A 63,113-nucleotide genomic window follows, 5' to 3' on the forward strand; every position below is an offset into this window, starting at 1 on the left:
GGGAAATAATGTTTTCAGATGGTATTTTGAAATGTGGCAGACATGGAAGGAGTAAACCAAAGAAAATCTTCAGACCTATCAAAAAACAAAGCCACACACAAAACTTAATATTTACATAACAAAACAAATAAAAATGACATACTGGAAGGTTTAAATATTTTCTTTTTTTCTTTTTGGGTTTCCACTCATGCCAAAAGTCTTCATCTCCTCTCAATGCACAGAAAGAAAAAAAAACAAAACAAATTTTTAATTTAAAATTATTGAAATGATTCATTTTGCAAGTATTCAAAATAAACTTTTTTTTTTGCCACATCACAGTTCAGTTCACATCAACGCCAGTATTCAATGGAATAACACGAGCAAAATGAAGAGCATCAGTAGAAATACCTCCAGAAAAATCAACATTGCCCTTGCTTGGCATTTGTGGTGGTGGGTGAAAAGTCTGGGGTATACACGAGAATATGTGTTTGTGTGTGAGTGTGTGTGTGGAGAAAAATAATTAAAAATTCAACTACGAAAAAGTAATGAACTTTACGCACGTTCTAAACGGATTTTTGTATCCGCTAAAACAAACCGATTAACCAAATTAAACCTCTGAAAAAATAAAAATAACAACAACATCATTATCAAACACCAGTAAAAATAACACAAGGCATGCACTGTGAAACAAAGATAAAAAGGTTTTGTATTTCTAGGGCCTTCAATTAGAGTGAAAATTTGTTTATAAGTAAAAAAACTAGGAGGTAATCGAGGAATGCTGTCACTTCTCCAAAGTGCCTATGTCCAAATCCCTCATGGACGTCATCCTTTTTAGTGTTCTTTAATCATGGATAGGGCTATCGCATTTTTTGTTATTTAAGAATAGTGCACTTTACGAATTATAAGGCGGGTTCTATTTTAGTACTGAATACCGAAGCCGTGACGGACTAAAAGAAAATATGCAACACTGGCATCAGCTGTTTTAAAACAATCACAGAAATCAAGTAAAATCTTGCATTTTTAAAGTATGAAGTGAACAAATAGTAAAAAAATATTTACTACTGTTTATGACCCTTTACCACTTTTAATTTCATGTTATTCGACAAATCAATCACAATAAATTGTTATTGTGAATAAAGGAAACGTCACTAGAATCAAAATGATGTTCTGCACCAGTGCAATGATGCTCTGAATAGCTCATAAAATGTTTGCATTAAGCACTAAAGGAAAAAGGTCTATACAGTGTAGCGTATATGTATTGCAACTAACTTCAAGTTGTTATCATCTCTAAATCGCTCATTTGACGCTCGAAAATTGAAGGCCCCACTTGAAAATAAGTCATCGACGTTCCAAAAAGTGCAAGAGCTCACCAATACAAAAAGGCTGTAAAAAGCCAAAGAATTCCTTCGCTGGCATGAAAGTGGGTAGTTACCGCAGTAGATTTTCTTCGATGTGAATCCATTCCAAAGTGAGCAGTTTGCAAAGTGAGTCCATTCAATGTGAATCCAGTCCAAAGTGAGCAATTTCCAAAGCGAGCAAAATGATAGGGTTTGCTTGCCAAAGAAGTCAGATGAAAATGTACACCTAAGATTGACCACTACAACTCAAGTGCCGCCGATTGTAATGATGCGGACTACCGTAATAACCGGTGGGCGCTCACCACTTTTATTAATGCCAGCATTCATCGGAAAAGTCACTAAGACATCATTGAAGACCGCAGATCATGGACTTTCCAGCAGGACTCAGCCTCACTATGGGACTCAGCCACGATTGTCACTCGAGCTAAAAGTAATTTTGTCAAAATTTTATTTCTATAGAAAATTTTTGCAAAATTTTATTTCTATAGAAAATTTTGTCAAAAATTTATTTCGTTATTGTTGTTTTTGATCTCAGCTTAAAGCCATACATTGACTAAACTACAAGTGTAGCTTAACCAACAGAGGAAAAGTATGCTTGTCAAATTTATTTGGGCAAAGCCCTACAGACTGCAAGATGGTTGGATGTACAGCTGTTTCGGAATTACCACATTCCTCATCAGCATCCTCTACTTGCAACAAAACTATCAACCAATTATCAGAATAAATTCGGGTAATTCACTCAACCCTTGAACCTTCCGAAAATAGGTTTGATAGTCGGCTGCTGCCTAAACAAATTTGCAAGCATATCTCTTTTCCTTTGCCAAACTCAAATAATCGATTTGAATGTAGTTGGCTGGGTTTGTTTTTGAGCGTGCTTCCTCAATCTTCATTCGTTTTGTTTGTTATTGTTGGCTTCTCTTCAATCGTTATTGTTGTTTTTGATCTCAGCTTAATGCATTGACTAAACTACAAGTGTAGCTTAACCAACTATCAAACCTATTTTCGGAAGGTTCAAGTGCAGTTCATTTTGGGTTGAGTGAATTACCCGAATTTATTCTGATAACTGGTTGATAGTTTTGTTGGAAGTAGAGGATGCTGATGAGGAATGTGGTAATTCCGAAACAGCTGTACATCTAACCATCTTGCAGTCTGTAGGGCTTTGCCCAAATAAATTTGACAAGCATACTTTACCTCTGTTGGTTAAGCTACACTTGTAGTTTAGTCAATGCATGGCTTTAAACTGAGATCAAAAACAACAATAACGATTGAAGAGAAGCCAAAAATTTATTTCTATTGGAAATCTTATCAAAATTTCATTTCTTTAGAAAATTTTGTCAAAATTTCATTTCATTAGAAAATTTTGACAAAATTTCCTTTCTGTAGAAAATTTTGTCAAAAATTTTATTTCTATAGAAAAATTTGCCAAAAATTTTATTTCTATAGAAAATTTTTTCAAAATTTTATTTATATAGAAAATTTTGTCAAAACTTTATTTCTATGGAAAATTTTGGCAAAATCTTTTTCTATAGAAAATTTTGTCAACATTTTATTTCTATATAAAATTTTGTAAAAATATTATTTCTATAGAAAATTTTGTAAAAATGTTATTTCTATAGAAAAATTTGTAAAAGTTTTATTTCTATAGAAAATTTTGTAAAAGTTTTATTTCTATAGAAAATTTTGTAAAAATTTTATTTCTATAGAAAATTTTGTAAAAATTTTATTTCTATAAAAAATTTTGTAAAAATTTTATTTCTATAGAAAATTTTGTAAAAATGTATATTTCTATAGACAGTTTTGTCAAAGTTTTATTTCTATAAAAAATTTTGTAAACATTTTATTTCTATAGAAAATTTTGTCAAAATTTTATTTCTATAGAAAATTTTGTCAAAATTTTATTTCTATAGAAAATTTTGTCAAAATTTTATTTCTATAGAAAATGTTGTCAAAATTTTATTTTTATAGAAAATTTGTGAAGTACCTCTTATTTGAAGAGGAATAGTTTGCAAAATTTACCAAGACATCAATAATTCTACCCATAGACCTTATAATACATAGATGATGCACTATTCTCTTTAAAAAAAATGTGTCAGTTCCAAAAATTAATTTTTTGACATTTCGTTTTGATTTTCTTCTTAAAGAGTCAGTCCCAAACATTAATTTTCGCGCATTTGCTTTTATGTTGTTCGTAAAGAGCAATGCTGCTCAAAATTAAATTTCGTATTTTCGCGGTTTTGATCACAATTTTTTGTTCAAATATGAACTTTTAATATATTAATTTATTTATAAATCCTCTGGTGCATCATAAACGTTCTAATTTGTGTAAAATTGGCAAACTACAAAAAGGAAAACGAAAGAGATTGTAAGCGTGCTCTTATTTTTCTTGTTTATTCTTAATCTTCGGAACTGTCAAACATAGTTTGACACCCACGGCTCATCTATGTATTATAAGGTCTATGATTCTACCAATATACCAAGCAGTAAAAAATCTACCCTGTTTGGTAGAATTCTACCAACTGTGGCAACCGTGGACCCAGCACGCGTCAACCAATAATGGCTTCAAAAAAAGGTTCCTCGCTTTATTTCTACTGCACAATGCCCACCAAAAATAACGGATCTCAATCAGTGGTGGAACAGAATTACAATGGATGGTCATACTCCTGAATACCCGGAAATAAGACCTCTCGCCCATTCATGATCCATTTTTGTAATAATTGGTACCCACAATTTAAGGGCTTTTTTAATCATTTCTTCTACGCTCAGAGAATGAATCTCGCTGATTATTGCCAATAACAAGATTCGGGCAGCACTCAGTAATAGGTTAGGTTAGGTTAGATGGCAGCCCGATGTATCAGGCTCACTTAGACTATTCAGTCCATTGTGATACCACATTGGTGAACTTCTCTCTTATCACTGAGTGCTGCCCGATTCCATGTTAAGCTCAATGACAAGGGACCTCCTTTTTATAGCCGAGTCCGAACGGCGTTCCACATTGTAGTGAAACCACTTAGAGAAGCTTTGAAAACCTCAGAAATATCACCAGCATTACTGAGGTGGGATAATCCACCGCTGAAAAACTTTTTGGTGTTCGGTCAAAGCAGGCATCGAAACCAGGACCTTGTGTATGCAAGGCGGGCATGGTAACCATTGATTGCACCATGGTGGCTCCCACTCAATGATAAGAGAAAAGTTCATCACTGTTGTATTACAATGGACTGAATAGTCTAAGTGAACCTAAAACATCGGGCTTCCACTATATTTAATCTAACCTATACCTGATTTGCATACAGAAAGTCATAGCTTCCTTTCTAATTAGTGTCGGGCATTAAAATATTTGTATGGTTCCGTTAACATTTTTGTGTGTTTAAATGATTTTCAAAGCAGGCATACTAAAAATTGAATCACGCTGGCCCTCTGCACCCAGGTTCGATATATCCACCAATCATGTTTTTTTCTTATAAAGGGTCATAATAATCCCTACTCATTGTCTAATTCTTCCCACTGTTATTCTTATTCTCCTAGAACTCAAGGCCCTTTTATTTCATGCGATCTCTCCGACATCCTTCGCCTTATATTGTTATCATAGTAGTTCAAACATTTTGTACAATTTTTATTTTTTGACGCCAAAATTTGTATTCGCACTACCCTCATTACCGCACTTCACCATTTTCCTTTAGCATATCATCGCTTACGATGACGACTACGGCGACGATCGACAACGATTGGCAATCAACGAAATCTCTGTTCATTCACAAAAATTGTATTCGCACTAATTGGTGTTGCTGTTGTTATTGTTTTTTTTTTCTGTGGAATTTACAAAATTAGCAAATTTTGAAAAAAAAACAAATACATCCATTAATGACTTTGTTTATGGTATGCGAAAACGCGATAGAAAAACAAAATCGCCAAATGAAAAATATTTGGAAATACATTTTAGCATTTTTAGTGAGATCTAAAATTAGGTAATCGCATGATTAGAAATAAAACTAAAACAAATAATAAAATTAAAAAAAAACTAGCATATTAATATTAATGAGAGATTCTATTTACTAATTTATGTAGAAATAACATTTAATATTTCGCATTGTATTTGATTTTTTTGCGCATAGATTTGTTATGTTAGTATGCAAAACACGCCCTTGCAGACAAACGATAGGGGTCATATTTTAAAGTCGCTTGTACATTAAATACAGTCCCCATATTAAGAAATGTTTAAACATTTTAATACCATACAAGTTCCTTCCATAAACTGTCAGTAAATTATTATGAATATTGACAAAAATCTTTAGGTTTCTTCTCCGAGTTCTTTCATTAGCAGGAAAGAGGGATTTTCCGGGATCTCGCTCAAAGAAAGCCTTCGTTAGATATAGTATTAATTTTAGACACTTGAACAAATTATATATGGCCTAAGCCACTACAATATATTTTGAACCACATATTCCAGCCAAAAAGGTTTACATAATAAAATAATAATAATACTAAAATATCAAGACCATATATTTTATAATAGCTTTTCTAAATATATGGGATAGTCCCATCTAACATAGGGTTATGATTAGAGGTCTGCACAATTCCATTTTTAAATGCAGAGTTCACGTGTACTTGCTACATGAGTACATCTATTTGAGAGAGTCGCAAAATAATTGGTACACATTTTGATGAACACCAAAAGCCACGAGTAACTTCTTGTTGCTACTCGGATGTCCTCACTACCAACAAACACATATTCCTCTTTCTCTCTTATTGAAGTGTACTCAGAGCAGTGTTGCCAGGTTGGGTGTTTTCCCCCCAAATTTAGGGGTTTTTTACACGTTTAGGGGGATTTTTAGGGGTAACATTTATTTGGGGGGATTTTTGGGGGTAAAAAAATATCTTAGCTCTTATAAAGTGGAGCAATTCTCAACAAAATTTGGAACAATTCTGGCATGAATTTTGAGAAAAAATAAGGGAAGTCAACCCATTTTCCTAAATACAAGCAAGTATGCAATGACATTCATTTTTAAACGCATCTGTTGAAGGGGGAATTTTTAATATTTGATACAATTAAAAACAAGGTTAGGTTAGGTTAGGTGGCAGCCCGATGTATCAGGCTCACTTAGACTATTCAGTCCGTTGTGATACAACATTGGTGAACTTCTCTCTTATCACTGCCCGATTCCATGTTAAGCTCAATGTAAAGGGACCTCCTTTTTATAGCCGAGTCCGAAAGGCGTTCCACATTCCAGTGCAACCACTTAGAGAAGCTTTGAAACCCTGAAAGAAATGTCACCAGCATTACTGAGGTGGGATAATCCGCCGCTGAAAAACTTTTTGGTGTTCGGTCGAAGCAGAAATCGAACGAATTTGTGACAAGTGGTGTAATGATTTTATCTAATGATTTTTATTTATTTCAAAAGAAAATTTTAACGAAATTTTGGGCCTCTTTTTGTACTATGTACGTTCTTAAAATTTTTGGGGGTTTTTGAAAAAAGTCTAGACCAATTTAGGGGGTTTTTTTCTTAAGATTTTGGGGGAAGAATCAAAAATGACCTGGCAACACTGACTCAGAGTGATCACGTCGAGTATGTTGCGAGAACAAAACTTCATAGAGTACTCCATGTACCACGTGCAGTTTCAGAAATACAAAAAAACAGTTACTCTCCATACTATATGTTTTCGGTCTGTTATAAAGAACGCCAAACGTTAGGGTAAGTGTGTGACATACATAAATATATGAAATATGTGACCTACATACATATCTATGATTAATAATAATCGAAAGTTTTGCTTCGCACATAACTGAGAAATACTTGTGGTACCATGTGAAGTGAAGAGAATCAATGTTGTACTTTTTCTCAAGTACTTACATTTTTATTGTTCCTTTTTTTCGGAACACATATTGTTTCGGATAAGTACTTGGTGGTATTTGACAAGCAAGCGTTCTCTTCACTTCACTGCTTGCGCTCTGAGAGATAGACAGTGTATGTACTATATTCGACAGCGAATTGTATACATGTAGTGAAAAGTTATTCGATGCAGACCTCTAGTTATGATGTATTTCGAATGAGCACTGTGTTTGAAAAGGTTACACACTTGGAGTCAGATATATTGCGAACGTGGCGAAAATTATACGATTTGTATCAATATCTCCCAAACTTTTACCCAGTCATCTAAGACTAAAATTAAATTAAATAATATATGCGATTTCACCGCAAAAATGCAAATATAAACTTAAGTTGTATTAGTTAAAATGATCCCGGTCCCGGGGAAATACTCTAAATACCTTTGGCATAAAAAGAAATCCTTATTGTTTTCTGGCCGTAAATATGGTGGCAATAAGCCTTCAAATGTTCTTCAAGTATTGCAAATGTGTTCTGTCATGTAAATGACAGAATTTGAGACCACAGGGTCGGGAAAATCATGTACCTGTTTTTCGTGATCATTCAATTTGTTTCAGATTTTTGCCTCGAAACTGATTGCTTTTATCGGCGAAGCGCCGTCTTGAGATGATCGACACTTCGGCATTTTTAAAGACAACCTTACTCCCCAAAATACCCTAGGCGCAAAAGTCCAACCGATTTAGATCCGAATATTTTGGTCAAGTTAAACCATTCTTAGTTGACACATGCTGAGTGCGACGGTGCTGATTCCCGTTGCACGCAGAGAAGGAATATGATCACCCCAAACATGTTTTAAGAGCAAAATGTTATTTTTGGACGGTGAGCATGGAACATTTTTGTCGCAAAAATTTTGTTTTTTCGGCAAACATATACATGGTTACCGAAATAAGACATATGAATTTTGAGAAAATAACATGGTTGCCGCAAACATGTTACATGTTCTCCGTCCAAAAATAACATTTTGCTTTCGAAACATGGTTGACGTGATCATATTCCTTCTCTGGGTGTGTAATATCCATGGTCTGGGGACGAAATATTTGTCTGGCCAGGAAATTCTCTTTAGAACATATTCCCAATAATATTCGGCATGTATTTTTTAACCCCACGGTCGATAAATATGAGCGGGTAGCGACCATCGCCCCACACCATTACCATAAGCGAAGATTAAGTTCTGGTGGCCAATGCTAACTTTCACTTGACCTCTTTGGCAAGTAAACCCGATCATTTTGTTTGTTCACAAACTACTCAATTTTGAACGGCTTCTCATAGGAGAAACCTAAATTAGGTAACTGGCCACTTTTGGGCAAGCGGAGCAACTCCTTGGCTCTTTTCAGTCTAGCTTTTTTTGTACATACATGCCCAGTGTGCTAAATAACCATTCTGAGATGAATAAAATTAATATCTTTTGAACCATTAAACCTAGAAATTTGGTATAAAAAAAAAACTCATACATAGACACAAATTTTGGGGAAAATAGTGAGCGTTATTGAAAAAGAACCACGTCCATTATTATTTAAAAAAATCTTTTCAAGGTTAAGTTTAACCAAATATAAAAATTAGCCTATTTTTTATCACTTTTAGATTATACCATATGCTAAATTTTAAGACGATTAATTTTAAATTTGGTCCAGTTTCAATAATCAACACCCATATTATTCTCTCTTCCCAAAATCTCGCCCTTATCAAATTTCCGAACCATATAATAAAAAATATTATCCTTATTTTATGTACAACCATTAAATTTATATGGAGACGGACGGACAGGTTAGATCCGTCAGACATACTTCGATATATGCACGGTGGAGCTCACCAGAGTAGACACTGCTTCATTATCCTTCTACATTTGCACGATAAACTTTACGATTTCGAGTGTAATGTAAACTGAATGTGGTATAAGGCTGATATACAGGGAATGGTATATATAAATCCCTATATCCCGCTAACATTTTACAATAATGTCCTATGGGTTTTTCAACGCAATTAATATTCCATTGTCATCGGTTTACTCTAGTTATGATTTTGTAAGCAAATACCTAAAACAATTGCATGTATGTCTAGTATTATTAATTTATAAATTAGTTCATATTAGTCAATTATAGCATTAACTATTCAGAAACGAGTTATTATGAATTGATTTAGATCCTGGTAGTATATCCCCACCCCCCAAAAACAATGAAATTTAATAAACACTCCTACATATAGGAAGCCCATTACAACAACATCACTATCGCATAGAAAAATCCCTTTCGTAAGGCATAACAATCAATTTACCATGAAAGCTAGATAGTTGGAAGTCTCTTATACAAGGACATATTGCCTAGGGTTCATTACGTGATACATACATGTATCGGTTAGCAAATCATGTTGTAGTCCATTGTAATTCTCTAATTACCATACCATGACACAGGAAGAGAGCGGATGAGTGGGAGAGTGAACGAATGAAAAAGACTAGAGAAAATTAATAACACTTGAATGGCATGATGATTAGAAGTGGTGTTTGAGGAACTCACACTCGCAAATATTTTCTATTCTCATATATTTCCAAGCAGGTGGGCCTGGTGGTTGAGGGTATATAAGTTTAGTGAAGCAATAGTAAAGAGGCACATCGTCTCCGTCTCAACTAGTTGAGGGAGGGAGGAGCAAGGCAGTCGAAGAGACACCAAAGCAAATATATTTCATATGTTCAGACATGTATGGTTATGCAGCTTTAGGCAAATTTGAGGATTTTACAATAATTGCTGGGAAAACAAACAGAAATGTGAGCTTTAAAGTGGGTCATACTTTATGAAATTGAAACAAATAAAAGCAATTTTTTTTAATTTTTGAGGTAAGTGGTTTTTACCAAGTAGTCGAAATACGCAATTGTAAAATGAAGTGGGTGAAGAAATAATTATTAATCTGAATATATTTGTTATATGTTCTTAATAAATTGCCATGTACGAGGGTGGTTCGGAAACTTCTTAGCCTATCAATGAAAGATAATAGTTCTTCAAAAATATTTTTATTTTTCAATATAATCTCCTGAAACTTCAATACACTTAGTCCAACGCTTTTCTAGCAATTCTATTCCTTGATTAAAATAGTTTTCCTCAAGGTCTTCAAAATAGTGGTTTACAACTGTAATTGCATCTTCATTTGAGGTAAAACGCTTGCCAGCAAGGAATTTTTTTTAGATTTGGGAACAAGTAAAAGTCACTAGGGGCTAAATCAGGAGAATAAAGTGGGCGGTCAAGCAACTTGTACTTTAATTCGTTGATTTTAGCCATGTTTAAATTCAGCAAACCAATTTTTTACTGTTGCATATGAAGGAGCACATTCACCTAACACATTCACCATATCATTATGAATTTCTTGTCCCGATAAACCTTTTTATGTAAATATTTAATAACAGGAGTGAAGGAGTTGCCAGATCGAAACAAAATTTAACATGTGTTCATAACAGAGATGGAAGTTTCTAAAACACTTAACTTTTTTCAGTTTATACCGCGCTTTTTGTGCTAGGCTAAGAAATTTCCGAACTGCCCTCGTACATTTGTATCAAATACATAAACATATGATTGTCCTGTACTCTTATACTGTGATGATTTGTTAATTTTAATTCAATTTTATTAACAATTGTTAAAGATTACAGTGGACCTGACACTTATATCTTAGATTTCGAACATACGTCATTGCCACTAGACCGCGAATTCGATACTACACTCGCCGAAAGATATTTAGACCACTACAATTGCAATCCAATGGTGCTACCGTGTTGTAATGGGTACCGTGCCCGCCTTGCACACAATGGGCTGCAGGCTTTAATCCCTGCTTCAATATTTTTTCAGGGGTGGATTATCTCTCAGTAATGATGGTGACAGTTAGGAGTGTTTCTCTAAGTGGTATCACTACAATGTGAAGTGCCGTTCGGACTAGGTTATAAAAAGGAAGTCCCTTGTCATTGAGCTAAACATGGAATCGGACAGCACTCAGTGATAAGAGAGAAGAAGAAGAAAACTACAAGTGGCTATCGTTAGAACTCTCGAGAATTTAAATGTGAATAAATCTTTAGTTTCTGGTAACATTGCTCGCTACCATGATACTGACAGTGTTGCATCACGTCGACAAATTGCACCCAAAAAAAAGTGAACCCACCGTGGAAGAAAATGTAGGTTTATTTTGGAAAATTTTAACTAAAATAGTTTTCTAATTGCAACATGTTACAAATAAGTTAATACTTTTTGTCAAATTGAAGAAAATTTATTGAAAATAATTAATTTATTCATATGTTGAAAGAAAAAATTGTATTTAAAAATTGTTAAAATGTCTTTAGCGCTATACGAAGTTCATGACAGGTACACTTTTAGTAAAAATTACTCATTTGAGAGATGTATGAACTCAATTTAAGCAAACTTCTGCCATTTTACGAAAATATGAACTATTTTATTTTTTAGTAAAATTGTGCACTATATTTGCATACAACTTTTTTTCTTATTTTTAGTTCACGTCATTAAAGTTAGCAAAAAATTATTCAAATAAGGAACATTTACTCATATTGTGCACAATTTAACTAAAACCAATTAATCTTCATGAACTAAAATCAAGTTCAGTTGGCATTAGAGCCCCTTTTTCTGGGTGTGGGGAAGAACAAACAGTAACAACAGTAGAAATGATACGAAAAGTGAAGAGAATATTGTATCGAAATACACACAGCAGTGCCATAGCTCACCGATACACAAAAAGTGTTAGAATGGAAGGATCCAAGGATATGCACGAAAGTGGTCAATTACCGAATTGGGGTTTCGCAAAAATTGAGTAATTTGTGAACAGACAAAATAATCGAGTTTACTTGTCCAAGAGGTCAGATTAATCAGCAGAACTCTAGCGCCGCCGATGACAATTGTGTGGCCCGCCGTATCCGCCGAGGGTTGCTCAGCCGTTTTGATGACCATAATTCGCGCCAAAGGTAGTCAATTCAAACAAATCTGAACTTATTATAAAATGTTTGTTTTGAACAATAAAATTTAAAATGCCAAAAATGAAAAAAGCGCTGCACTTTACTTATTTGCATTACCTACACACAGAGAAGGAATATGATCACCTCAAACATGTTTTAAGAGAAAAATGTTATGTTTGTATGGTGACCATGTAACATGTTTGTCACTAAAATGTTATTTTCTCGTCAAATATAACCTGCTTGCTGAAATCAGATACATGATTTCCGATAAAATAACATGTTTGCGAAAACCATGTTACATGGTCACCACCCAAAAATAACATTTTGCTCTTAAAACATGTTTGAGGTGATTATATTCCTTCTCTGGGTGTATCAGCCACCCTATATAGGTATATATATTTATAAATTATAATTAGTATTAATACTAATTCAACCCCAATATACCCCATTTAACCCACTTTACTGTGCATCTAAGCTAAAATATTCAAAAACACATGTATTTAGGAAACTACATGTACTTCTAGTATACTCACACCATACAACTCACCTTAGATCTGATAAAATTTGATGTGTTGCGTCGTCGTTGACTATGCTGTTATTGTTCGTATGGTTATTGGAATTGGTGGCGTTGGTAATGTAGGGAAGAAAGATGATGGCAGAGGTAGAATACAAAAAATATAAAAAACTATCCACACACATTCGGTCGAATATACAAATCTTGTTGGTAAAGAATTTGCTACCAATACTCCTTCGATACGAGTCGATCCGTTGCGTTACGAAATAATCAAACGAGTAATTAGTCGGTACACGCATTCATATGGTGGATACCACACAATTGCCGAGATCACACGACCAACAAACCGAACGATCTACACCTCTGGGATCCCCAGGAGGATTACAAGTGGCAAGTGGGGTTGGGGTGTGTATGGGTTGCTGCTATTGATACTGCTTGCAGCAGCTACTGTTGCTAATGAGAATGATGACAATGAGATGCTCTTGAAAGTTTTTCTTTACTCTAATGTTGTTGTTGTTGTTGTTTGAAAAATATTTTAATTTCTTGCGGAAATTTTAGTGGCAGCTAAAAAATTTATCGGCAACCACAAAATATGTAGTCAACGTAGAAACCGACTAATAAGAATCCACTCTAATAGCCACCACAAAAATATTTTCCTTTTACACTCATGTAATTCAATATATTTAAACTTTTTTCCTTTGTGTTTTTTTTTCAATTTTTTGTACTTCTTCTTATTACAAATCGGCAGATTCTTTACAATTATGATGTTATTGTTGCTGCTGTTGTTGTTCCATTTGTTGCTATTTTAAACAGTTTTGTTTTCTTCTGGACATACACACGCACTCATACTCTCGCTCTGCCCTCTATTTTTTTTTTTGCTCTTTGCAATTGGTGTTGTTGCTATTGTTTGGGGCTTTTTAACCTGAAAGTAGGAGAGCCATACACATAATTTGTTGAGGATATTTGTTGGTATTATTGTTGTTGTTGTTGTTAAATGCAAATGAACCAACAACAAGGGGAAAAAAGTATATGACTTTATGGATTTTTTATTTTTACATATTCACTTATTTGTTTTTTTTTTTTTGTTTTTTGTTATGACTGGATTTATTTTTTATTATTTTTGTATTTTTTTCTGTGGCTTTTGCTCAACACCAAAATAAACGTATAATCTTCTCACTCACTATCTGCGTACCTATGTATGTTTGCATTTGGGATTTTTTTTTTTTCTGCGTTCTCTTAAATCATTGATAATAATTTAATAGATTTGTAAACAATTTGGTTGTATTACATGCCATTTTTTGTGACCATTTTACTGATCTATTTTTTGTTGTTGGTTCTACGATTCATATCCCGACCGTGCTCAATAAAAAAACAAGCATTGATGATAGCAGACGGACAACGACAGACAACATTGTTGACGACGCTAAAAGCTGCTACTGGTGTTGTTTGCCTCTGAGTTGTATTGAGTAGTGAGTGTTGTTTGTGTATCTACGTACTAAGGTTTTCTTGAGTGGGTGGCTTTGAAGGGGTGTGAGTTGTAAAGGAATGCCAGATTGGTGGGTTATTTCAAACCACAAGAGAGTACTAATATTTAAATAAAATTATACTGTGGTTGGTTATTGTATTATTAGAGTCTAACCGATTGCATCTCTACGTCACTTCTTCAATTCTTCTGATATGGAAATTTTGCTGCCATTCACTCCATATACCTTTATGGGTTGAAATGCGTCCAATTCATCATCAATTCTTAGAAAATATTGTCATCTTAGTAGCTTTCATGTCGCTATTTAATTGTAAAAGCCATAGAAATAGTCAGGCGATTAATCAAGTACACCAAATCTGTAACATTTGGTACAATTCGATTTTCTACTTAAGAGAATGCAATGCAAATCCTTCTATGCCGACAACTCACAGCCAATAGACAACATTTCAATAATGGCAAAAATTGAAATTCTAAATGTTTAGAAAATCGAAATGTGGATCTCTACAAAATTGAAAAATCTAAAATCGATTTTTCAGATATACACCCATGTTCGGATATCCACTACAATTCCTTTTCCACTATTCACGAAAAATCCACGGACATGAAAATTTGGCATTCCAAGGTTTTTTCTAACTTATCATCAATCAGCTGAATTGCACAAATCACCAAAAAAAATCACAAGAGTGTAAATCCAAATAAGTGGAATTGAAAATTGTTTAAGTATAATATTTTAATTATAACTGAGAATACCCAGCAAAAACTAGGTGACCACATCTCATTACAATTGACATTACCAGGAGTAAAGCTGTCATTACACGTTGCATTACATTACGGCGAGTTATAATGACTAACTTGTAATGACAAAAATAAATACTTCTCGTTAATTTTCGAATTGTTATTCTCAAATTTTTAGGCAGTTGTAGTTAATATAATTATTCACATAATCGAGCACTTACATAAAAAATCAAAAAGAATATGTAATGTAAAGGCAATTCTGAAAATTTTTCCGTTAAGAATTTTTTATCACAAATATTTCATAATAATTGTGTTTAATGACATTATCACATTATGTTTTAAATAAATGCTTTCTTATACCTCATTGACATTACACTTCCAAAATGCGCTTAAACTAAATTTCAAATGCCATTTGTCTTATAAAAAAGAGACTTAAAATCCACTTTTAGTAGATTTCGAACCTTATGTGAATTGGTTATTGGATATATTATAACGTAATTCACGAATCCAACTCTCTTAAACAACCTACATTTATTTCTATTTTAAGTGTGAAATTATTTTGAGTGTAATCTTATTTAGATTTTTTTATTTATACAATATTCTATTTCTATTCAAGTAGTTCTCCTATTACAGCCCCACTCGCCATATTTTGATCCATTGTAATCGGCGATAGAAATCAATATTTTCGAGATTTGGTTGCCTGCGACAATAAGTGGCTATTTTGCAAGCTTTGGCGTATCTACGAATAAGTCATTACATATTAGGTGATTATATGCTTTAAATGCACTACTTATTTTATGGCCGAAAGTATGCCTGGGGAGAAGTACTTTCCTCCTAGGACATGCGTATGTAAATGTAATCCGAAGCGATGCCAATTAATAAGTGGTTATTAATTTTTAAATAGGCTTACCTACAAGATTACCGGGTAATGAGAGTTTTTGCTGGGTAGTAATAAAACATTAAAAAATTTTTAAGCGTGTACTTTTTATTTAGAAATGCATCAAACATTTCTTGTGCTACTGAATAAAATTCACGAAAATTTCGGTGAATGTGGAGAGTAGAAGATCAAAATTATGGAATTGATTCACATTGATTGACCTAAAGTCGAAAAATACAAATTTTTCTCTGGCGGTACTCCATATGTCTATCTATTTGTTGCTGTAATGAATGTGGTCACAAATTGATTTAAAAATTCTAAGCAAATCATATTTATAATTACAAAAAGACTACACTCATGCAAGATTTTTACATTCAATATACAGTTTATCAAACAATTATTTTGAATAAACAATTTATTTTTTTTTTGAATCACTTTAATTGTTAATAATAGTTAATGTTCGGTTTTTAATCCAGTTTTTAGCATAAGATATTTTTTTATTTGGTTTAAAGTACGAATTGGGGAGTGAAAATAGCTGATTAGTATTTTTATTGAGGAGATTTGTTATAACCAATCCAGAATGTATTAAATCCGGAGATGAGAAAATTTGATTTGCCTGCAGATTAAGAAAGAATATATTCCAAATTGCAAGAAAATAATTCGAGCTCTTTCCTTATATAGCGAGAGGCTAGTCGCAATGAAACCTCTTCATTTCGTTGCATATAAAATTCATGAACTTGTTTAAATTCACTTTTAACATAAAAAACATAATTTTTGCAATAAGAAATTTGTTAGTTCCGCCAAACCATATCACAACCTTTTGTAAATTCTCAAAACAGTTAAATGCTTTTAAATCGAACGATCTGGCATCAACGATGTAAACAAAATAAATGTAAAAAGCACTTCCATTCCACATACAGAGATGTAAAAAAAAAGAGTACTGACTATGATGAATGATAAGGGGGTTGTAGTAATAACGAGAGAGTGAGAGTGAGAGTGAGAGAGAGTAAGTCGAAATATTTGCTAGTAAATAAGAGAAGAGTGATTTCATGAGTAAATCAGGTGTTGTATTTTGATTTCTTCTAACCATGGCAGTCGTCACTGTCGCCATCGTCAACCATCATCAATGTCGCCAACGTTGTCGTTGTTAGCTTTTGTTTCCTTCAAAAAGCATTTGCAAACAAAAGAAGCAGCAGCCAGCTAGTATTCATGGAAGACAAGCAAACAGGAATAAATTATACCTAGGGCAAGGAACTGGGAGTGAGGGTGGCTAAGAGAAGGGATACATCCTTACTTTGCAAACATACTCGAACGTACAGCAATGTCAGTGTCATTTGATTTTTCAAAAGATTTTTGAAATTACTCCACATGTTTTTCCCCTTCAGTTAGAATTACTAGGTGAGCTGTAAATTGCTTATGGAATATGAACTTTGAGGTCAATTCGTTTAGTGCGATACACTGCTGCTCACTTCAGGGTCTCATAATTCTGTGGAAAATTGTGACAATGATTATGGTGGTTGGTGATGGTGATAGCTCTATCTACATCACATCCTATATTAGTGTTTCCATTACTTGCGTTAGCCTAATACGAATGGAGATAGCGATGCTTTCTCTCAGAGGTCACAACACATAAACACATATTTTGTTTTATTCCATTTCTAGTGCAGATTAAATTTTCTATAATTTGCCATTAACCACAAAATGAATAGTTTTTCTATCGTTGTTCAATGTTCGTTGGGTTATATGCGTACGTGGTATATATTTAAAATTTCTAGGAGAATGGCTATAATTTTTGCACCATTTTTTTTTCTTAAACACTTTTTTTCTCAATTGATTTTCAATTTATGCACATATTTTTTCCATTTTGGTGTGACTTTTGCCAACAGCATTCATCACTACAGTAGTGATTTATGCCAAATATAGATTTTACACTTTTTAGTTGCTTCATCTTTTACTTGTATTCTTTTCTTTTTTATTTTATATTTTAATTCATTGTATGTAAATTTTTTTTTGTCCCAAATAGGGGTACACTTTTTTTGTTGTATTTTATTTTCTCTACCTCAAGCGCGTCGTACGTAGTTAGTTGTTATTCTTTAAACTCCATTGAAAATCACAAAAATCCGAGAAATCCTTCTTTTTGTTCTGGCAGAGTTTCTATCATTTTTGTTGCGAGTATGCGAGTGTGACGAGTTCGTCGTGTGTCCCGTGCGCCTACGTTTATTCTAACATATAGATGTATTCATCGTATGTATGCCTGTATGTGTGTCTCTATGTTTGTTTGTTGGTTGTTTTAGTTTGTTTTGTGTTGTAGCAGAGTAGGGAAAATATTTGTGTGTGCGTGTGTTTGTTTGGTTAGTGTGGCGTTAAAACATCGTGGGCCAAGCTGTTTGGCAGCGGAAGAGAAATTCTAGACTAAACTCATCAATGTGTAATTGAATGATTATTTAGCCAACATTTTCGGATACGAGGAGAAAATGATGATGACAAAGATGACTACGACGACCAAAAGCAACTACTCTCAAACTTCCAATGAGAATTTATGAATACTCATGTATGCTCCACTCTCCCAATTCCTCAGCATTATTCACTACTGGCTGACAAGAGCAAAATAAAACTTCCAGATTGCGAGAGAAAGCTTTTATTTTATATTCAATGAGATTTCTTGTACTCAACTATTGTTTATTTCCATGGGTTTCCAAATGCTCTTTGTTGCTGTTCTCAATACGCATACAAAAGCCCCTTTTGCATATTCGTGTTTGATTTATGTTTCGTTGAATTTCCTCGGCCCACACAAGGAAATGCAGCGGAACCAAATTAAACTAACAGGTGGTAGTGGAAAATGTTTGAGAGTCTCTAAGACCTTATGTAAATAAATAAACCACAAATGTAGCAATATTTTCAACAACAAAAATGTAAAAAAATAAATAATGTTGTACCAATTTATTGGGAAACAAAAATTGATTCCACATTTTATTAACAATATAATTGTCAGAATTATAATAAGACAATGTTGTTGCATGTATGCAATTTAAAAAAAAAAATCTTTAATTATTTTACAATCCATGGTAATTGGAAATTTAGGGAAAACTACTTTGAATAGTTACCACCATTTTAAAATTTTTGATTGACACATGATTTCTACCTAAGACTTTGGGTAAACCCTATGTTAACTTCCAAAGACTATGGATCGTATACTTTATTAACAATACTTTTAATATTGCGTATACGCATTAAAAATGTGGAGGGAAAGCGCCAGCATGATGGTGCAACAATGAGATTGTGCAACCGTACAAAGTTAAAAGAGAAATCTCCATTACAGCAATTCATATAATTCTAGGAATACACTGTTGACTGTTTGTCAATAGATTTCTAATTTTTTTGTTTTTGATTTTCGACTTTTCATCTTTACACAGGATCGTATACTTTATTAACAATACTTTTAATATTGCGTATACGCATTAAAAATGTGGGGGAAAGCGCCAGCATGATGGTGCAACAATGAGATTGTGCAACCGTACAAAGTTAAAAGAGAAATCTCCATTACAGCAATTCATATAATTCTAGGAATACACTGTTGACTGTTTGTCAATAGATTTCTAATTTTTTTGTTTTTGATTGTCGACTTTTCATCTTTACACAGGAAAAATATTTTCAATCAAGTTGATTGAAGATAATTGCGTTAATGAAGTAAAAAATTAACTGGAATTGAATTTTTAATAAAAAAAATAATTCATTTAAGAATAGGTTGAAAGTTTTTACGTTTTAAATTAAAATATAAATTTTTTCAATTATAATAATTTTCGGAAATTTGATCTCAGTTTATTTTTAATCAAAAAGGTTTTTTTACTTTACATTTTCTAATTTCTAATTTTTTTTACTTTTGATTTTCGACTTTTCATCTTTACACAGGAAAAAAATTTTCAATCAAGTTGATTGAAGATAATTGCGTTAATGAGGTAAAAAATTAACTGGAATTGAATTTTTAATAAAATTGAAAAATTAATTCATTTAAGAATAGGTTGAAAGTTTTTACGTTTTAAATTAAAGTATTAATTTTTCAATTATAATAATTTTCGGAAATTTGATCTCAGTTTATTTTTAATCAAAAAGGTTTTTTTACTTTACATTTTTTTTACTTTCTAATAAAAAAATTGAAGCTAAGATTATAACATTCTTCTACTAAAAATGTAATTAGTTTACATAAATTTACATCCAATTTCTCATAGCCGAAACAAATGCTTTCGTTCGACTAGGATGTCCAAAACAGCTGAAATTATAAAGCTGTTTTTTGCATTTCAGTCAAACGAAAGCGTTCATTTCGGATATGAGAAATTGACTGTTATCCTTAACACTGTGTAAAATACTTGTTCTAAAATTTATAGCGATTTCGATTGGGAAAAAAGGTGCAACATTCTCGAAATTGATAGCAAAATATGAAGGACACTGTTATAGATTTTGAATCCTATATCTCTCACAATATTAGGAATTAACAATAACTTTGGAATGACGCTCTCATTTAGTGGAAAATGCAATTAGGAAAAAAGTAGGGTAACACCAAGGCAACATATTTTTGGCGAATCGAAAACGCCCTTAGATTGCATAATCTTTCATACTAAGTCAATATTATTAAAAATTAATCTCGTGATTGAATATGAGAAAAATTATTTCTGTAAGAACTCATTGAATTCATGCCGATCATAATCGACTTGTTTGTTGATCACAATCGACCCTTTTTATATCCCATGTTTGAAAAGACGACGTCGAAAAAAATACAAGTATTACTACAAGGAAAATACCGAAAATGGTAGCATTTAATTACGTGCTTACATTTTCTTAGCCGAACACAGGACCAATGAACAGTAAAAAAAAAATTGAGAAAGTAGAAAATTCGATTCGATTAAAGGCCCTAAGTCGATATCTGTTATAAAAAGTCGAAAAGCGTTTTGATGATCTTTATTATTCCTACTAAATACCACGTAGATGATAAAATATGTATACTCTCAAATGAGGTTCACATCCTAGCGGTTATTAAAAAGGTAGATCACTACTAGATCAATGCAAATTTTCCAGAATTTCTCTATATTTTTTAAATGGTTTCAAAACTACGTTGATATTAAAGTTTCGAAATAAAATGGAGTCGCCAAAATAAAATTCCATCAATTTCATCGTGATATGGGCAAGTGTGATCCCATTGTCGATTTTTAAATAATTAAATAGTTTTTTGTTTTGTCTAGCCTCAAATGTCGTAGAGCAGATTATGGCTAACATAAAAAACGAGTAGCCAATTTTTGCCAATATGAAAAATCGATAAGGGAACTTTTTCCGGGACCATTTTCGAAAGAGTTAAACACCGCTTTTGAAAAATACGTTACACATCCAGTATGAGCTAAAATATTTGTTGGTTTGTCTGTGGTGACGAATACTTTTTTGATTTCTGTCAAATATTTGCCCAGTATGACTATACCGTAAGCTAATTTGCGTTGATTGTGAAAAACAAAAACAATAGTATCTTGGGCGATACTGACTTCGACTTTATTGGTCAAAAAGTGATTTATGAAATAACCAATTTTTTAAGTTTAAATTAACCTGCAATGAAAATATCTCCAATTTACTTTTTATTCACTGATAGTAAAGCAAAACGGAGCCATGTGAAAATGATCGTAAACGCCTTATGGTCCTTTGTAGGGGTATTGTATACAAACTAATAAAGTTATAATGTCCTGTATCGCCCAAGAGTGAAAGAATTATACAACTCCAATAGACACATTTGCATTTCTAAGAATAGAATGACAATATTTACCTCTTCAAAAATGTTCTCGAAAATAGCAATCACTTCATAAAGTCGCCAATTCTCACAGTTGTAGTCAAACAGATTTTTTGATTGTACAAAGTTTTCTCTTCATTTCCTATATTGAAATAATCGTAACGCACACAAGCTATTTTAAAATAAAAATGTTTAACATTAAAAACTAAGTACACATGTATCTATGTGTAAAGTCTAATTGTGGCATCGGCACCTGTAGAGAATACCCAAGGTTGAACTGGATGCCACACAACATCGAGCACACCAAATTCTTCACGTTTTTCATGAGTTTGGAGTTTCTTTAGGGGAACTATTAAAGGATTTTGTAATAGATCACTGGAATTAAAATAACGAAGGAATTAATAACAATTCAGATTAAATAATAGCGTCCAAGCTTACTTGTAGACCATTCCATGTGATACTATAACCGATTGATCATCACTTGCCGAAGCAAACAAAGGATAACGCAAATGGAAAGCCACACTACGTACAGCATTCTTATGTAAACGCATTGTTTGATATGGCTTGGTTGAGAGATCCAAATCAAACCATAAGATTTTTTTGTCATATGTTGAAACCAATAAATTATCACCTTTTGGATGTATGGACATTCCAGAAATCCATTTAGAGTTGGTCAATAGCTTTTTAATTAGTTCCTGTTTGACTAAATCATAGATACGGATATTGTGTTGGGTCTAAAAAGAAAAAAACAATTTAATAAAAAAGATCTATCGCCCCATTAGCATTGTACTTACAGCCACAAAAAGACATGGCTTAACCGGATGGAACAAGACACATTGTATAAGACCTTTACTTTTGGCAAATGGTATTTGCGAACGTCTCTTAGACAATTGATGAATCAATGCTGAACGATTTGCACCCTCTGGCATAACAGTAGCTATGTAATCACCCCGACCATGCCAAGTCACTTGGCGTATAGGTTTGAAGTGATTAATTATCACACGTACTCCCTTCTCCTGTTCTTTCGAATCGGCTGTTGACCACTGGACTGCTGTCTTAATTCTTTCACTTTCTAAACTATCAATTTGAGGTTCTTCGGCCAAAAGATCATCAGTCTTCTTTACCAACATTTTGTCTCCTACTTTGGGATTTATAAGGAGTAGACGATTGCCAGAGGCCACAGCAATAATCGATAATTTGGCATTAGGACACCAAGCTACACAACGGACAACATCGTCAGTTTCAATTGTGCGAATACAGCGACCAGTAGCAATTTCCCAAACTGCAAAGACAAATCAATATGTTAACAAAACAAATTGACAAAAAGAAAACCAGATAATATCTTACTTTTGACAGTTTTGTCATCGGAACCGGATACAATATATTCGCCTTTGGGTTCCACACTGACAGAGCGTACCAAATCAGTGTGACCCTTGTAAATCAAACTTTCAACAGTGGGGAATGGCTGCAGATCCTTTGGCGAAGGCAATTTTGGTATCAAATATTCAGCATCAATATTCAATTTGACACGCCTTGCTCTAGGGCACAAATAAAGATCCAAACAGCGCAAAAATCTTTCTCGCAAATAACGTGGATAAGCTGGAACTTCACGTAGGGAACGATATTTTTGAGGCATAAAATGTAACTTACGCTTGTGAGGTTCATCTTTCAATTTGAGCCATTCTTTTTGTTCTTTCTCATCGAACAAATATTCTGGAGGTGGATTGTAGGATTCAGCATGACCTGGTAAATCACGTTTGGGAGCTGATACAGGATCATGTATACGACGCATGTCCTCCCGGCTAGTGTCTGTCTCCCAGAGCATATAGAATTTGGGACCCCTTTTAGCTTTTTTCTCTTTTTCCAATTCGTCCATTGTTTTCATCCAACCCATTTTCAATGCATGCACCATACGACCCACCTTCTTTTTCTCTGACACTGAGGGAAGGAAAGACCTTTTGTGATCGGGCACATTTTTGATTGGCATCTTTTCAACTTCTGAAGTAAACCATTCAATCCATGGTTCATATTCATTATGTTCTGGATTGGGGATACGAGCAGAGTTGATACGCTTGATCAATTCTATGTCGGCATCTGTGAGTACCACCTCTTGGCCTGTCTGTGGATCCTTTACTGTTCTCCAGAAGTTGGGATCTTCAATTTTGCGTAGAAAGTCATCGATTTGATCACCCTTAGGGGGTTTGATAATTTTCTTTGCATCCCAATCGTAACCTATGTGTTTGTAATCGTCATACCAATGCATTGGTATGTTACCCACTGTATTGCGAATATCTTCTTCATCAGATGTATCCGAATTTTCGTATTCAAGATTGGCTCCCTTTTTATCCGCAGCCGAACCTTTTGCCCGTTTGCCTTTTTCTGTTTTGTTGAGCTCGTTGTGGAAATCTTCAAGGGCTTTAGATGGGTTTGGCGCCTTGGATGTAGATGGCCTTTGTTTGGCCTTTTCCTTCTTTACTAGAAGGTTCTCTTCACCAAGTTTTTCGCTTTTTTCTTTAATCTCCGCATTTTCATCTTCGCTCACCTCTTCTTCTTCTTCCTCATCATCTTCTTCGTCTTCATCTTCACCCGAAATATCTTCTATATCAGCCTCATCAATACTGTCATCTTCATCAGAGCCATCTTCATCATCACTGGCATCCTCCTCCTCCTCCTGTTGATTTTTATTCTTTGATGTGTAGTTACCCTCCTCGTCACTTTCAAATTCCAAAATACTATCGTCCGATAGATAATTCTGGTCAATACCTTCATCATCGGTGCTATCACCTTCAGCCTCGTTGACTTTTTGCAGCAAATCCTAAAAATCATCTGCGTTTTAGAAAATGTCTCTAAATATTTTCTAAATCAACAATATTACCTGGTCCTCTTCCTCATCACTGTTGCTTTCGACTTCCGCCAATTCATGGGTAGATTTCAATGTCACATCCTGTTTCTTTTCCGTTACATTTTCAGAAATTTTTCTTTTACCCGATTTCTTTGCCATTTCTAATTCTTATTAAATATTTTATTGATTAAAAAACTTAAAAGTATATTACGCTCGAACAAGAAGTTTTACAATAAACACAATGATGCACGTGTTTAACAATAGAAATGCCATCTATAGAATACATATGTCTTAGGTAGAGATGTCATGTGAGGAATTGCATCCAAAAAAATCAGTTATTACTCTTCAATAATCAAACAACTGTAATATAAGTAATATAATGCAATATATCTTAATGAGGATATCACACAAATAAACAAGTGATTTCAAAAAGAACTTTCTTTGCGAATATGTTATTAAGCCCAAATTTAGAAATGGAAACAGGTGTTGGCACCCCTATTACGAGGCTATAAACAATCAGCTGTCAAAGCACACAAGGTTGCCGTATTGTTGCTACGGACACAAATCATATTGTGTCTGTTGCGGTACTCATATGTTATGATAAATCGTACAAACACAATTTTATAAATTATTAGTAGAGGATGAGTCAGACTGCATTTTTACTTTTGTCAATTCGACCATTTATTTAAATGCTTGCAGGGCACAAACTTAAACCTGCCTGAGCTCACGTTGTTGGAAAACGTTATAATTACTTGAAGATAAGTAATGCGGTGTTCTCACCATGTATGTTTTGGGGTTTGAAATATTTTCCCTTTATAGTGTGTAAATATAACCATAGCGATAGGCGGTAGGCGAAACATTTTTGCCGCAACGGCAAATACAATAAGCTCTACGGCGAATAATTCCCTTTTTCACGTTTCCTAGCGTTTTTGTTGTCAATACAGCTCGCTTTGACAATATTAAACAATGAAGTTGAATAAAAACATACAATGGCTTGTTATTTGTTGAGTTATTTCAAGAAAAAATAATCTACACGTCTCCAGGCAACAGCAATTCCTAGTGGTGAGTTAAAAAAATTGATAAGCGATGGCAACACTATACCAGTTTTCGCCAAGGAGTTAGAATAAGTTTTAATTTAGCGATACGCCGCTAGCCGTCACGGTATTCCGTCGCGGATTTTGGGCTTCCCATAAGAAATACACGTAAATAAGTGTTCGCCTACCGCCTATCGCTATGGTTATATTTACACACATAGGCATTTCAAAACGAGTCGTTTTCCCAATACAAAAAATCAAATTCAAAACACAAGTTTTCCTCAAAAATACGTCAATTTTAGAACATGAGCCCCCCTAATTGGGAATAGGCTCTGACTAAACATACTCTTAAACATACTCTTATTGAAATAAATTTCATAGAAAATACGAATAAACAAAGGCTTTGAAGAAAATTGGGATGTGAAAATATCTTAAAAATATTTGCCCTTTGCGGTCGCGGTATTTATTTGAACAAAAATTGCATATATTTGAAATTTGATTAAATGGGAATTTCGGCAAACTAAAAATTCTGAAATCGGTGTGAACGGTGAAGTGTTTTGGAAAAATGAATGAGGAAAACGAGTCAGTAGGAACATAGCCTGAAAGCTAAGCCGTTATGGACTTATATATAGAAAACTCAAAATGAATTTATCTAGAACAAAGACATATGTTATGTTCCCACTGACTCGTTTTCCTCATTCTTTTTAGATTGACTGATTGATTGATTACCATGGAAACTAGAAATTCACATATATGCAATGTATCTTCAAATAATTACCGCGAGCGCAAAGGGAAAACAATTTTCAAGTTATTTTCATATGTCCATGTTCTTCAAAGCCTTTGTTTATTCCTTTTTTCTATTAAAACTATTTCAATATTTTGACATATTTGGGCCTGTTCGAAACCGAAACTTTTTACTAGCATTGGTAAAAATTTGACGTAAATCGAGGTGAGTATAATTTCACTAGCCCAAGGGGCTAGTAAGAAATTTGACATTTGTTGAAAATTCTTGACATTTACGACATCACTAGACTTGGCATGTTTTGATTATATCAAAACAAACAACAATTAGTTTTATATTTTAATGAAATGTGTACACCAAATTAGCAATTGTTTTTCACCATAGTAAATTGATATCTCACCATAGTAAAAAGTTTCGGTTTCGAACAGGCCCTTTATTTGAAAAGGGTATGTTATTAGGGGAATATTCCAAGTTAGGTGGGTTCACATTCTAAAATTGACGTGTTTTTGAGGAAAACTTGTGTTTTGGACTTGATTTTTTATATGGGGAAAACGACTCGTTTTGAAATGCTTATAAAGGGAAAATATTTCAAACCCCAAAACATGCTTGGTAAGAACGCCGTATTAAAGGCTGGTATTAAGTTCGCATTATCACGCTAAAATTACCATTTTTCACTTTTCTATTTTAATACTTCATTTTAAAGAAAATAAAATATTTCAATTTTTGCTTTATATATTTCATGGACCTCTGTTAGTGCTACGTCAGCTAGGGAACTTCTAAACGATATTATGTTCATAGCTGTCATCCTACCTATATATCCCGTATGTCAGTTAGGAACTTAACTACTGAACATTTTTAGTTAAAGCTGACAGGAGTTACACGACGAGTTACATGAAAATGGCTGTTTATAAAATTTGCGAAAAATTTTATATTAATTTGCTTTTACTTTTTTTATTTTTACGTATAAACTTGAACTTAATGCCAACCAGAGAATCAAGCCGCCCAGTCGCGCTAAGACTATTTTTGGTCAGTCAACGCAGCCGCCGAATATGTGGACTCATATCGACTCACATTTAGCCGTCAGTTAACTAAAGGGCTGTTTTCTTTTTGCACTGGATACCCTAAGCAGTCACGTACTAAAAGAAAACAGAGTACTCGTTTATGCAGGACATCTCCAAAAAATATGCAACACTGTCATCAGCTGTTTAAAAACAATCACAGAAAACAAGTGAAATCTTAAATTTTTAATGTACGAAATGCTCAAATAGTTATAAATATGTACTGCTGCGATTATTCATGACACTTTATCACTTTGAATTTCATGATATTCGATAAATTAGTCACTATTGTGAATCTAAAAAGCGTCACTTTATCAAAATTCAATCTGGTAACACCGACTCGACTTGCACTGATGAGATGTTCTGGATAGAACACCAGTGCAACGATGTTCTGGATAGCCCATACAAATGCTGCATCCAGTGTTAAAAGAAAACGGCCCTTAAAAATATCGGTTTAAATCGGAAAAATGTATTAATAATTTTTTTTTTTTGCAAAATTTTGTAGCTTTCACCCACAATCAATCAATTTCAAGCTGCAAAAATAATTTTCCAAAAAATTAGCTCAGAAAAATTGAATGATATGTGAATTTGATTGTAAGATTGGTTGTATAACTAACCTCATTACCATTCAAATAACTTCAAATTAATTTTACAATGGATAATTGTCCGCTGCCAAATATAAATATTTATATTGGCATAGCCGACAAGCCGCCGCCGGAGGCAAACATTTAGTGCCAGCCGCCGCCGACAAACATGGGTCGGCTTCATTCTATGATACCAACCTTTTTTTTGTACAAACTATTCACAATAAAGAATTTTTGTGAAATTACATTTATTCGATTCACAAGGAAAGAAATGTAATTTTATGAAAATGTGAACTTATTATACCATTAAGATTTATCGAAAAAGTAGGTTAGGTTAGATTAGGTGGCAGCCCGATGTATCAGGTTTACTTATACTATTCACTCCATTGTGATACCACAGTGGTGAACTTCTCTATTATCACTAAGTGCTTGTTAAGCTCAATGATTCAAGTTCCATGTTAAGCTCAATGACGAGAGACCTCCTTTTTATAGCCGAGTACGACAGAGCTCCACATTGCAGTGAAACCACTTAGAGAAGCTTTGAAACACTCAGAAATGTCACCAACATTACTGAGGTGGGATAATACACCGCTAAAAAACTTTTTGGTGTTTGGTCGTAGCAGGAATCGAACCTACGACCTTGTGTATGCAAGGCGCACATGCTAACCGTTGCTCCACGGTGGCTCCCGGAGAAAGTACTTCACAACCTGATTTCTATACCAACCTTCCCTCACCCTTCGTTCATGAAACTCAACAACAACGAATTATGATAAATAAATTTATTAACTTAATTTTTGTTTTTGGTAACAAAGAGCTTTAACAAAAAAATTATTTTCATATTTACATTAAATTATTATATGAACTTTAAAATCTATTCCACAATTTTTGTAATAGTTGTTCAATACTTATATATTATTTATTTTCATTTTTTTATTTTTTTCGAAACCGTATATATTTATACTGATATCGTATCTGTTCCAACTGAATTAAATTAAAAATGGGAAAAAATATTAGCATTAATATGATAAACTTTGTATGAAGCTAATCATTTATCACTTATAAATACGTTTATATGCAAACTTTAAGATATGTATGTATATATATGAAAATTAAACATACATAAATGTATACATGGGGTATTTGAAAATAATTAAAAACAAACTAAAACTTTAAAACCATAAAATGCGTACAGCCATAAAAAACTGTATCAAGTTTAGTGCGCGAGTATTTATTACTTTGAATGTAGTCCATTTAAGGCGGCTTTCTCTATCTCCCTTTGGTATTTATCGATAAAACAGTTCATTTTATTATAATGATATACATGTATGTGATGGTATATCGCCCTGTTAAATGCTAATAGGAGGAAAACCGTCATTATTCTAATGGAAATAGTTCTGATAATTATCTGCCCATAATGGTCATCTCATCAGCCATGGCAATTTCATCTGTTGGGGCTTTGGCGCCCTTCTTCTTACCAGAATACCATATGAATAGAATGCCAGACATAACGTTTACACCAAATGTAAACCAAGCAAAGAAGACTCCATAGCCATAGCTACAAAAAAAAAAGAAACATTTTATCGAATACGAATTTCATATTCAGGTCGGTACTAAGATCGTATTTCTCTAGTGGGGATTTTGATTTTCTCTTGTGAAACACGAACTCGTCCAGGCTATAAGTTTTTCGAACGGAATGTCTGTGTTTGTAAAGAATCTTACAGTGTGGCCAATCGATACGAATTGTCGGCGATGACTAAATAATCGGTAAATGTGTTATCGATCCCATAAAAATGCAGCAATATTGATTATGCCTTCTGACTTAACTCCGGATAAACTTATAGTCTGGACGGCGCATTAGTTTCTACCTTTAGACGTATAGACTTACGTTAATTCGGCTCCATCGGGATATGTGTAGAATAGATGTTCCTTTGTATAATCAACTGAAGCAAAAAGTACTTGAAGAACAACTAGAGCTGTGGAAGCAGCAACTAAATCAATACCACCAGCCAAGCGCTTGAACATATATCTGGGATTAGTGAATGTGTAGAAGGAAAATACAGATCCCAATATCATTACAAAAACAGTAATGCATGCAAATGAAGCTTGGGAACGAATATAATCTGAAAAAAAAAAATCAAATAAAACATAACTCAATTATTAAATTTGTTTTGTGTACTGGATATCCAAGCAATTACAGACTATAACATAATTCTATTTCTATAAAAAATTTTGTCAAAATTTTATTTCTATACAAAATTTTGTCCAAATTTTATTTCCAAAGAATATTTGTCAAAATTTTATTTCTGTAGGAAATTTTGTCAAAATTTTATTTCTATAGAAAATTTTGTCAAAATTTTATTTCTATAGAAAATTGTGTCAAAATTTTATTTCTATAGAAAATTTTGTCAAAATTTAATTTCTATAGAAAATTTTGTCAAATTTTTATTTCTATAGGAAATAAAAATTTTATTTCTATAGAAAATTTTGTAAAAATTTTATTTCTGTAGACGATTTTGTCAAAATTTTATTTACATAGACAATTTGCCAAAAATTTTATTTCTATAGAATTTTTTTCAAAATTCTATTTCTATATAGGTTAGGTTAGGTGGAAGCCCGATGTTTCAGGCTCAATTAGACTATTCAGTCCATTGTGATACCACATTGGTGAACTTCTATATTGTATTTCTATATACATTTTTGTCAAAATTTTATTTCTTAAGGAAATTTTGTCAAAATTTTATGTCTCTAGTAAATTTTGTCAAAATTTTATGTCTCTAGTAAATTTTGTCAAAATTTTATATCTATAGAAAATTTTGCAACAATTTTATTTCTATAGACAATTTTGTCAAAAATTGTATTTCTATAGGAAATTTTGTTAAAATTTTATTTCTATAGGAAATTTTGTCAAATTTTTATTTCTATAGGAAAGTTTGTCAAAATTTGATTTCTATAGAAAATTTTGTCAATAAATATTCAATATTAATTAAATAGCACTTACCCATCACAGTCCAATCAAATCCAGGATCCATACGTTCTCCAGCAGTAGGGAACATATCAATGTATTTGCATCGGCCTTGAAAAGAAAAATAGCCAAAGTGAGCAAAAAAAAAATGCAATGCATAAAATAATTCAAACTTACTATTGTAGGTGTATTCATAATGTTTATTAGGGCGCATATTTTTAGGTGGTTTTGGCGGAACCAATTGCAATATAACTCGATTATCGTCTAACACATATGCCGGTAGACCCAGCTCTTTTGCATAAGGCCAAAATAATCGTGGCACATATGGCTTCTCATTCCATCCTTTAAACATGGCCGCCTGCGCAGTTTCCGGTATAACGAAGTAATAGTTGGTACCATTTACCACAACGGTCTGTAAGGCCTTACCGAATATATTACTACTGAGTATACCTTTTACATCGACCGGATCAATTATACGAGGTTTTGCATCTATGGCTATTAATTCATCTTTAGCTTCTTGTGTCGACAATACCAATCGATAGAATTCATCTTTGAATTTATTAAATCCAATATTTTCATTACGCACCCAATGGGCAAACATACGTTGACTGGCCTCTTCTGTAAAACTATCCAATGGAAAGTGAACTTCCACCGAACTGAAATCTTTGATAAAATCTAAGCGTGAACAATTTCGTTGGGCTTCACGCAATGTGGTTGGATTCTGTATGGCAAATGCGGTGAAATTTCTAACTACATCTGCATCTTTTAACGGTGTCGGTATGGCAGTATTTCGACAGAATCTCCACAATCCAGAATGTGAAGACATAAAGAAACGTCTGGTTTCCGGGATGAAAATGCCTGAAAAAGATATATATGGAAATGAATTGAAATATGTACATAAATAAGTCGAACAGTATGCAATTTACGATCAATTTGTGATATGCGCTGAATTTTTGACAGCGCCGGCTTGATGTCTACGCCGACTCAAATATGTCTACTCGGCTTAGGTCAATTATCCATCAAAATATCAAATTAAATTACCTTAACCGCACACAAAAAAATTTTTTTCTGATTCAATCACTAAATTCATTGATCCAATTAATTTTTTAATTAAAATGTCTTCAATCACAGAAATGATAGTATCAATTAAAAAATTTATTGAAGGTCAATTAAAAATTAATTGATCCAATTAAAAAATTAATTGATACTATTAATTTTTGTGATTGATTTTTGTTTCAATTAAAAAATTTGTTGATTCAATTAAATTTTTAATTGAATATTTTTTAAAACTCAATTAAAATTTTAATTGGAAAATTTTTCGTGAAATTTTTTTCTGTGCGTTATTGATCTAATCATAAACAGAAAAAAAATATTACCAACATTATTCAAATTAATTAAATTTTTCATTTAACCAATTAAAAATTAATTGAAAATGTTTAAAAGATGAATTGATTTTTTAATCAAGATTAATTCTACCCGATTGATACTATAATTTTCGTGATTGAAGCAATTGCAATTAAAAAATTAATTGGATCAATTAATAAAATTTTTTACATTTCTCCACTTATGAGAATTTAACTTTTGTGTGATAACAAATATATCAAACAAGTAAGGAAAGTCTAAAGTCGAGCGGGCCGACTATATTATACCCTGCCACACTTTGTAGATCACCATTTTTGATAGCATGTCAAATCTGTCCAATCTGTACTATATGTAACGAATTATGTTCCCATATACATATATTTATATTATATTTATGGTAAATCTGACCCGATCTGGATAAAATTTTTTAGAGTTCTGCAAAATTTATAGACTTTAAATTTAAGTCGGCTAATGCCCTGGGGTGGAACACAATGTTAGTAAAAAATTTAGGAAATATTTAAATCAGAACCAACTTTGAGCCAACTTGGCAAACGTGTATTTATGATTTATCGATCGATAAATATGTATTGGAAGTATGGTAAATTGGAGTCATTTTTACAAGTTTTCGACTTAGCAGTGGCGATTTTATAAGGAAAATGTGGATATTTTTGCCCAAATCGGAAAAACATATATATGGAAGCTATATCTAAATCTGAACCGATTTCAATAAAATTTAGCACATTTGCATACACTACCAATTGTACTTTTAAGGTGAGTATTAAGTTCGAGTTTAGCCGCTAAATTTCACTAAAGTGAAAACTAAATCAGTAATAAAAGCCATAAAATTATACATATTTGTTGCAGATTTAATTATAACTTGATGGGGAATATCCCAAAGCAAATTTTCACAAAGTTTGCATTTCTTAAAATGGATTATTAAAGAAAAGTAATCGTGAAAAATGACGATTTTAGCGGCTAAACTCGAACTTAATACCCACCTTTAGTGCAAAATTTTAATCTAATTGGGGTGAAACTCTGGCTTCTGTGGCCATATAGGTGCATATCGGGCGAAAGATATATATGGAAGCTATATCTAAATCTGAACCGATTTCAATAAAATTTGGCATACTTGACTAGAGTACTAATTATTCTCCGTGTGCAAAATTTCAACCAAATTGAGGTAAAACTCTGGCTTCTGGGGCCATATAAGTGCATATCCGGCGAAAGATATATATGAGAGCTATATGTAAATCTAGGTTAGGTTAGTTGGGAGCCCGAAGTATCAGGCTCACTTAGACTATTCAGTCCATTGTGATACCACATTGGTGAACTTCTCTCTTATCACTGAGTGCTGCCCGACTCGATGTTAAGCTCAATGACAAGGGACCTCCTTTTTATAGCCGAGTCCGAACGGCGTTCCACATTGCAGTGAAACCACTTAGAGAAGCTTTGAAACCCTCAGAAATGTCACCAGCATTACTGAGGTAGGATAATCCACCGCTGAAAAACTTTTTGGTGTTCGGTCGAAGTAGGAATCGAACCCACGACCTTGTGTATGCAAGGCGGGCATGCTAACCATTGCACCACGGTGGCCCCCTACATGTAAATCTAAACCGATTTCTTCCAAAATCAATAAAGTTCTATTCTGATCCAAAAGAGAAACTTGTGCCAAATTTGAAGTCGATTGTACTAAAACTACGACATGGACTTTGATCACAAAAATGTGTTCACACACAGATGGACAGACGTACATGGCTAGATCGACTCAGGAACCCACCCTAAGCAATATAAACAAACACACCATGTGTCTACCTATTCTCTTTCAGGGTGTTGCAAACATATGCACTATCTTATAATAGCCTGTTCCACTGTGTGGAGCAGGGTATAAAAATTGTCCACTTTTGAAAGGTGTCCGATTTTCAGAGTGTCTGGGAGGACTCATCTTATGTGAATTCGGTAAACGTAAAATTAAATAACGAAATTCTAACAATTGTTTTTATAATATCTTATACAAAGTCCCATTGATAATTTTTCTCAGAATATGTGGGAATTTATAATAAAATTCCGAAAATTCAAATTCTTTGTTGTCTTGTCACAATTATAATTGGAATCACTGGTTAATAATCATGTCTTCGATATACAACAAACTATGTATATTTTGACTATTCTTAAGAGGAAAAGATACATATAATTTGATAATTGTCATTTAAAAGTAATGAACTATAAATTATTAAAATTATGAGCGCCAATATCACAAGTGGATAGGCGTTCTATTAGTGTAGGTTCTGTAGATGACATCTACAAAAATTTTAAATAATTTCACAATGAAATACTGGAAGTTGAGTACTCTTATTGTAATGGCTTTACCTAAATATCTTGACATTCGCAGAATATTAACGATGCGGAACTAGTGAGGCTTATAGCTGTATGGCATTATTCGTTTTGATTTATCTCTTTCAAAACATTACAGCCCAATTCTTTACCATATGTTTTAACGAATTAATGTATACGCTTTGTTTTTGAGAAATCACTCAAATATATATGATAAAATACACAAGTGTATATGTGCGTCTCAGAATTTATATATAAATGATGGAATTTCCCTTTGTTTATTCAAATGAAAAATATGCAGAGTTTTTTTTTGTATAAAGAAAGATCACAAAAGACGCTATATCAAAATGTCATCAATTCAATACACAGAAGCTAATGATTTACAAACAAAATGAAATGGACACATAAACTCAGCAACATCTTGCCATAAAAATTCTCTTAATTGCCATGCGAAATCATAAAACTGCCTCCGAAGAATAGGAAACATGATTTTAAAATAAATATCTTTTTTGTTGACCTGCTGTCTGTATTAGGTCCTATTCGATATTGCGCAAAGTGAAACAAATTATTTTTTTGTTTTATACATAAACAACTTCTGTTTTTTTTTTTAATTTGATAGAAATGTTTGTTTGATAATTCCTTCCTACTTTGTTCATTAGATTTATTTGATGAAATACAAATGCAATGGATTCAAAATTCTTGACAGCACGGAAAGTGTTAAATTAAATATTGCAAAATATATTCAATGCTAGGCGTTTGATTTATTATGCTCTAAACTTGGGCAAGGCCAATGACGGCTACAGGGCCATTATGATATGTTGTAGGACACATAAACATACGGGGTGAAAGTGTACTGTCCTGTTAGATGTCCTGATGGTCCGTTCAGACACAAAAGATATTGTTGTACAATTAATGGGGGTGTGGTTTTCATGCCTAATGCTTAGTACTAAGTTCGTTTATGCGAAAAATGAATATTTTCATATATCTCTCTAAATAGGGTCTCAAAACCAGAGATGTTAACTTACTTATGCGAAATAATATACCAGGCTATTTTTTCGTGCGAAAAATCCAGGGTTGTATAAATATGTTCTTTAAAATGCTCAAAACAAACATTTCGCATCTATTCTACGCTAACGTTTTTTATATGGAGTATAACAATTTTTCGTGCGAAAACGTGATCTTAGTACTAGGCTTAAAAACGGGATCCTAATGCGCCTTACAGACTATCAGTTATTCCGGACCGAATGTCGGTGTTTGTAAAGAATCTTACAGTTTGTCCTGATTCGCTTGAAATTTTGCACAAGGCGAACAATTAGTACTATAGTCAATTGTGGAAAATTTGATTGAAATCGGTTTAGATTTAGCTCCCATATATACCTTTCATCCAATATGGACTTATATGGCCCCAGAAGCCAAAGGTTTACCCTGATTCGCTTGAAATTTTGCACAAGGAGAACAATTAGTACTATAGTCAAGTTTGGCAAATTTGATTGAAATCGGTTCAGATTTAGATATAGCTCCCATATATATCTTTCGCCCGATTTGCTCTTATATGACAACAGAGGTCTTAGTTGTAGTCCGATTTACGTGAAATTTTGGACAAGGAGAAGAATTAACATAGTAACTATGTATGTCAAATGTGGTAGAAATCGATTCAGATTTCGATATAGCTTCCATATATATTTTTTTTTTGGCAAAAATACTTGGAATACATATCTATCAACCGATAAATCATAAATGCACTATTGCGAAGTTGCCTCAAAATTGGTGCAGATTTCAGGGCATTAGCTATCGAAAATGTGAATCAAAAAGTAGTGTACCAGACTGCCCAAATCGAGATAAACGGAGTTATGACCGAAAGTATACCTATTTCAAAAGGAGTCAGGCAGGGGTGTATACTGTCTCCATTGGTTTTTAATATTTATTTCGAGCAAATATTTCGAGAATCGGTCAATAGCTTTCGAAATGGTATTGCTGTAAGTGGTTCAGTTTTAAACAACATTAGATACCCTGACGACATAACCTTAGTTGCACAAAGAATATCTGAACTTCAGAATCTTGTGGATACACACGCAACTTGTAGTGAAAAATATGGCTTAAAAATTAATATCCAAAAACGAAGTTTCCCAGCAAAAAATACTTCAGCAGTAAGAGTTTAGTTGCGCTTTTTGGTATACATTAAAGTAAGCAGTGCATCCACTCTGCATGAACCGGAGGCAATAACGTAAATGAGTAATCAAACTAGTTTATGATCATTCGTTTACGTTATTGCAACCAATTCATGCAGTATAGATGCATGAAAAGTAATGGTGTTTTCGTCCACGCCAACAATGCTATACTCAAGATAATATATCACTTCTGAGCAATATTTCTAAAAGTCGCCGGGGGCCAGATCTGGAGAATACGGTGGGTGGGGAACCAATTCGAAGCCCAATTCATGAATTTTTGCCATCGTTCTCAATGACTTGTTGCACGGTGCGTTGTCTTGGTGCAACAACACTTTTTTCTTCTTCGTATGGATCCGTTTTGCCGCGATTTCAACCTTCAAATGCTCCAATAACGCCATATAATAGTTACTGTTGATGGTTTTTCCCTTCTCAAGATAATCTATAAAAATTATTCCATGCGCATCCCAAAAAAAAGAGGCCATTACTTTGCCAGCGGTCTTTTGAGTCTTTCCACGCTTCGGAGACGGTTCACCGGTCGCTGTCCACTCAGCCGACTGTCGATTGGAGTCAGGAGTGTAGTGATGGAGCCATGTTTCATCCATTGTCACATATCGACGGAAAAACTCGGGTGTATTGCAAGTTAAAAGCTGCAAACACCGCTCAGAATCATCAACACGTTGTTTTTGGTCAAATGTGAGCTCGTGCGGCACCCATTTTGCACAGAGCTTCCGCATATCCAAATATTGATGAATGATAGGACCAACACGTTCCTTTGATATCTTTAAGGCCTCTGCTATCTCGATCAACTTCATTTTACGGTCATCCAAATCATTTTGTGAAATTTTTTGTTGTTTTTGTCGGTAACCACCTCTTTTGGGCGTCCACTGCGTTCGCCGTCCTCCGTGCTCATTTCACCACGCTTGAATTTTGCAAATCAATCAATTATTGTTGATTTCCCTGGGGCAAAGTCCAGAAACTCATTATCAAGCCAAGTTTTTGCTTCATCGTATTTTTTCCCTTCAGAAAACAGTATTTTATCAAAACACGAAATTCATTTTTTCCATTTTTTTCAAATTTTTTTCAAATTATTATTAGTATGAGCATTTATATCAGCGCTATGTAGAAGCTGCTCTAAATCGGGACATCACCCACAAAAATCAGCGCTGATTCGGTTGTTTCGTAAGCGGTTGGTACTGCCTCTTTCCCTTGCAATCCTGCTGAAATAGTGCTCCATTTTTTGTTGGGTTATGATTAGACAAGACCACAAAGACGCGGCATTAAGATTTTTAAATATCTCGGAGTTACAATTACTGAACAATGAGACTCCTCGCATGAGATAAGATGCAGAATAGAATTGGCGAGAGATTAATTTTTAAAGTACAAGAAAGTTTTTACTAGCCATGACATCAATCTTGAAACGAAGGTTCGATTTGTCAATGCAAATGTCTTGGGCTATAAAATCTACTGATACTAAATAGTTGGAAAATTCCTTGGACTGCCCATGACTCTAATGCTAAAGTATTAAAAAAATTGCATTGCGAAAGGAAACTTTTACAGCCATAAAAAGGAGAAAAACTGCATATTTGGGACATATTGAGGAATCAAGAATATAAACTATTACAAAACATAACTCACATGAAAATTTAAGGAAAATCTATTAGAGGAAGAAAAGAGTTAACATGGCTTGACAACATCACGGAATGGACGGGTAAACGAGATGTCACTAATCTTTTAAGCATGGCGAGACACAGAGAGAAATCTGCGGATCTGCTAAATACTTTATGAAAAAAAATATATAAATACATATGTATATATGTGTTTGATATGTAACTAAATATGTAGTTGTATTGGTCGCAAATATACGGAAAACGAATTTGTAAATAAAGTAAAAGAAGAATCATTCAAATCTTACCTCCAGCACCAGTTATGATAATCCAATGATCTGTAGCAATGGCTATGATCCATGTTATTAAGGACAACACCATCAAACAACTGCAACAGAACAGGACACGACGTTGGAACATGTAAGCCTTTAGTAAAGGCTTGCGGGCGGCATCGTCTCGACCTATAGTCGATGCTGAGGACACATCACGTTTCACAAGCATTTTGCGTTTAGAAAATTTCAATAGGGATCATAAAGCCGTTCGTTCGTGATACGTAAACTGGAAGACACAAACACAGTATAGAATTATGGCGGAAACGGAAATGTGAAAACAAAGCAAAAGGATGATTATAGGAATTGTTTCAAAATCGCGCCAAATTTATGGTCACAGAGATCAAGAGTATTTCTTAATGCTTGAGTGGCCATTTAAAATAATTATGTGAGACATACTGACAGACAGAATGTCATGAGGAAAAACATGATGGCTGAAATTTTTAGTCACTTGGTGCTGCCAAGATTTTAGTTAGTTAGGTAGGTATTTCACCCTATTCACAATGCTTCAAGCAATTTCACTTAGTTTTCGCGTGTTATTTTCATTTCTTTTTGTCTGTTGTTTTTTTTTATATTTTATTTTAATATTTCATAGAACTATAAGTTGAGTGTGCAATTCAATAGAGAAGACAAATACTTATAGCTTGTAGTTTAATTTATTTAATTCATTCATTTATTTGTAATAATGTGTTATAGTGTTTGCGACTTTTCGAATTTATAAAAATACCGAATTCGTTTTGCATTGTTTTTTTGTTATTCCTTCTTATGGGGATTTGTTTTTGTTTAGCACTGGGGAATGGTTTGCGGTCAAGTTTCGTTTTTCTTTTTTTATTTTGTGAAAGTATTTTGACAAATCTTTAGTCATTTTCTTTTAGAACAATTTGGCGGTGCGTTTCACCAATGAATATCTGCCGATACTATGAATAATTTCGAAACCCCACGTTTGTTTTTATTTAGCTCACTTCAGAGATGATAAAAAATAAAAGTGAAAAATAAAAAAATCACATATTTTGAAATGCCTGTCAAACCAGTTGAATATTTGGTGGAACATTAGTCAATGGTTTGGGTGTTGATTGAGGATTTTTTTTCGGCATCGGGTTCACTTGCTTGGAAAATATTTCATTTTTTGTTTCTTCAATTATTTTAGCACGAAAAATATTGAAAATGTATTTACAAAAAAAAAAAAAAAAAAAAAAACATTTGCCTCCAGGGTCAAATATATTTTATTTATTGTTTATAAATGTATGAGAGGTTACAGCTTCCACAAAATAGAACCATGACATTAAGGCTTTGGTTTTATTATTATTATTTTTTTTAATAAAATGATATAAAACAGTTTTTTGTTTTTTAAATTATGCAATACATTTTTCAAAAATTATAAATTAGATTTTAAAATTGTCATTTTAATCTTAAATTTTGAAATTCATAAAAAACCACTTAATTCAATAAAATATCACTTTTGTTGTTGTTTGTGTTTTTTTTTATAACGATTCTCTCAACAATACTATGTTTATAAATCTTTAATTTTTAATTTTATATTCCTCCATATCCATATAGTAGACGACAAGAAAATGTTGAACGATTTTATAGTATTTTCATGCTGCGCGACACGGGCGCTTCTTCAAGTTCTTTTGTCTTTTCTTAATACCATCCATGTTGTCACCCAAAAATTTCACTCACGTACTGCTTGCTAACTATTCGAAGATGTCGCCTCACCAAATACTACTGAATGATAGGCTACTGTCTGACAATTCAGATAGGCTAGAAAGAAAATCCCCAGCATCGGTTAGGTATAATATTTTTGGGAGAGATTCGTCGTTTTAGCTGTTCGCCAAAGTAATATCCGCAAAACATGCTGTTCGACAGACATACGTGTATATAGTATTTGTTGTGTGTACATATATTTTTGTACAAAAGAAAACCCCACACCGAGAAAATGTTCGTCGAATCCTGATCATTCGTAAAGTGATCATTAATGTGCTTGTAAAGCATATGAAAATTGCCTCTTGTGTTTACTTTTAGAAAACCACATTTTTGCGAAATGAATTTATTTTACAAAACACTGCAATAATGTTGCAACAAATAAGAAATACATACATATTTCTCTGTCGACATTTCATCCAGTGGTCCCAACAGAGATGGCCATATAGAGCATGGACTGATACGCAGCATATTCGACACACCTGTTAAGGAGGAGAACTACACCTAGATTTTTACTTTCAAGCTAATCGAATAAAAATTGCCGTGTCTAGGTGCTCAGGACGTCAAATCGGGGGTCCGCCTAGGTTAGGTTAGGTGGCAGCCCTATGTATCAGGCTCACTTAGACCATTCAGTCCATTGTGATACCACAGTGGTGTACTTCTCTCTTATCACTGAGTTTTGCCCGATTCCATGTTAAGCTCAATGACAAGGGATCCCAATAAACACAAGCATTGGAGAAATGCTTATATTCAATACTTTTTTAAACATTTTTCAAAGAATTAGATTAGAATTCAATTTGGGAAATTGTTGAGAAAATCGCGTTCTCAACAAAAAAAAAAAAAAAAAAAAAAAAAACAAGCAATTTGCAAGGCCATTTGAATTACTGTTGAAGATGGGATTCACTATCAAATTGATATGGCGTTACCTATGAAAAATTGTCATCCTTGTGTTTGTTGGGATCTCATTTTTATAGACGAGTCCGAACGATGTTTCAGTGAAACCACTTAGAGAAGCTTTGAAACACTCACCAACATTACTGAGGTGGGATAATCCACCACTGAAAAATTGTTTTGGTATTTGGTCGAATCTGGAATTGAACGCAGAACTTTTTGTATGCCAGGTGGACATGCCAACCATTGTATCACGGTGGTCCCCACAATTATGTACCTAATAATTAGCATAGCCGAGATATATTATACAAAGTATGGAAGAGTGGGAGGAAAGGAGGATACCTTTCGGAACACTTAATATTTATACAGAGGATCGAGAATGGACGAAGGAACTCGTAGTGGCATTTATTGAAGGGAACTAAGAATTCGGGAAACGTTAGATAACGATTATTCATAAGCGATATAACTTCTTCATCGACAGTCAAGCAGCTATAAAAGCTTTGGGCAATGCGGACATAAGGTCTAAGGTAGTCAGCGCTGTCGTACAGAACTTAGGGTTCTCACTGAGCATTATGATACTAACTATGTGCTGGGTACGTGGCCACTGTGGAATAATCGGAAATGAAGAAACAGATGTGCTGGCTAAGAAGGGTGCTCGTGGAACGAATAATGGCATTGCGGACGTTTTTCCTTCTCTGCCTTCATATCTTAACAGAATTCATGTCAAATATGATATATTATGGCGAGGACATTGGGTCCCTTCGGAAGGTTGCGACCAAACCAAGTAGTCATAGGAAGAAAACAACCGAAGGAAATTCTGACCGCGTTGTATAGAATGGAATTAAAGATGATGATGAGATGAGATGTTCCGAAAATTATGTCAAGAAATTACAATGGACCTATAGAGGTCTAAGTGGACATCAATTCCATTCAAGAATTGATGTCATCCTCTACAATCTAACCTAACCTAACGTTCTCCTATCGAAATCGTCTTTTTATACACTCCACCCTAGGCGGGTAGGTTAAGTTAGGTGGCAGTCCGATGTATCAGGCTCTAGTCTAAGTGAGCCTGATACATTCAGTAATAGGTTAGGTTAGGTGGCAGCCCGATGTATCAGGGTCTCTTAGACTATTCAGTCCATTGTGAGACCACATTGGTGAACTTCTCTCTTATCACTGAGTGCTGCCCGATTCCATGTTAAGCTCAATGACAAAGGACCTCCTTTTTATAGCCGAGTCCGAGCGGCGTTCCACATTGCAGTGAAACCACTTAGAGAAGCTTTGAAACCCTCAGAAATGTCACCAGCATTACTGAGGTGGGATAATCCACCGCTGAAAAACTTTTTGGTGTTCGGTCGAAGTAGGAATCGAACCCACGACCTTGTGTATGCAAGGCGGACATGCTAACCATTGCACCACGGTGGCTCCTAGGGGGGTATATTAACATTGTCATTCCGTTTATAACACATCGAAATATTGCTATAAGACCCCATAAAGTACATAAATTGTGGGTCCTGGTGAAATTCTGCGTCGACCTAGCCACGCCCGTCTGTCCGTCACGCTAACTTCCGAACGAAACAAGCTATCGACTTGAAACTTGGCACAAGTAGTTGTTTTTGATGTAGGTCGGATGGTATTGCAAATGGGCCATATCGGACCACTTTTACGTATAGCCCCCATATAAACCGATATCAGATTTGACATCCGGAGCCTCTAAGAGTAGCAAATTTGATCAGATCCGGTTGAAATTTGGTACGTGATGTTAATATATTATCTCTAACATCCGTGCAAAAATTGATCCATATCGTTCCATAATTATATATAGCCCTCATATAAACCGATCGCAAAATTTTACCTCCGGACCCTCTTAGAGGAGCAAAGCACATCCGATCCGGTTGAAATGTGGTACATTGTACCATCGGTAAGTATTACCACAACCCAAGTAATTCGATTGTGGATGAAACATTGAAAAAACAGTGAACGCACTAGGGAGAAAACTTTTGTATATTTTTAGAATATTCTAACTAAACAGTATTACAAACGCTGACATCACGCCGATATCACAAAAATAAGTAAATATTTTTCGACAAATTCAAGAAAATTTATTAGACATAAATAATTTTTGTCACTTGATAAAGAACATTTTTTAGTTTGAAGGAAAAGATTCGAGTTCAAAATTGCAAGAATGTCTTTAGTGACATACGAAGTTCAAGATGGGCGCATTATTGGTAAAATTTACATATTTTAAGAAATTCTGAACTATTTTGTGGGAGACACTATTTTAGTTAATCGTTATGCTTCATTTGTGTATAATTTTTTCCTCTGTTTTAGTTAATTTAACTAACGTACGCAAAAAAATATTAAAATCATGGAAATTTTCTTAAACTGTAATAATTCCGTGAACTAAAAGAGAAATATAGAGTTCACTTTTTTTTTGAGTGCAGTCTTTAGTAGAAGTTTCTATGCAATCCAAGTTTATATGCAGTCCAATCCGGCCATATATATACTTATATACTTGTTAGATTTTGATCATTTTTTAACTTTAAACATGTCTGTTTTTTTCTGTTGAGCCGATATTAAGACCGTTTCTAAGATTAGTTTTCGCATTGAAAATCGTTTCATCTTCGCTCTTACATTTTGTAAAATAATCAGTTTCAAAGCCAATGATATTAGTTCCTACTAAATCCTAGGCATACTACAACCCAGTCAGAAAAAAACCATCGGAAAAGCGTTGTAAAAGCATTGTAAACGGTTGATACACGGTGGGAAAAGCGTTGCTACAACCCCAAAATGATAACATCATTCTACGGTGTATCGATCGTATTTAACAACGTTTTCAAAGCGTCATGAAAACCATATTTTATACGCTTTTTCGATTGTTTAACGAACGCTTTGACAACTCCAAAATGATAAACTTCGTTATACGGTGTATCGATGGTTTTTTACAACCAATAAAAAACACTGAAATTGAAGTTTTTAATTTGACTATATATTTTCCATTCAAAAATCCAAAGGTGCACTAAAAAAGTGAACTCTCGAGGACACTAAAGTCACTTTAACTATATTTTAGCTCATGAACTTATTGTGTTTTGTGTAAGTAAGGGAATTACATTAATAATTTTTTGCGTACACAGAAAACATTTTCACGACAATTTTTCCAATTAAAATCTTAATTGAGTTTTAAAAAATATTCAATTAAAAATTTAATTGATTCAACAAATTTTTTGATTGAAATAAAAATCAATCACACAAATTAATAGTATCAATTAAATATTTAATTGGATCAATTAATTTTTTAATTGACTGTCAATTAATTTTTTAATTGATACTATCATTTCTGTGATTGAAGACATTTCAATTAAAAAATTAATTGGATCAATTAATTTCGTGATTGAATCAGAAAAAAATTTTTTTGTGTGTAGGTTGGTTAATGGACTAAAAAAGGGGAAAAGTTATCCACAAATGTCCGTATTCAAACAAAATACTTAAGAATTTCTTAAAATTTGTACATTTTACCCTAAATGCGCCAAAAGAACATTCTTGCAATTTTGAACTCCAATTTTTTCCTTCAAAGAACGAAATTATCTTTAAAATGTGAAAGAAAATTATTTTGTTTAAAAAATTTCTTGAATTAGTCGAACAATATATGTGGACTTATGACAAAACCCCATAAGACGAGATAGAACAATTTCTCAAAAATTGTATGTTGTGTGTAGTTTTTGAAGGCGCATCTTTCTGTGTTTACAGATACAGATGCATTATCTGCCCTAGATCGAGAGATAAGAATGGTGTCTCGAATTTTTTAAGTTTAATTTTAGCAAAGCAACATATCTCATCATATGTTGTAAAATAAAATCGAAATACTTGTATGATACTTTTGACAAAACAATATAAGTCCACATAAGGTTTGTGTAATTGACATTTTTTTTTACAAAACAAGATATTTCGAGTCATGGTGTTTTGTCGAAAAAAAAAACAAATAAAAATAAACGCATATTTAACTTCAGTAGTGTTGTTTTTTAGTCAGAATATGATCAGGATTCAATGCGACAAAACACATAGATAGTTTTTTTTTTTGTTTTAAATAAAATATCATATGACAAAACAACATAAGTCGGTAATTCCTAATTTTCTCTAAAAATAAGCTATCGAAAAAATCTATCACTTAAATATTAAACATTTTCCAGATCTTTTCTACAGAAGTTTTTGAGACCCCCTATAGGTGTATTTTCGCTCCCCTGTAAAATTGTGTTTTTAGACTTATGGGGTTTTATCATAAATCCACAGATACGCACTTATATTTGTGAAATCAGCGTTTAGTTTAGTTAAAACTTTATACAATTGCCTACATTTGTAAAATTAACCAAAATTGTTCTTCCTGGTAGGTTCACTGTTTTTTAGTGTACACCTTCAATTTATATGAAAAATGAATATTATGCTATTCTATGTTAAATCAATTCATATCAACAGTAATTCCTCCATTATTCATAAAAAAACCTTAAGCATTGAAGGAAAATCCATTTTCAACGATAATTTTGTGGAAAATATACTTTTTTAAAACCGTCAATTAATTTGTTTAGCAAGCGTTGTTTCAACGTTATCTTCCAACGTTGTTACAACGCTCAATATTTATAACCATCAGGAATTTCTGACTGGGAACCCTTTGCATATTAAAGTTTTTGTGAACATTTTGAAAGAGAAAAAGGATTCAGCACATCTTTTCTTCTTGTGCACTTGTTCTGGGTTCTCAACACATTTATATAGAATAATAGAAACAATAGTTCTTCCGTTTCTCAAGCATGAAACTAATGATGGTGTAAAAAGAGAACACAGACGATGCATCTCTTTTAAATGTTCTTTTACCGGACGGACATGGACATGTTTATAAGACGTCATTGTTTTTATGAGAATCGGGAGATCATGCAAATCATTCGCTTGAATCAACATAAACAACGATTTCGCTTTTTGATAAATAGAAAGCAAAGAAATTCCAAAACATTTGTTTGTTTTTCTACAATCGAATATATCGTAGTTTTCAATTTATCCAAATATACATACATTTGTTTTGGGACCCCCACACACGATGTGTGTGTGTGAGTGTGTGTGATCGCACAATTTCAACACCTTAATGTGTTCTCATCTAAACAGCAGGTGTCATTTATTTTATAAATAAATGTACAAATTTCCCATAAAACTGTATTTCAATGCCGCTCTTTTGAGAGAACGAGCACAATTTTTTGTGTGGATATCTCATCATCTGATTGACAATGCCCAATGAAAATATCAAATCTATCCTTTTTATTATATAGAAATCATACTCGTTTTCGTTTTCTTTTCGAGTTCTGAATAGGCATGTGTATACATGTCTTAAATATATATCAAATTATGTGCGAATTTCTTCATATTTTCACGTATATCACTGTCCAATATTTCCCATGCTATTCTTAACGTTGTGATTTTTTTGACTGTTTTCGTGTGGGCGTATAGAATGCTACTAATGTGCCTTTTTTTAATTTATCACCATGAAAATGGGCAAAATTTCCAATTCGTTGTATTAACACCAACCCCCCCTCCCAACCACCACCACTACCCACCTGACCAAGAGAAAAAGAAAAATTGTAGGCTTACACATTCTGTCAACAATTAAAAATTTTCATCTTTATCTTCATTTGTGTGTTGGTTGACACATAAATAACAAACCGAAAAAGCAACTTGTATATCAGGAGGCAAATTGTTCGATTACAAAGTGGTTGACTAATTTCTCATTTCAATTCACCTTTTAGCAGCCTCTGATGCTGTCGTCCATTTCAAATGAAATCACTAAAAATAAAATTAATTGAGTATTATTGCTTGCTGATCATCTTTAAGAGATCCACAGTGCTCTGCTTTGCTCTGCTCTGTGGTTTAGTGGTTGCTGGCATACATGATGCGAGTACATCCAATTGGACAAGAACACGAATCAACCAACCAACCAACCACTTGTTGTTTTTAATCGCAAAATACAAGTGGTAACATAAATTCAATGAGCCTCTTGGTGTTTGTTGATGTTTCACTACAATATGTTTTCGATAATGACGTTGTTGTCTTTGTTGTTATGATTTCGGGGCTGTCTCGCCAGTTTCATTAGGATACTTATAGAATGTTGAATTGCTTGCCAAAATTTATTAAAATATTAAATTGCCATAACTGTGTAATTAAATCATAAAATTGAATGTTTACGCCAGTCATTGAATGAAATGAATCAACAGAATTGAGATTATTCAAACCTATAGTCACCGATGCATACATCTGATCTTGTATGTTGAACCTTGTATGTCTGCTAATATTTGATAGAGATATCCCGATATTTGATTGATAAATCACGAATATCATCCTCATACCTATTTTATACTAAAAACAAAGTCAAATTAATAACAAGTATATAGGCCATACGTTCAGTCATATATACTTGTAAGTTCGTAAGTTAACCGGATCGGATGAATTTTGCTTCTCCAAAAGGCTCCAGAGTCAAATCTGGGGGTCGGTTTATATGGGGACTATATATAATTATAGACCGATAGGGACCAATTTTTGCATGGTTCTTAGAGATTATATACTGACACTACGTACTAAATTTAAACCGGATCGGATGAAATTTGCTCCTGCAAGAGGCTCCGGAGCCAAATCTGGGGATCGGTTTATATGGGGTCTATATATAATTATGGACCAATTTTTGAATGGTTCTTAGAGATTATATACTGACCCCACGTACTAAATTTAAACCGGATCGGATGAAATTTGCTCCTGCAAGAGGCTCCGGAGGTAACATTTGGGGATCGGTTAATATGGGGGCTATACGTAAAAGTGGTCTAATGTGGCCCATTTGCTATATTCTTATACATGTCTTTCTTTACATACATTCTCGTGCAGAATTTACTTATTTTACCATTAAGGCCGGTACTATTTTCGGTTTTCGAGTTAAAAATTAAACTTATAAAAATAAAAATTTATACCTTTCAAATCTTGATGAAATCTCGACAACAAAGAATGTGTGTTTCTATGGAGTTAAATTATCTGTTTTAATTGAGCTATTTTGATAAAGTAACGGCGAAGGAGTAGCTGAAGAGAAGGTCATACTAATAAATTAATGAATTGGGGCCAAAACGTCTTTTACTTAAAAAGACTCGGGCGGTACTCCTCGTCAGCATAAATTTGTGAGGAATAAATAACAGACCCATTGGCCAATCATTCTGGATCAATAGGCGTTTGTAGAGTCAGCAATCTATTTTACTACAAAAATTTCTAGTTTATAATTTACCAATCAATAATGTTAAAATTTCGAATCATGGATTTTAATATAGACAGTCCCAAATGACATCCATAGTACACGCATGTAGTTATTCTTTATATTGATATTTATATCTTTTCAAATAAACATGAAATTTTGACATAATACGGTTATTTAACACATGTTTAGGTTTTATTAATAATGTATTGTTTATTATAGTTTAAGTGGTAGAAAAATCAAAGGAGAAATGACCAAAATATATCACAAAATCATGTTAACGGAGATAAAAGAAAAAAGGATTTTGGCATCGAGCCCGAACATTATCGGAATAATTTTCAAATGAAGTCGATGGCACCGCTAAATATACCACTGTAGAATGTAATCCTGTAGAGGCGAATGAACACGGGGATATATAAGGTTTCCGGATTAATATCGAATCCCGTTTTCTGCTGTTTTCACAGTTTTTATATTAGGGCGGTTACTCTTTTCAATCCATTAATTTTAAAGGATGAAATGGTGCGAAATCATTGCCCAGGATCTTTTCAATCCAAGTTTTAACGAGATTTTAGGCAAATATTTTTGTACACTTTGTGTATATTATTGCATTTTTAATTTGAAGTGTTGGTGGAAACCCCGAACATAGTACCCCCTTTAGGTACAACCTAAATTTTTAACATAAATTTGCTCCCATAAGAAATGTATGGCAAAACTGTGTTATTGGCATGCAACATGCATTTTCGCGTACCGGGCTTTAGCGGAAATTTCACATGTGCAGACGGGTTTCTAACACAAATTTGGGCAAAGGAGCATACCGGCCTTAATTATCGGCTACTCCAGGCCGTTATGCACCTCCTGCCGAAATTTCCTCTACCCATAAGAAATGCATTACTATATATTTGCTAACGAATATTCCGTGAAGCGTTATTATCGATTGTTTACATTTTACTCCCATAAAGAGATACATTGCAGAATTGTGTTATTGGCACGCAAACGGAATTTCCGCTAGAGTTGTATGTCATTTCAAAGAAATTTATTTTAATCAGAGCAGCCTGTGAGTTAAGAAATTTAATCAGATTCACCCTGTCAGTTACCTACCAAATGAAAAAACGCTCCAAGTCCACTTTGAACATAAAATAACGACTCATGTTGTTTATATCCTTAGTTAGTTATATATTGTCTTTAAAAATTTTAAAGTTTTTCGTACATACATCTGTAGTTTCATTATTTCCCTGGACTGATTCTTAGAGAGCCCATATCAAGATTCAATTCTGTCAATATATCATTCTTCGCTGGACCCTGTGAGGTAAGATTAGCTATTAGTTGTTGAATTTCTGGACATCCTGCACAAGCATTGCGTATAGCCAATATACTCCACTCCTTCATTACTGAAAAGTTTTAAACCGATTTAAGTTATGATATGAATATAGTCTGTTATTTACTCACATGGATTTCTAGCATCCATATTCGTGCATTCCAGTAAAGCAGGCATAAGTTGGGTATCAAGACAATATCCCTGGTTCGTGGGGTTGTTGTATAATAAATTAGCCACACTTCGTACTAGGAGTGTTTTGAGTTCGTAAGAAATTTCTAACTGATAATCGTTTGATATACTGGAGGTAGGTGCCACTTCTTCCAATTTGTTCATTGGGGTAAATATGTTTCCATTAGTTTCCTTGCCAACCGACACAAGACATCTTAATAAACTGGAGACATTTAAAAAGAGCGAATGATCAGTAGCATATACCTGGCCATATAATTCAGACCCGGATGAGGATGCAATGCATTGAAGTAAGGCATAGGCTTCACGTGGTTTCATTCGATCGAATTCTTGCAAAGATGATAATCTTAAAATACAGTCGGACTTCAACTTAAACTCCTTTGAAATATATTGCAATAGGAATGTATGCAGCTGTCCATTGGGACTGTCATTACAAATGTAGCTGTGGACATAATCTAAAAACCCCAACTTTTCCTCTGTTTCCAATTGAGCATAGCATCGTACACAAGATCTGCCATCTTTTACCAAGAACTCCTCGAATATGAAATGTAAAAATTCAAATTGCAAAGTGCATTTCTGTTCCAAAATTTTGCGCCATACAGCCACCACTGATTTGAGGATGACTAAATATGGCAGGGCAGACTCTCCTTTGCACTTCATGACATTGTAGACAATCATTAGACTTATATCGACATTTCTATCCAATAGCTTTTGTAAGTCGCAACAATTTTGTAATATACCAACTCCATGACATTGCCATATAATGCCCTGAGTTTGATCGTTGTTTACACAAATATTTGCCAATAACTGCCATGTTATTGTCTGTATCTGCTTATGCAAATCCTGGGCATCGAAATAGGCACTTTGGAATAAAAGATTGTGTAGGAATTCCTGTAAATATTGATTCGTGGCGATTAAACATTGCACTTGGGGACCACGAGCACATAGATTTCTCAATAGTCTTAAGTTTTCCACGAGAATATCATGATTATCTTTACAGTCCTGCTGTTGCAAGCAAAGAATTTTGTTAATGCAAGTGGAAATTTCGGATTCCAGTTCACTGTAATTGAAAAACATTTATTTATTTATTTATGTTATAAATTAACAAAAAGGGTTTAGCTACCACATGTTGTTGTGTTTTTTTTAAACTACGGGCATTGGCGATGACAGCCAGCTGTTTGATTTTAAATGTAAATAAAAGAGCTGCCAGACTGGTAAAAAATTTCGTATGGGTAGGAATGTCGTGCTAGCATGCATACCCATTAATTTCTAATGGTGGTTACCAAAATTGCTATGTTTTGCAGAGAAAATCCATGTTTTTTATTCTTATGTTACCCTTTTATTTTGGATTTTTTGTCTGTCAAACCGGACTCAGTAGCATCAATGCAGTTAATTTGCGAAAATTTACTGTGTGATGTGGCAACACTCTTTTTATCTTGTTTAACGGCCCTGTCATATCAGTCACGTTGGGCAGTGAAACTGTAAACAAAGCTTCCAAGTAACGTAGTTTCTTGTCCATCACCATGTCACCCAATTACAAATCGAGGAAATTGGACAAAAAACAAAAGCGTTGTATGGCCATAATACAGAACGAGTGCAAAATACAACCACTGACGGAGGCATGTTCGAAATATGTGGGCATTTTGAATGCAGGTTTGTCAACAGGTCTAACAGAGGAATTGATATTGGAATCGGCAGAAAAATATGGTAGAATCCTTCGATTATTAATGTTACCCAATAAATCATATTGCTTTATGGAGTGTGCCTCAGAGGAAGATGCTGAAAATATTGTGAAAAATATGAATGGCATTTCGAAAATCGGTCAAAAAGAAGCTGTAGTTTATTTGAGCTATTTTGTCGAATTGCCACAATCGGAAGATAGTAATTGGATGAAACCTTTACCGGAAGGCTTAATTTTGATTAATGATTTTGTTAACGAAGAGGAAGAAACGATTTTATTGAATGCTATAAAAATGGAAGATGCCGAGTTGGATGCTACATTGAAACATAGGAAAGTGAAGCACTTTGGCTATGAATTTATATACGGTCTCAACAACGTTGATCCAAGTCAACCCTTGACCAATGGTATACCCAAAGAATGTGATATACTTTGGAAAAGGCTACACGAATCTAAGGAAGTTAATGTCAATCTTGATTGGGATATACCCGACCAATTGACAGTCAATTCCTACGAACCAGGCCAAGGAATACCACCACATGTTGATACTCATAGTGCATTTCTTGATCCGATAATGTCTCTTTCATTAGAAAGTGCTGTGGTTATGGAATTTCGTAAAGGTTTGGAAAAAAGATCAATTCTACTACCCAGACGTTCCTTACTCATTATGTCAGGAGAGTCCCGTTATGATTGGACACATGGCATAACACCTCGAGTAATGGACATAGTTGTCACAGCAAATGAAAATCTTTCAACCCAGAAACGTTCCAAACGTACATCTTTAACTTTTCGAAAACTGAGGAAAGCTCCTTGCACCTGCAAATATCCAACTATGTGTGATACAAGGATAGAGGAAATGAAAGGCAAGCAGTCTACAATTGAGATGGACAAAGCTGCTCTCTTAGAAGAAGTTAATGTGCATAAAGTTTACGATCATATCGCAGAACATTTTAGTGAAACACGTCATTCTCCATGGCCTCAAGTAAACGATTTTCTGAAGAGCTTTTCCAGCGGTTCAATTCTATTAGATGTAGGATGTGGAAATGGGAAATATTTAAATTGTAATACCGACCTACTAAATATAGGCTGTGATAGGAGCAATGGCTTGCTTAAGGTCTGCTCTTCACTCAAATATCAGACATTTCGATGTGACTGTATTTACGTTCCAGTAAGATCGAATAGTGTCGATGGCTGTATTAGTATTGCTGTTATCCATCATTTAGCCACAAAGGAAAGAAGACTAAGGGCCCTACAAGAGTTGGCAAGAATTTTAAGACCCGGTGGCCGAGGTCTTGTTTACGTTTGGGCCAAAGATCAAAATGCCGATAATAAGAAATCTTCCTATTTGAGACAAAACAAATCCATAAATAAACAAAAAACCACAGAAATGCAACAACGTCAACAGACTCAACAACAATTGGAAGAAGAGGCTAAAGCATCACCGGTCTCCTTGCCTGTACATACAAACCGCACAGAATTTTTACAGCAAGATGTTCTGGTACCATGGAAAATTAAAACGGCGGCAGGTCATCAGCAAGATAAGGATACGGAAAAATCAACGTTTCTACGTTACTACCATGTTTTTGAAGATAACGAGCTGGAATCATTGTTGACTGAGGTACAGAATGTTAAACTAGTACGAAGATATTATGATCAGGGAAATCATTGTGCAATATTTGAAAAAACTTGTATGACATTAGATGGAGAAATGCTATAGCAAATATGAATAAATAATTTTAAAACAAATATCTTTGGCGTTTAATCACCATTAGACAAGAGTTTTATTTTTGTATAGGGAATTGGTACAGAATTGCTAATTGTCTACATTTAGCCAAAGAAAGTGAGCTGGATGCGTCTAAGTTGTAGTTGATGACAGGTTTGTTTTCGGGTTCACAGGTTAACGATCATCCCACTCTAAACAGTAGGGAGAAGGCAGTAACTAGAGAGAAATAATTTAGAGTATTCGAAGCCAGCTCATTTAGTTCAAATATTTTATTTTAATACAAAATTTGAATTGAAATTGTATTGAATTGATGTAATAGTTTAGTTAAACGCGAAAAACGTGCCGTGTTTATTATAGTAGCTGAGAAAGAGGCGCAAAATTGCAGCCCGATTTGATTAGACTATTCAAATACCTGTTAAACGTGTTAGCAGCCCACATTCCACCTCAACTCAAGTCATTTGGATTATCCCCACTAGTAAGATTACGGGCTACGCTTATTTGACGAAGTTCTTAAAGAAGTGGATATATTTCATCAAAACGGAAGAAGAAAAACAGAAACTTTCATTAGCTTTTTACGCCACGCGGGACACATGTCCGCATTGTTGCTCCTTTAAGGAACAAGCACCTATATTGAAACAGGAAGGGGTACTATAGTTTAAATGTAAAACCTTTATTTTCTACATATAAAAGAATTTTTAAAATATGTACAGATCGGTGACCATGAGATGAGAATTGGGTAGTTGGATGCATCCCATCCTCTTTTATTTTTTGCTTTTAATTTCTTTTGCTTTTGTCCTGAATTTACAGAGAAATTGTGCATTTTTGTTACAACTCCTTCGATTTTTTTTGGGGGATTTATTTCCAAAAAGTGTTATCGTTTGTAATACCAATTTTTCCCCAACGGAAAAATTTTCCTAGAAATTATTACAATATTTATTCGAGCTTATTGGAAAGGAAGATTAAGGGAATTGACATCATTAAGTTACTGAAAAGAAAATGCCAGATACCCATCTCGCAAGCCTGACTATACATATATGTTTCAGTGTTGGCCACTACACATTTCCATAGTCTTTAGCGAGATCTGACAGGGTGAGATGATTCAATTTGGTTCTTTCATGTTAATTTCTTATGAAATTTACATACGAGAATTATTCTTCCCAAGTTTAACCATTTTTCACCCGCACTGTGCATCATCTTTTCGTATAACTTTACAATCCCTTAATCTTATTTTTAGATTTCGATTTGTTACTACACTAATGTACCAACAAATCGAAATCTATTTTTAAAGACATTGCTGAATTCACCTGATTGGTGAACGATCACACAATGTCTCGTTTCTAGTCAACAACAATTACTGTGATAACTATATGAAACTGGTTTCTAAGGACACAACAACAATTCTAACGACATTATTAGTAATGTTTTTTCCTTATTTACGACGGGCTCCTCGTAGCTTACTATTTTTATGTTAGCCTGATATCAATGCAGGCTGGTTCAATGTCCAAATCATTTAAACTAGAAATTATTACATTTTCGAAGTTGGTTTAGAATAAGCGAAAAGAGAAATAATTCCCGGGGAGATTTTTTTTAGAATAGGGGAAAATTCCCAGGGAGTCGTTATTTAGAATTGGGCTATATGTGGGGCGACGTGAGCCACCTAACCTATATTCAGTTTTAGAGCCGTCCTTGAATAAATTTTAAAATACGAAATTTTTTAAAACATTTCCATCAAAGTTTGGACTAAACACGTTTACATATTTTTTGGGGTGTAGACGATTCTTTATTGTTTCGTCAGAAAGCAGTTAAAATACTGGATTTTTGTTTGCTGAAAAAGTAAGCAGTTTTGATTTCCATGAGTGTAGGAATATTCAATATTTTTGTGGGGGCTTTCTACTCAGGCCAAGAAAGAAAGACATATTTTTTTAGGGGTGTGGAAGATTCTCTATTGTTTCATCAGAAAACAAGAGAATTTTGTTTGCTGAAAAGTAGCAGTCATTTATGAGCGGTTTTGATCTCCATGAGTGTAAGGATATTCAATATTTTTGTGGGGGCTTTCTGCACGGAAAAACGAAATTCACGAAAATTTTTATTAATTTCGTATTCATTTTTGTCACTCAGTGACAAAACAAACGGAGACCGAAGAGGTTGATAAATAAACTTTAAGTTTTGTTTGTGTTTTTTGTCCATATTGTTAATGTCGTCTTGAAAATGCCTTGGAGATTAAGGCGAAATATCGACAAATAAATAAAAACAAATAAAAACACAAAGACCTCGAGCTTGATTAATCATTTCATTGAAAATGTTTCCAATTAAAATCTTAATTGAGCTAAAAATATTCTATTAAAAATTTAATTGAATCAACATATTTTTTAATTGAAATAAAAATCAATCACACAAATTAATAGTATCAATTAATTTTTTAATTGACTGTAAATTAATTTTTTAATTGATACTATTATTTTTGTGATTGAAGACATTTCAATTAAACAATTAATTGGATCAATTAATTTTGTTATTGAATCCGAAATTTCTTGTGTGTATACTCACCATCTTGACATCCCTTGTCTGACCCATATAAAAACTAAATTTTTAAAATTTTCGTTGATGTATATTTGTCTGGTAGTTGTTTTTTGTATTTTGTGGATCTTGGGACGGGGAAAATGAATTTCTATTGTTCTCTCACTTGTAAGGACAATGAATAATGATAAGTTTTACAATATTGAATGACACGATTATTGTGGATTTGTTCTTGGAATTGTTTTACAGGTTTTCTTTTATTACCTAAAGGCTATACAGTTCGTGTATGAGCGAAGGACTACGGGAGAATGGGAAAGAAAAAGGAAGTGGGTTTTGTTGAATTTATTGTTACAATTTTAAAACTTATTAACTACGTTAAACTAGTACAGTATGTATATATGTATATGGCTATGTATATATATACGATATTGGTATATAAATATATGTATGTATGTGTGATACAAAATTTAGATAGTATACATTTAGGGCAATAAACATAAAATGGTAAAAATTATAATACATTTCCATTACGCCAACAAATGTACATATATATGTATGTATGTATGTAGTACATATGTGTATGGGATGTATGTATGTTGTATATGTTTAACATTTATTGTGAATTTAATTGGACCATGAATTGACAATTCCATTATTATTTATTTAAAAACAAAAGTATATGGCTAGGTGTCTATTTGTGTGTGTACCTCAGTTGTACATATTGTAAATTTTTATTGAACTCTGAGCATATGTCCTATATGTGTATATAATCCAATTTGGAAAAAATTTCTTTTATTGCATAGAAATATAATTTATTTATTTATAGTATAACAGCTGACATTTTGCTTGATGAAAATATGTCTATAAAATAACAGTTGTTTTTATAACATAAACAATTAGTAAATTGAACTTGGATAGTCAACATAGGGTAGAATCAATCATATGTAGTTAATTGTATTATTTTTAGCTAAAAAAAATTTAATACATATAATTTATATGTAATTGATATTGAATTAAGATTTTTCAAGTTTCATATATCTATGCAAGTTATTTCTAAAGGAGGTGTATAGAGTAGAATTCTGTAATAGATATGTTCTATTAAAAAATTGATTTTAACAGATATGTTCATGGAAAAAATATTTACAGATATAATTTAAAAAATTTAAAAAAAAAATTATAATAATGTAAAAAGAAATACAAATATAAGTATAACAAATAAAAATAATTCTTATCCCTCTAATGTCCCAATTTTTTACCAGCTAATTAAATGTTCAATATTAATGATACAAAAGAAAGAAAACTAAACAAGAAAAAATTATTAATTAAAAATCAGTATATGGTGCAAAGTCTCTTTAACAGCTTTAACTAAGTTTTCCTTTTATTGTACCATTTTTGTTGTCTTCATGTGTGATTTATTAGAAGCTTCCCGATTTAATGAAGCCCCCCTAATGCTTAGTTCTAAGTTCGATTCTGCGAAAAACGAATATCTTATTCTATCTCTGTAAATAGGGTCTCAAACCCAGAGATGTTAGCTTATTTATGCGAAATAATATGCCTGCCTATTTTTTCGTGCGAAAAATCCAGGGTTGTATAAATATGTGTCTGAAAATATTCAAAACACTAACGTTTTTTATATGGAGTATAACAGTTTTTCGTGCGAAAATGTGATCTTATTACTAGGCTTAAAGGCGGGATTGGGCATTAGGCAGTTAATACATTTTGTTAATGTGTGCTGGCGTTTTGCTACTAGGAAAATGATATGTGCCCCTTATATACCCTTAGGAAAAAGTCTTCTAAAACAGTAGTAGTGGTCTGCTGTTATATTTTCGTGATTAAGCCTAGTATTAAGATCACGTTTTCGCACGAAAAACTGTTATACTCCATATAAAAAACGTTAGCGCGGAATAAATGCGAAATTTTTGTTTTGAGCATTTTCAAACACATATTTATACAACCCTGGATTTTTCGCACGAAAAAATTGGCAGGCTTATTATTTCGCATAAATAAGTTAACATCTCTGGGTTTGAGAGCCTATTTACAAAGATAGATGAAGATATTCGTTTTTCGCAGAAACGAACTTAGTACTAAGCATTAATGGTAAAATTCTTTGGGTTTAAAAGATAACCCAAAGGATATTCAAGAACCAAAAAAAGGTGTTTCGTAAATTCCAGACCTCTAATATTTCTAAAAGCTCCTACATACGATCACTAAACATTTTGTTTGTTTCTGCCGAACTAAAATTTAAACTCGATGGCAGACAATGTTTGCTATTTCACCACATATGGTTTCATTTTTCTGCGGACGTTTTGTTGTTTTAGCAGATTTATCTGCTGTTTCTACTATCAAATTACTTTCGGTGTAGAAAAATCAGTTGGTAAAATTTGTTATTTTTTTGTTAATCATGATCTAGCGAAAAACAATTTAATTTTTTTAGGTTTGCAACTCTTGCGAAATTGCCGATAGCAAACATTTATTTAAGTCTACTAGCTTACGAAATTGAACGCTACCTACGATGTTCGGTTTTCCCGTTTACTTTACGATGTTCGGTTTTCGCGGTTACTTTATTAAAACGCATTTTCTTGTTCCTCTAGATTTCGGCAAGACTTTACAGGAATATAATTGTTTTTCTTTATAATTTTGATTATTCCAGGAAAAGTAATCGCGAAACTAAAGTGATTTTCAACTCCAAAACCGAACGAAGTATCCACCTTTAGCAAGAGGTTGATGCCGGCCTTTTAAGAAATTGAACGCTACCCACTTCTTATGGGAAGGACATTTTTCGCAAGAGGTGCCTTCTGGCCTTAAGAATTTTGTTATAAGCAGCCATAATGATAGAAAAAATAATTAACATCTATTCGATGGTGTCCTATTGGTAAATCAATGGTCTACGACTGACATTTTTCAAGTCTATGACTTCAAAGCATGTTTTTACACAATAAGCTTCATGAAACCTATTGGAGAAGGGTCATTGGTGGTTATAGCTGCCCTTATCCTTATTTGAAACGGATATTTACTCCGCTTTTTTTTTTGTAATTTTTGCCAAGGCACCTCTTCTCAGAAAAAAAAAAAACTTAAAACAAGTAAGGAAAGTCTAAAGTCGGGCGGGGCCGACTATACCCTGCACCACTTTGTAGATCTAAATTTTCGATACCATATCACAAATGTCAAATGTGTTGGGGGCTATATATAAAGTTTTGTCCCAAATACATACATTTAAATATCACTCGATCTGGACAGAATTTGATAGACTTCTACAAAATCTATAGACTCAAAATTTAAGTCGGCTAATGCACTAGGAACACAATGTTAGTAAAAAGAATATGGGAAACATTTAAATCTGAAGCAATTTTAAGGAAACTTCGCAAAAGTTTATTTATGATTTATCGCTCGATATATATGTATTAGACGTTTAGTAAAAATTAGAGTCATTTTTACAACTTTTCGACTAAGCAGTGGCGATTTTACAAGGAAAATTTTGGTATTTTGACCATTTTTGTCGAAATCAGAAAAACATATATATGGGAGCTATATCTAAATCTGAACCGTCTTCAACCAAATTTGGCACGCATAGCTACAATGCTAATTCTACTCCCTGTGCAAAATTTCAATTAAATCGGAGTAAAAGATTGGCCACTTTGGTCATATGAGTGTAAATCGGGCGAACAATATATAAGGGAGCTATATCTAAATCTAGCGATTTCAATAAAATTTGGCACACTTGACCATAGTACTAATTGTTCTTTTTGTGCAACATTTTAAGCAAATTGGGGTAAAACTCTGGCTTCTGGGACCGTATTAGTCCATATCGGGCGAAAGATATATATGGGAGCTATATCTAAATCTGAACCGATTTCTTCCAAAATCAATAGGGTTCTATTCTGAGCCAAAACACATACTTGTGCCACCGTGGTGCAATGGTTAGCATGCTCGCCTTGCATACACAAGGTCGTGGGTTCGATTCCTGCTTCGACCGAACAACAAAAACAACAGTAATGCTGGTGACATTTCTGAGCGTTTCAAAGCTTCTCTAAGTGGTTTCACTGCAATGTAGAACGCCGTTCGGACTCGGCTATAAAAAGGAGGTTTCTTGTCATTGAGCTTAACATGGAATCGGGCAGCACTCAGTGATAAGAGAGAAGTTCGCCAATGTGGTATCACAGGCTGATACATCGGGCTGCTACCTAACCTAACCTACTTGTGCCAAATTTGAAGTCGATTGGACTGCAATGTAGAACGCCGTTCGGACTCGGCTATAAAAAGGAGGTTTCTTGTCATTGAGCTTAACATGGAATCGGGCAGCACTCAGTGATAAGAGAGAAGTTCACCAATGTGGTATCACAGGCTGATACATCTGGCTGCTACCTAACCTAACCTACTTGTGCCAAATTTGAAGTCGATTGGACTAAAACTACGACCTAGACTTTGATTACAAAAATATGTTCACGGACAGACGGGCATGGCTATATCGACTCAGGAGCCCACCCTGAGCATTTTTGCCAAAGACACCATGTGTCTATCTCGTCTCCTTCTGGGTGTTGCAAACATATGTACTAACTTATAATACCCTGTTCCACAGTGTGGAGCAGGGTATAAAGACCACAAAGAAGCCACAATAAATCAAACTCATAAGTGTTATTGAAATTTTTCGCCGCAAACTTGAACATATTTGGGAGACACATCGACGCAAACATCGTGATAAGATGGCAGAGACATCTAGAGCTTCATTAATTACAAAGATGTCTCCTAATAATAAATGCTCTTTGTATAAAGCAGCAACAGTTTTGCCATAAACTTGTGATCATACACCGTCATAATCCCAATCGAAAATCACATAACATATACAAAAACAAAAAAAATTTGGATTCAATCACGAAATTAATTGTTCCAATTATTTTTTAATTGAAATGAAGACATTTCAACCGAATTCAATTAAAAAATAAAATGATACTATTAATTTTTGTGATAGATTTTTTTTTAATTAAAAAATTTGCTGAATCAATTAATTGAATATTTTTAAAAATGTAATCAAAATTTTAATTGGTAATATTTTGGTGAAAGTTTTTTCTGAAAATATTTTACATACTTTTTTGATATTGAAAAATAGAAATAAATAAATAATAAATTATGTATTGTATTTTTTTTTAAACTTTCATGAGCAAGCACATATTAAACATATCTGTTAAATAGGGTTGCTTATATTTATATATCTTTTATTCTTAGTTTAAAGTGTATAATACAGATTAATTAATTTATTTATATAAGCCTAAATAAAATTCTTATATAAATTTTATACATAAATATATATTTCATTTATTTATATAGTAAAAGAATTTTAAATATGTATATATATTCTTTGTTTATTTTTAGTAAAGCTTATACCATTGTACCATGAAAGGGTTGTTTTTTTCATAACCTTCATCGTTAAACCTAAATGTTTGGAAAAGCTGGGATCTATAGGGTTTTTTCCAACTAAAGGGCGGTTTGGAAGTTGCGAAATCACTTCATTTTCGTGGTTAATTTTTTTTAAATACAAGTTAAAACTACCATAATCCTGTTAGGTATTGAGAAAATCTCGATATAAAAAATACAACTGACTATAAATAATTGCTGAAGTATGCTAGTCGAATACTCCAAATTCAGTAGGGTTGCTGTGGGTTATCCTAATTCTTCCCATTTGTCATAGTTGCTATTGGAAGGTATATAAATACCAGGTGCCAAATTTCGAGGAAATTGAGAGAAAATTTCACAAAAATAGGGATCAATATACACCAGTTACAATGCCCACAGGGAGCCACCGTGGTGCAATGGTTAGCATGCCCGCCTTGCATACACAAGGTCGTGGGTTCGATTCCTGCTTCGACCGAACACCAAAAAGTTTTTCAGCGGTGGATTATCCCACCGCTAAAACTTCTCTAAATGGTTTCACTGCAATGTGGAACGCCGTTCGGACTTGGCTATAAAAAGGAGGTCCCTTGTCATTGAGCTTAACATGGAATCGGGCAGCCTCAGTGATAAGAGAGAAGTTCACCAATGTGATATCACAATGGACTGAATAGTCTAAGTGAGCCTGATACATCGGGCTGCCACCTAACCTAACCTACAATGCGCACAGAAATAAGAAAAGTTTATTTTTTTTTTCTGCCAGCTAATCAAATAGTCAACGTTTACGAAACCAAAGCAAGAAAATTAAAGAAGAATTAAGAAGAAAGTCTCTTATAGAGTTTTGACTAAGTTGTGTTTTTATTTTACCCATTTTTGTAGTCTTTAGGTGTGTTTTACTAAAAGCATACCTTTTTATCGAAGACCGCCCAAAGGCAAGTTTGGGCATTAGAGAGTTAATTTAACGCATTAAAATCTCAGACGCATTTTTCTATGCTATGCCTGAAAAATATTTTACTAAAAGAGGATTAAACATGTTCCTTCCAATTTTTCTAGAAATAAATTGAGAAAAACGATGGATAAGGAAGGCTGCACTTCCCTATTCGTGGGTGTTAATGAACTCTACACTCAAGAAAAAGGTTTACTTGGATCTCTTAAGAATTGTGGTATTGATTCCGAGCCAAAGATGCGGCTTCTTTAAAATAAGGAAATTTTTTAGGGAGCTTTAAATCTAGGCTTTATAAAATTAAAAATGGGGCACAAATTTCCATTCTCTTTTTGCGATATATTAAAAAAGTTATTCATGTATAAAAAAACTCAGTTAAAAATCCATATTATGATAGATACTTCAAAGTAAAAAATATTTTCTTTATTTCAAAAAAAAAAAAACTTTAAATCAAAGATGCAAAATACACTATTTTTTAAGCCTTTAGCGCAAAAATTAAATATCTCAATTAATTTAGAGATTATTTCTTTAGATCAAAAATTTTATTTTTTCTTTAAAGAAAGTTAGCCTTACTTCAAAGACATACGACTTTAATGAAGGGACTCAAGCTTCGAAGATTAGTATAGTGATCAAAAAAGGTTTTCTTGGATCTCTTAAGAATTTTGGTATTGATTACGAGCCAAAGATGCGGCTTCTTTAATATAAGGAAATTTTTTAGGAAGCTTTAAATCATTCTCTTTTTTTCAAATTTTCATTCTCTTTTTGCTATATATTAAAAAAGTTATTCATGTATAAAAAATCAGTTAAAAATCCATATTATGATATATACTTCAAAGTAACAAATATTTTCTTCATTTCAAAAAAAAAAAAAACTTTAAATCAAAGATGCAAAATACTCAAAATAAGTATTAGCCTATTTTTTAAGCCTTTAGCGCAAAAATTAAATATCTCAATTAATTTAAAGATTATTTC

General features: G+C 33.4%; 5 protein-coding genes across 12 annotated transcripts in view; 1 reads left to right on the forward strand and 4 right to left on the reverse strand.

Moving 5' to 3' along the window:
• The window catches only part of Dhit (regulator of G protein signaling double hit), a 109,157-nt gene extending 90,907 nt beyond the window's left edge, over positions 1–18,250 (reverse strand). The window contains exons 1-2 of one of the 5 annotated variants that reach the window (XM_075311019.1): positions 17,821–18,250; positions 12,700–13,588 (exon numbers count right to left, since the gene is read on the reverse strand). The gene's annotated coding sequence lies outside the window, so the exon portion shown is untranslated. Of the gene's footprint in view, positions 1–12,699; positions 13,834–13,858; positions 14,232–17,055; positions 17,772–17,820 lie in introns of those variants that run through there. The other 4 variants (XM_075311023.1, XM_075311021.1, XM_075311018.1 and 1 more) reach the window with 4 other exon arrangements.
• A 3,348-nt stretch (positions 18,251–21,598) lies between these two features.
• On the reverse strand, positions 21,599–24,640 carry LOC142239242 (ribosome biogenesis protein BOP1 homolog). The gene is made up of 5 exons (XM_075311017.1): positions 24,401–24,640; positions 22,873–24,340; positions 22,320–22,807; positions 21,964–22,259; positions 21,599–21,900 (listed from the first exon to the last, which is right to left on the reverse strand). The coding sequence occupies exons 1-5, from the start codon at positions 24,524–24,526 to the stop codon at positions 21,747–21,749; spliced, it is 2,532 nt and encodes an 843-aa protein (XP_075167132.1). The 5' UTR covers positions 24,527–24,640; the 3' UTR covers positions 21,599–21,746.
• A 3,909-nt stretch (positions 24,641–28,549) lies between these two features.
• LOC142238983 (uncharacterized) lies at positions 28,550–40,376 on the reverse strand. 4 transcript variants are annotated; one of them, XM_075310746.1, is made up of 6 exons: positions 40,226–40,376; positions 38,521–38,770; positions 30,925–31,605; positions 30,784–30,858; positions 29,671–29,905; positions 28,550–29,340 (listed from the first exon to the last, which is right to left on the reverse strand). In XM_075310746.1, exons 2-6 carry the CDS (start codon positions 38,711–38,713, stop codon positions 29,187–29,189), a joined length of 1,338 nt encoding a protein of 445 aa, XP_075166861.1. In that variant the 5' UTR covers positions 38,714–38,770; positions 40,226–40,376; the 3' UTR covers positions 28,550–29,186. The 4 variants fall into 4 exon arrangements, with proteins under 4 accessions (XP_075166861.1, XP_075166862.1, XP_075166863.1 ...); XM_075310747.1 differs by having other exon boundaries at positions 40,222–40,372; XM_075310748.1 differs by having other exon boundaries at positions 40,190–40,293.
• A 9,170-nt stretch (positions 40,377–49,546) lies between these two features.
• On the reverse strand, positions 49,547–51,075 carry LOC142240451 (ataxin-10). Its single transcript, XM_075312152.1, has 3 exons — positions 51,022–51,075; positions 49,844–50,958; positions 49,547–49,785 (listed from the first exon to the last, which is right to left on the reverse strand). Exons 1-3 carry the CDS (start codon positions 51,024–51,026, stop codon positions 49,622–49,624), a joined length of 1,284 nt encoding a protein of 427 aa, XP_075168267.1. The 5' UTR covers positions 51,027–51,075; the 3' UTR covers positions 49,547–49,621.
• A 264-nt stretch (positions 51,076–51,339) lies between these two features.
• LOC142240197 (tRNA (carboxymethyluridine(34)-5-O)-methyltransferase ALKBH8) lies at positions 51,340–53,322 on the forward strand. The gene has a single exon (XM_075311894.1). The coding sequence runs from the start codon at positions 51,422–51,424 to the stop codon at positions 53,291–53,293; it is 1,872 nt and encodes a 623-aa protein (XP_075168009.1). The 5' UTR covers positions 51,340–51,421; the 3' UTR covers positions 53,294–53,322.
• The last annotated feature ends 9,791 nt before the right edge of the window (positions 53,323–63,113 follow it).

The sequence above is a fragment of the Haematobia irritans genome, chromosome 5, assembly GCF_050003625.1.
Source record: "Haematobia irritans isolate KBUSLIRL chromosome 5, ASM5000362v1, whole genome shotgun sequence".
Taxonomy (NCBI): Eukaryota; Metazoa; Arthropoda; class Insecta; order Diptera; family Muscidae; genus Haematobia; species Haematobia irritans.

Coding starts and splice junctions, on each gene's coding strand:
- LOC142238983 (XM_075310746.1), bottom strand. CDS start 38,713: ATGCTTGTGAAACGTGATGTGTCCTCAGCATCGACTATAGGTCGAGAC. Junction 30,859..30,924: donor TTATGAATACACCTACAATA/GTAAGTTTGAAT, acceptor TTTCTTTTCAAG/GCCGATGCAAATACATTGAT. Junction 29,341..29,670: donor CCCGATGGAGCCGAATTAAC/GTAAGTCTATAC, acceptor TTTTTTTTGTAG/CTATGGCTATGGAGTCTTCT.
- LOC142240197 (XM_075311894.1), top strand. CDS start 51,422: ATGTCACCCAATTACAAATCGAGGAAATTGGACAAAAAACAAAAGCGT.
- LOC142239242 (XM_075311017.1), bottom strand. CDS start 24,526: ATGGCAAAGAAATCGGGTAAAAGAAAAATTTCTGAAAATGTAACGGAA. Junction 24,341..24,400: donor GTGATGAGGAAGAGGACCAG/GTAATATTGTTG, acceptor GATGATTTTTAG/GATTTGCTGCAAAAAGTCAA. Junction 22,808..22,872: donor CGATGACAAAACTGTCAAAA/GTAAGATATTAT, acceptor TTGTCTTTGCAG/TTTGGGAAATTGCTACTGGT.
- LOC142240451 (XM_075312152.1), bottom strand. Junction 49,786..49,843: donor TATGGATGCTAGAAATCCAT/GTGAGTAAATAA, acceptor AAAACTTTTCAG/TAATGAAGGAGTGGAGTATA.